At 34.3% G+C, this 72,089-nt stretch overlaps 1 long non-coding RNA gene across 1 annotated transcript; it reads left to right on the top strand.

The window, feature by feature from the left end:
- Window positions 1-13,662: 13,662 nt before the first annotated feature.
- Window positions 13,663-69,804, top strand: LOC129059513 (uncharacterized). Its single transcript, XR_008525466.1, has 2 exons — window positions 13,663-13,899; window positions 69,604-69,804. It is a non-coding gene; the product is annotated as an uncharacterized LOC129059513 (long non-coding RNA).
- Window positions 69,805-72,089: the final 2,285 nt, after the last annotated feature.

Below are 72,089 nucleotides of genomic sequence, written 5' to 3'. Positions count from 1 at the left end.
ATGGGATCTAATTAAACTAAAGAGCTTCTGCACAGCAAAAGAAACTACCATCAGAGTGAAAAGGCAACCTACAGAATGGGAGAAAATTTTTGCAAGCTACTCATATGACAAAGGGCTAATATCCAGAATATGCAATGAACTCCAACAAATTTACAAGAAGAAAACAACCCCATCAAAAAGTGGGCAAAGGATATGAACAGACACTTCTCAAAAGAATACATTTATGCAGCCAAAAAACATATGAAAAAATGCTCATCATCACTGGCCATCAGAGAAATGCAAATCAAAACCACAATGAGATACCATCTCACACCAGTTAGAATGGTGATCATTAAAAAGTCAGGAAACAACAGGTGCTGGAGAGGATGTGGAGAAGTGGGAACACTTTTACACTGTTGGTGTGACTGTAAACTAGTTCAACCATTGTGGAAGTCAGTGTGGCGATTCCTCAAGGATCTAGAACTAAAAATACCATTTGACCCAGCAATCCCATTACTGGGTATATACCCAAAGGACTATAAATCATGCTGCTATAAAGACACATGCACACGTATGTTTATTGCAGCACTATTCACAATAGCAAAGACTTGGAACCAACCCAAATGTCCAACAATGATAGACTGGATTAAGAAAATGTGGCACATATACACCATGGAATACTATGCAGCCATAAAAAATGATGAGTTCTTGACCTTTGTAGGGACATGGATGAAGCTGGAAACCATCATTCTCAGCAAACTATTGCAAGGACAAAAAACCAAACACCTAATGTTCTCGCTCATAGGTGGGAATTGAACAATGAGAACACGTGGACACAGGAAGGGGAACATCACACTCTGGGCACTGTTGTGGGGTCGGGGGAGAGGGGAGGGATAGCTTTAGGAGATATACCTAATCCTAAATGACGAGTTAATGGGTGCAGCACACCAACATGGCACGTGTATTCATATGTAACAAACCTGATGTTGTGCACATGTACCCTAAAACTTAAAGTATAATAATAATAATATTAAAAATAATAATAATTATAATAAAAGAAAAGAAAATCCCATTTTCTGAGGAGAAATTCAAGTGAGCTGCATAAATTTGCATAAGCAATGAGCAGCCAAATGTTAATCACCAAGACAATGGGGCAAATGTCTACAGGACATGTCAGAGGCCTCTGGGCCTTTCCATCACAAGCCAGGAGGCCTGGAAGGAAATTATGTATTTGTGGGCCGAGCCCAAGGTTCCCATGCTGTGTGTAGTCTAGGGACTTGGTGCCCTGCATCTGAGCCGCTCCAACTGTGACTAAAAGGGGCCACGGTACAGCTTGGGCCATGGCTACAGGGACCTTGGCAGCTTCCACGTGGTGTTGAGCCTGCTGATACATGGAAGTCAAGAATTTATGTTTGTGATCTTCTGCCTAGATTTCAGAGGATGTATGGAAATGCCTGGATGCCCAGGCAGAAGTTTGCTGCAGCGTTGGGGCCTTCATGAAGAATGTCTTCTATGTCAGTGTGTAAGGGAAATGTGGGATTGGAGCCCCCACAAATAGTCCCTACTGTGGCACTGCCTAGTGGAGCTGTGAAAAGAGTGCTACCGTCCTCCATATGTGGTGGATCCATGAGCAGCTTGCACCATGCACCTGGAAAGGCTGCAGACAATCAACACCAGCCTGTGAAAGCAACCAGGAGGGAGACTACACCCCACAAAGCCATGGGGGTAGAACTGCTTGAAAACATGAGAAACCACCTGTTACATCAGCATGACCTGGATGTGAGTCATGGAGTCAAAGAAAATCATTTTGGAGCTTTAAGATTTGACTGCCCTGCTGGATTTTGGATTGGCATGGAAACTGTAGCCCCTTTATTCTGGCCAACTTATCCCATTTGGAATGGTTGTATTTACCCAATGCCTGTACTCACATTGTACCTAGGAAGTAACCAAGTTGCTTTTGATTTTACAGGCTTATAGGGGGAAAGAACTTGCCTTGTCTCAGATGAGACTTTGAACTGTGGACTTTTGATTTAATGCTGAAATGCATTAAGACTTTGGGGGACTGTTGGGAAGGCATAATTGGTTTTGAAATGTGAAGACATGAGATTTGGGAGGGGCCAGTGGTGGAATGATATGGTTTGGCTCTATCCCCAACCAAATCTCATCTTGAATTCCCACGTGTTGTGGGAGGGATCCGGTGGGAGGTAATCGAATCATAGGGACAGGTCTTTCCCATGCTGTTCTCATGATAGTGAAAAAGTCTCACAAGATCCGATGGTTTTATAAAGAGGAGTTTCCCTGCATAAGTTCTCTTCTCTTGTCTGCTGTCATGTGAGATGTGCCTTTTACCTTCGCCATGACTGTGAGTCTCCCCAACCATGTGGAGCTGTATGTCCACTAAACCTCTTTCTTTTGTAAATTGCCCAGTCTTGGGCAAGTCTTTATCAGCAGCATGAAAATGGACTAATACAGTGTCTATTGAAAAAATTATATTAAACTTTAGTTAAGTCTGGTAATTTAATATGATTATTTAGGTAACTTAGGCTCTAATTGTCTGACCCATATGAATTCTTTCACAGGTTTTCACCTACTCATGTTCATTTTTCTTCTGTGTATACATAAATTAGATGTCTAATATTACCTTTGTGGTAGAGGGTAAGTGGTGTTCTCTGATTCATGAGGAGAGGTCTGGTCCCTTGCTTGTGGATAGATAAACTGACCTTCTAATTGGATTGATGGCCACTAAGCTGTGACTAATGCCGCCTCTGGGCGAGGGTTGCAGAATGCTAAGACTAGAGTAACTTTCTTTTTTCAGCGAAAACCCTCCCTTGTCCCCTGATGACTTGGCTGCATCTTAGCCATTTCATTTCTACAACATGTATGCCCTCAGGCAAGCATGCCAGACTACAGTCGTCCCCTCAGGGGCAGCTGATGTCTGGTGAGAGCCTAATTCCTAGCATGTTAAATGGGAAGCAGGCAACCTCTGAACTTTAACAATTTAAAAAATGTATGTGCATTTAAAAAAAAATGTTTTTATGAAAAAATATATTTCAGCAACATTAAGATGTATAATTGTTTCTGAAGGACCATTATTTCAAACAACTAAAAAGTTTTTCAGTGTTATTATTAAATGTACTTACAAAGATAACACGAATTAGAGAGTAAGGAAATTACATTATTTTGACAATTAAATTTAAAAACTTGTTGGGAACATCCAGTTCCTTTGTAAAATTAAGATTGTCTTTTTTTTTTTTCACTTTGCATTGGAAAGCACTAGAATGTAATAATTTAGAACACTCTTTCTTCCTCGATTAAAATCCTGATGATTTCATTTAGTAGCTGTGTGACACTGAGAGTGTTACCTAAACTCTCTAACCTTAGCTTCCTTGCCAAAATAAAGAGCATAATGACAGCTCATATCTCATAGGGTAATTTAGAAGAAAGAAAAATAATATCTTACAATATTAATTGGCACTTAATAACACTCAGTAAATATAATATTAAAATTATAGTGTTCACTTCCATATTACTGACATTGTATTGAATCTAGTTTCTAATCTTCAAAATTAACCTTTATGAATAAATTATGTTGATTATTCTATAATAAATTGTTGCTAATATTTTTATTTATATTAATGGTTTCATGTGCCATTTCTCTCATCAGGCAAAAATGTTTTTGAAAATAAGTCAATGTAAAATAATAATAAATCTCTGAAAGTATTTTATCTCAGTCCATACTTTCTGTCTTATGATAGATCCATAAAAATATAAGGTTCTAATTTAGTTCATGCCTTCCCAAAAGCCTGAAAGGAGAAAAATGGAAAATAAAATATACAGTTTTAACTATGCCCATTTCAATCTGTCTTCATTACCACCCCTACTGTCCTAGTTCAGTACTAGGCTCTCTTGCTAGTGCCAGTGCCATCATTTTCTAAGTGTCTATCTTTACCCATGCTAACCTCTCTTACAAACTGTCCTGCACATTTCAGTCACAGTGATTGATTTAAAAGAGCAATTCTGGTCTTGTTTGTTTCCTGCTTTGAATCCTTATAGGGATTTATATTACCTTGAATGTAGACAAAGCTTCTTAATATGAATGAATGAGTCCTATATGTTTTGTTCTCTCTCGAGCTTTTTAGCCTCACATTGCCTGCCCTCTTTTATAGTCACACTGGTCTATTGATCCTTCATTAATTTCAGTACCCTTTCTTGGCACTGATACTTTATAATAGCTGTTCTATTCTTCCTTCTCTCCTCTTTCCCTATTTAACTCTTTTTAAACTCTTATTCATCCTTTGGCTATTAGCCTATCATTTTTGAAATTAATTATTGTCTGACCTACATAGCTGGATTAAATTTTCTTCTTTTAACACTACAAACTCCTTACTTTGGAAAACTTTACACCAATGCCACATCTTTTCATAATTCCCATTGTGAACCATGCATCTATCAGTAAGGAAAACTATAGTCAATGGTCAATTACCAGTCCTCACCTTATTCAAATTCTTTGTACTATTTGACACCATCTTCTTGAAATAATAACCTTATAATTCAAGAATCACATTCTCCTGAATTCCTGTCTCAAGAGTTTCTTCTCAGACTCATTTGCTAAATTTTCAACCTCAGACCCCTAAAATTTAAACCTCTAATATTCAGCATTCATCCAATATATTTTATCTGTTCACTACCTAAGGAATTTATAACTTTTAAAGTTTTAAAGGGACACATGCACACACACACACACACACACACACACATATACATATACACACATGTTATGTACATATGGGTGTGGAGCTAGGGATACACACACACACACACACACACATATATATACATACACATATATATACACACACACATATATATATATAGCACTCAAATGTGTATCCCTAGCTCCATCCTCAAAGCTGAGTTTGAGTGTTACCCATTGCCTATGCAATATCTCCTCTTGAACAACCCATATCATTTCAAACTTTACAAACCAAAACTGAAACCCCAATCTTCCAAAAACAAATACACACTAGTTTCCCACAACATCATTCTTAGAATATTTCAAATAAATATTTGGAAATTCGCTTCAACTTCTCCCTTTCTCTCAAGCTCACTTCCAATCTATTCGTAACTTCAACTAGGATGCTTTAACTAGTAAGGATAAGCCAAATCTAACCATTTCACCCACCTCCACTAGTACCATCCTTGTCTAAGTCAACATAAGATCTTGCTTGGTATATTAAAATGGTATCCTAAGACCTCTTCCTATATCTTATATTGACTCTTTCAGTCTATCATCAACAAAACAGCTAAGGAAATATTTTTTGAAACATCAAGCCACATTATATCACCCTCTAATGGCTTCTCCTCACAGTTAGAATAAAGTGCCATGTTATTGCTGTGACCTAAAAGTTCCTACATGCTCTGTCCCCTAAATCTATCTAGGCTCATTTCCTAAAACTCTATTTTTATCACCCTTAATAATTTTGCTCTGGCACATTGGAATTTTTGCTGATCTCAGTACAAAACAGCAGACTCCTTTTAGGTTTTTTCACTTTCTCTTTTCTCTATATAATATTACCTATATAATATTATCTTTCCTCAAATAGTTAAGTTGATCAGGTTGCTCTTAATACTACCTCCACAAAGAGAAACTCATAACCATTCTGTGTAAATGCTCTCCTTTTTATTGCCCATTTTCATGTCCTTCTTACTTTTAATTACTCAATGTTACCTACCTATAAAAATAACATTATATATATGTATATTTGGGCTGTTTTTGTTCATGCACCCATACTAAAATGTAAATTTTATGAGGACGGGGTCAGCCTTTATTTAACTAAGTTATCTTTAGTACCTTGAAGAGTACCAGACATTTAGTTAAATTCTCAATAAATGTATATTGAATAGACAAATTGTAAGTGTTCAAAAGATACTTGATACATAAATAAATATATTTTAAAATGCATGCATTTTTTCCAGATATGTAGGCATAGTTTGTGTCAGTCTTCATAGTCTACCACTGAAAAATCTGGATATAATTTTATAAATAGCACATGAATATATAGGAGAAATACCAAAGCACTGAGAACAGGGTCCAAGATCTAGGAAAGATATTAAGTTTAGAATTGAGTGCAACATTCTGAGTAGATTTTTACTTTGAAGTGAAACGATTTCTAAGCTGAGATAGCTGGTCTAGAAGCCAAGTAGCTTAAATTATGTGAGAAAATAAAAGATGAAGAAGCACAGAGGAAATGAATAGGGAGGCAGAGAAGCTGAGTAAAAATTGGTGACTAAGACATTGATAGGCTGAGTAGAGCTGTAGACAATTTCGTGAACCTAGGAGTGAAACGCATCCAAGGCAGATTAGCCAAGACAAACACCCCAGACTGTCCATTGTGATTCAGGAAGAGCTATTCATATGAGTTAATATTATCCAATAATAGCCCAGCTTAACAAACACAAAATCTTTGCATCCAATTAACATAATGCAGGACTGAATCAAAACTATCTGCTTCTACTTTATATTTATGCTAAGAGCAAAAGAATGATCCCCTCTGGAATCAGACAGTATCATCTAGAGTTTCAAATGATCCCTACAATTTTTATAATGTCTGACATTCAATAAAAACTTGACATTTTTGAACTCAAGAGTAAGTACCTGAAAAAAAATAGTGAAAAAAGAAATAGTAAAAGACTCACAGGAAATCCATTCATTTTAAGTTTTAGAAATGTACTTAAATGTGCTCATAAAAAATAGAAGACAAGATAGAGAATTCCAAAGAGGGTTATAACCTATAAAAGTTATCAAATAAAAGTATTGAATAAAAACACAATAAATAAAAATTTAGAATACAAAAGGAGTTTTGCAGAAGATTAAATAAAGCTGAAGACAAAGGATTGTACTGGAAGACCATCCAGTATAAAATTTCTGGGCTATATTACGGAGGTCAAATAATGTTAAGTATAGCTTTAATAATATATATGACACAGTTAAAGGGTTTAGTAGGTGTATAATTGGGATACTAAAGGGAGATGACATAGATAATGAGACAGACACAATAAATAAAGGAACAGTAACTAAGATTATTCCAAAACTGTTGAAATAAATCACCCCATAAATTCAGGAAATGTTATGAATCCCAAGTAGGATAAACACACAGTAATCACTCAGAACCACATTATTATAAAACAGCTGACAACCACACACAATGAGTAAAAATAAAAATGGCAGCTGAACTCTCAAAAGAAATAATGAATGTCTATTTAGAATTCTGTGCCTATCAAAATATAATATCCAAAAATAAAGATAAGGATAACTTCAGACAAAATCTGAGAACATTTATCACTAAATGTTCCAACTTGGGAAAATTCTAAATAAGTCTTTAAGTAGAATGAATATGATACCATTTTAAAATCCAAATGCAAGAAAAAATAAGAAGTAACAGGAGGATAATCTAATTGAACATTGTTCAAAGTAATACTAATATCTTAGCTTAAATATGGTATTATTAAAATGCATAGGAACAACAATAAAACAGGCAATAAGGAGGTAAGTAGACTTAACATATCAAAGCTGCAAAACATTGCAAATATTTTAGATCTATTAAATTATGAATACAAATTATAATTTTTAGGATAAGCCTTACATAAATGGTTAAAATAAAAGTATATCAATAGATGTAATAATGAAAAGTACTTAATTTGAAAGGAGGCAAAAAGAAATAGAAACACAGAAATATAGAGAAACTGGATAAATAGAACATGACTAGTTGGCAGATTTAAACTACAAAATATATTTCTTCTCGGTCTTTTGGCTAAGATCAAGTGTAAACTACCAAATATAGTAAAGATGATAAATCTGAACAGATAATTCCACATAAAAGATAAAGACTTGCATGGGATAAAAACACAAAAATTAAAAGTTATATGAAGCCCACAAAACCCATTTTAAACATAAAGTAAAAATAGATTTTTGAGACAAGATACAGTGCTAGAGATAGAGAGGCAAATTTCACATAACAAACACTTTGGCTAGAAAACAAAACAATTCAAATTTCATGTATCTAATAACATATCCTGACAATATATAAAGCAAAAATGGACATAACTAAAAGAGAAAATTAGCTAATTCAATACAATAGTGTAAAATTTTACCAAATTTTTCTCAGTAAATAATAGAAAAGCAGACCAAAAATTGTAGAGGACAATGAATAATTCAAACAATACAAATGACATATGGACATAAGTGTCATACATAGAACACACAATACTGCATAATTCCCGTTTTTGACATATACATGGACATTTGTCAAAAGTGATCATGTGCTTGGCTAGACAGCATGTCACACAATGGTCACAAGGTGAAATTATGCAGTCATATCTCTGACAACAATAGAAAAATGCTAGAAATCAACAATAAAGATAACTATAGTATTCTGAGTATGGGCAATAATTGTGGCCAAATGATTTTGATGTGTTTGCTAATTTTTCTAGGAGATAGAGAACATCACACATTTATATAACTTGTAAGTAGAGAAAAAGTGTTCCAACAAAATTTTCATGTCCACCACATAATGTCCAAGATTTCAGGTGCAGAGGGAGAAGAATGGGAGCTAAAACTCACAAGAATTGAACTCACAGACATAGAGAGTAGAAAGATGGTTACCAGAAGCAGGGAAGGGTAGTGGGGGACACAGGAATGGTTAAAGGAGTACAGAAAAACAGTTAGAAAGAATGCATACAAACTGCTATTTCATAGCACAACAGGGTGACTATAGTCAATAATAGCTTAATTGTATTTTTATTTTTTTTGAGACAGAGTCTTGCTTTGTCACCCAGGCTGGGGTGCAGTGGTGCAATCTCAGCTCACTGCAACCTCTGCCTCCTAGGTTCAAGTGATTCTCCTGCCTTAGCCTCCTGAGTAGCTGGGCCTACAGGGGCATGCCACCACGCCCAGCTAACTTTTGTATTTTTAGTAGAGATGGGGTTTCACCATGTTGGCCAGCCTGGTCTTGAACTCCTGACCTCAAATGACCTGGCCACCTTGGCCTCCCAAAGTGCTGGGAATACAGGCATCAGCCACCGTGCCCAGCCATTATTGTACATTTTAAAATAACTTAAAGAGTGTAATTGGATTGTTTGTAACTCAAAGGATAAATGCTTGAGAAGAGGGATACCCCATTCTCCATGATGTGTTTATTTCACATTGTATGTGTGTAAAAAACATCTCATGTACCTCATAAATATATACACTGATGTGGTTTGGCTGTGTCCCCACCAAAATCTCATCTTGAATCGTTGCTCCAACAATTCCCATATGTTGTGGGAGGGACCTGGTGTGAGGTAATTGAACCATGGGAGCGGGTCTTTCCTGTGCTGTTCTCCTGATAGTGAGTAAGTCTCATGAGATCAGCTGGTTTTATAAAGAGGACTTCCCTGCACAAGTTTTGTTATTCTCTCTTGTCTGCTGGCATGTAAGACATGCCTTTTGCCTTCTGCCATGAGTGCAAGGCCTCCCCAGCCATGTGGAACTGTGAGTTCATTAAACCTCTTTTTTTTTTTTTTTTAAATAAATTATACAGTATCCGGTATGTCTTCATCAGTAGCATGAAAACGCACTACATCTACTATGTACCCACAAAAATTAAAAATTTAAAAATTTAAAAAGAAAGGTTTACAAAATAAAACAAAAGAGAGAGACTCTGTAAAAAGGATAGAAAGTAGCAGAGGGCTCTGAAAAAAGCATCTACAAAATTACCAGAATAAAGAGAAAGAGAAACAGTAAGTGTTAGACTATTGAATACTGATAAGGGCTTGTAAGTCACAGCACTGGCAACAAAGAAGAGGCTGGAAAATCTGCAGGACTGGAAGTGCAAGACTCAAAGAAGAATCATTGCTGAAAAAGAATCAGATGTACAGAAAAGGGGTGATACTCCCTGGAGACAAGGCAGTGAAGAGAAAAAAAGCAGAACCATCTGCGAAGGTTACTGAGCAAAAGAGGAGAAAACTGATAGAAGAGGACATTCTTAAACTGGGAATCCTGTATATGAATTAAAAATAGCAAAATACATATAAAACTATTTTAAACCATCAGAAAATATAAACAAAAGCCTTTCCGATTATGAAAGTTATTTTTCCAAAAAAAAGCAAAGCTGAATAACATTACATATATCAGTTGAAACTGAATTGAATATTCTCAACTATCAACTTACAAAAATGGAAAATATCTTCTATCAAAATGATTAAAACCAAGAAGAGCATATTCCCCAATAGGAAGAAATAAACTAAAAGTTGACTGAACTCAGGAATGAAATCACGAAGAAGGAGGAGCTGAATAGGCTACGAAGAAAGTCCTGGGCTCACCCTGAGCTTTGCATGCATAAAAATGGCCCAGAGCAGTCTACTAAGGGCTTTATGAACAAAGGTGGAGTCCCACCCAGAACAATAATGGATTTTGGGTAGCACATACATGGGACACACCTGAATAGTACAGCAAAAACTTTTAAAATTAAACTATCATTAGAACCAAAGCCCACAGAAGACTGGACTTAACTGGGTTTATTCCCTGACAAAACAAAAACCAACATTCTCCAGAGGATCTCAAAAGGACTAAACTGTAAACATCATATTCATAATGTTCAAGTTGTAATCCAAAATTATTTGTAGTACAGTAAAGCAGGAAAATCTCAATAACTTTAAAGGGAAAAGACAATCAGCAGATTTCAAATCTAAGATGACTCTGATATTGTTAGAATTGCCAGAATTTTGAAGCAGATATCCTAAACATGATGCATGATGTAAGGGAAATCATGATATGAAAATTTTGACTTACCAAAGAAAAATAGGTATTATAAAAATAAGTAGAAAATTTCAGACTGAAAAACAACTGAATTTTTTTTTTAAATGTCGTTGAATGGGCTCAAGAGTAAAATGGAGGAGACTGAGAAAGGTGAACTTGAAGATAAACCAATAGAAATGATCCGATCTGAAGAATAGAGAGAAAGATTTAAAAAAATGAACAGATCCTAGAGGAACTCAAAGGCAATGTCAAAAAGTCCAACTTTTGTATCATTGGTGTCCTATAGGATACAGGAAAGATATTAATGCATGCAAATATTTGAAGGTATTATACTGGAAGAGAATTTTCCAAGTCTCTATGATTTTTCTCCTTATTTTGTGAGCATAGATAGACACTGATAATCTTTGCTCTGGGTTAAATTTTAAAGGATACTGTATACTGGGCAACCTTGGAAGAAAGAGATGGTGTCTGCCTCTAGAGCAGAGAGGAGTTTGTTTCTGCTCTGTATAATAAACCCATTTCATCTGGTAGTTTCCTAAACCCAAGACACCTTAGCTTGTTGCAAATTTACTACCCTCACAGCTTCCACTTGGGCTGTTCCTCATTACCCCTGTGAGATTTGGAGCCAAGTGTAATTGATGTGAACATGAAGCTTATGCTGCTTGTTGTGCCATAAGTAAGAAAGTTCTTTTTCTGACCCAGGCGTCTAATGTCTTCTGCCAGCACGCACGAAACTACAGCAAGTTCTCTTGTAATTTTGCAAGTAGGGTAAAATACATGACCCTTCATAGTTCCTGACAGATTTTGGAGATGAGGATGGGATGCTGAGAGAGATGTGGTTTTGTAGAAGGATAGGGCAAGAGCCCCCTTGGGTCAGGTTACAGAATGTTAGAAGACTGGTAGCGAATGTTCTTGTCTAAGTAGTGGACAAGGAGGAGAGGTAAGGGAATTCTACTGTTTTACCTGTTAATAAATATTTAGAGGCTGATCACGTGGCAAGATTGAAACAAGCAACCCAAGTAATGCTTTGGCTTTTACTCTCCTCTGGGTGAGAGGAAGAAAAGATATGATTATGATAATGAGGTGGCAAGTCCCGTGGCTCCAGCTGAATTGCCATGTGGAGGTAGCTTCTTAGTTAAGGAGTCCCTAGTGATTATGTAAATGGTGTCAACAATGACAATATAGAGCTTTGAGAGGATAAAATGTATTAGAATTTCAAATTGGTTGAGCTAAAATCAACCAATGGGCCATTTCAAACAATTCAGACAATATGTATCTTCCCACTCTCTCTCTAAAGGGGACTGACAATCATGTATGCTCATCTGAGTATTCTGGGGAAATTTAGATGGAGGAGGGCTTCAGATTTCTATTGCTTTCTTGGAAACATTTGGTTAATTCACCATCCTTAGTTCCAGATTCAGCTGGGGACGTGGCATTCAATTTCAACTTAAGGACAGTTGGGCAGAGTTCACAGCATGAAAGGGAAGCCAATGCATTCTTGTGGGTGTGGTCCTTTGGCTAATTCAGTGTACTGCTCTTATTGATTTTATATAGGAGTAAATAATAATTGATATTTATAAACTGGTACTTTACCATGCTATAAGTTCCAGAGAGAATTTAGAGGGATTCAAAAGAGCTGCAGGTATACAAGTTCTAGTGGAACAAACTTTCCTGTCATTTTCTACATGTGGGTGAGTAAGAATTTATTACAAGTGGTTCTGCCCTGTGATTTCCAAAGCTTTCCTAAATGACTGATGTCTTGTGAATTGGCATATCAGATGCCTCCACCTCAACTTCTCTGACTGTGATGTTATTACATCTCTGCCATCAGGGTGTCTGATAACTCTAAGAAAACAAATGGGCCTTATCTCCAAGTAAACTTTCTTAAAGAAGGACCATGTGGGGAATTCACAAAGTTTGAACTTTCTAGCAGTCAAGGCAAAACTGCTCTCTCTTTATGCTTCAACAATCAAAAAAGAAAGCTCAACACCTCACTGGGCCATTTGCTAGAGACAGTATGTGCCTCACTTGGACATTTTACTTGGTCCTTTATATCAGCCAACCCACATATCAGTATCCTTTAAGTTGTGCATAAACCAACAAGCTGCATAGGAAACTCTCCAGGAAGCCATGGCTTACTCTTTAGCTTTAGGTACCACAATCCTAATGTCAGCTTTGAGCTGCACATCTCTTAATGATTTTGACTGATGATTTTGCCAATTGGATTCTCTGGCAAAGAGATGCAGACTCTACCTAGGAGTTCCCCTTAGGAGTTTTTACTCCTCGCTTCTCTGACTTGCACACAAAGTCTAACTTCTGAAAAGCAATTATAGCTTGCTATTTGCTTTTCACAACTAAATACCTGACCCAGAGATGCTTTTTTTCTCTCTATTATTATAGTCCCATTTTGGGGTGGCTCTACTTAGACTTGATGATTAACAAGGAGGGAAGAACCTCACTTGACAAATGGAACTGGTATATTTAGAAACTCATTGGCCTGGCTCAGAAATATCTCATCTGTATGTGCTAAAGTAGCAGCTGTTCCTCGGTATGAATATTATTTCTCATTCTACTGCATTAAGCAAAGTTAGGGCTCAGTAGGTCCATGATTCACAAAGATTCCTCCTAATGTCTGTGCTGGGTTCACTGATGGTTCAGCTAAGCAGAAACAAAATGGTATCTACTGAACGACTATTCCTCTTCAACCTCTGCATCAGCTCTGTAAGAACCAAAAATAGATGTGGTCATGCCTTCCCACTGAGCAGAACTCAAGGTCATTCTGATAACTATGACCAATGCTCCCTTGTAAGAAACTTGTTATATGTCTGTTATCTCTTGGGCTGTTGTCAATAGCCTAGTGATTGAACTGCCACTTGGAAAACCATAGCCTGGAATATTAAAGATCCCTTTCTGTGACATCACAAACTGTGGAAACAAATCACAGTTAATGATGGAGACTTTGGGGTCTCTTATGTAGGTGCTCACTCCAGAGCATAGCCCGTCTACAACAGATTAGACCTAGAAAATTTAACACTTACCTGTACTCACATGATAATTTTGTGAAGGATTTTACTTCCAATCTCAACAAAATGGCGGATGGGGAAAGAGAAAGAGAAGTCCATGAGGTAATAATGAACAATTTGTAAATTTTGAAAATATAAATTAGACATTCTTAGGTAATATTTGCATTTTCCAGTGAAAGTGAAATTGACACTAATTTGTGTGTTACATTTCTAAGAAATTGTCTTTATTTCAAGATCCAAATGACTACTGTGATAACAAGAGCAGTTAAGTAGTTATTTGTTTTGTACTCTTTCAAATTGTGCATATTTTTATTTGACTGAATTATTTTGGTGATTTTAATTTTAATGTTGTAAGGGATTTTTTTATGTAAAGATTTTTTTCTTGAGGCTGGGGAAAGAGGTATTTGCTTTGCAGCATTCAAATATTTTTGACTATAGAGAAAAATAATCATCTAAACATACTCAACATAGAATGTAAAGTTTTAGTAAAATTAAAATAAGACTTTTCAATATCACTGTTCCAGTCACAATGAAAGTCTGTTTATTTACAATGAAAATGTTATTAAAGTAGTGTGCTGTATATAATAAGAATATTATATGAGAACTTTTTTTTTTTTTTTTTTGAGACAAGGGTCTCGCTCTGTCGCCCAGGCTGGAGTACAGTGACATGATCTCGGCTCACTGCAAGCTCTGCCTCCCGTGTTCATGCCACTCTCCTGCCTCAGCCTCCAGAGTAGCTGGGGCTACAGGAGCCCACCACCGCACCTGGCTAATTTTTTATATTTTTAGTAGAGACGGGGTTTCACCATGTTACCCAGGATGGTCTTGATCTCCTGACCTCCTGATCCACCTGCCTCGGCCTCCCAAAGTGCTGGGATTACAGGCTTGAGCTACCACGCCCAGCCTATATGAGAACATTTTGTGACATTATATTTTTATTAAAGGTCACAGATTCTATAATTTATTTTCACAACAGCCATTATTAGAATTTAGTTAGAGTTTTAATAATACTTTTTATTGGATTTAAAAGTGGATTTTATCTGATGAGATATACCAATACTCATCAAGTGATAAATGGATGGTGATAGAGATTACTGTAAATCAGGCTCTTGAGAGCATACATTAAATAATAAGAAAAGGGAAAAGAGGAGTAACACAGAAGAATCTTTAATGCTTGCAGAATAAGTGGAGCTAAAATTTAAAATTTTAATTCAAATCTGTAGTTAATGTTCCTGTCATCTCTATTTAGAGGTTTTTGAGCAGTCTTTGTTTTTTGAAATTATACTAGTTGTAGACTGCTGACTAACTCTCTGTGTCTCATACAAAGCAAGCATTTGTTATACATTTCAGAAATTAATGAACTGCTATGCCAATATTCATTTCACATGGCTGGTTTATTTAAGAACATTTGCCATTACTGATAAGAGAGTATCCCTGACCTCTTTTCTCTCCTGATCTGATGATACATAAGCAATCTTTTTCTCTAACATGTCTTATGATCTATAGTCATCATATGTTATTGTAGAAGATAGGCACTGATATATTTTGCTTTTATCATTTGTTTAACTACTGAAAAGTAAACAGTAACTGAATCATAGCCAGAAATAACTTATTCAAAATATTTTTTACATATTTACATATATATACACATACATATGTGGATATATGTGTATAAACATAATGTACATGTTCATGTCTATATGACATACCCTAATTTATCTAACAGCTAAAGGATTTTGATAAAGGGTTAACAAGAACATTTGAACTCATCTTAATTCCTGAAACTACATTTTGATATATTTTATCTTTTCTGGAAATATCTCCTAAAAATAGCACTTCCTGGGGTTTTCTTTTGTGAAAAGTTTGTAACTACAAGTTCAGATTATTTAATAGATTAAAGAATCTTCTACAAGTTTCTACTATAATGTGTATCTTTCAATAAATTGATATAATACATGTAATTGAATAGTTTTTGTTTATAAATTTCTTTGTAGTATTTTTAAATTATATTTCACTATTTACAGTGTCTCTCTTCAAGCAACCTCCTCCCCAAAGAGATGGACTGCTGTAGGTGTTAGGTGCAAGGTCCACAATTGGCAAAGGAAGTGTAAGGCAGGTCTTGTATGCCTGACCCAAAATTTGATCTGACTCAGCAATCTTGACTGTCCTATAGACACACAAACTCTTACAACTACTCTGTTAAGTTTTAGAACACAGGCAGGATTCCTGTCCTTCCCCAGAAGTTAATCTTTGCTTTGAAATGGTAGAGGGCTTTGGACATGTGCAGGTCTCTTCTCCTGTCCCTAGTGACAGAGAGCTTTTGCCTAGTATATATACTGTACCTAGTATATATGCTGTAGCATATTTTACATTTATGAGTGCAGAAAACTTGTGGCCAGCAGGTCTCCTTACCTGTCCCTGGTGACAGATAGCTTTTGCCTAGTACCAAGCAGCATGTTGGACAGGTGGGCCTGGACCCCTCAGCTTCACCCTCTCCCTGGAATCAGCCAATCTCTGCTATGCAGGTCAAGGCCACAGACAGATTTCCTACCCGTACCCAAGGGGCAGTAAACATTTTCCTGGGTTCAGATCACAGTCCTGGTGTGGGAGACTTCTTGTTTTTTCCTTAGGAGTATGCAGGTTTTGTCTCATGTCATAGCAAGTTACAGTGTAGGTCTTTCACCTGTCCCCAGGGGCAGATGAAAACAATCTTATATTCATGTGGGGCCTATAAAGTGATTGGGATCCTTAGTAATCTACTAATCCAACCTCAAACCTAAAAAGGCCCTGCACACCTGCACCACTGAAGAAGGCTCTCTCAAGTCTTCTGCCCTGGTCCCAGTCTTTATTGCTTGGAAGTTGCTCATGGAAAAGATCTGGCAAATGTGTGCAGACTCCCTTGTATCCACCACTACCTGAGATTGTGCACTGTCACACTAGCTAGCATTGTTATTTAAGCAATCTCCTCCCTTGTGGAAACTCCCTTTTGTCCACAGTTACCTGAGATTGTGCACTGTCATACTAGCTAGCATTGTTCTTTAAGCAAACTCCTTTGTGCAAACTCCCTTTTGTCAGCAGTTACCTGAGATTGTGCACTGTCACACTAGCTAGCATTGTTCTTTAAGATGTGTTTGAAAATATACCTATTTCCATATTTATTTTCAAGGTGACTACCTTTTTCTCCCATGTTCTGTCAAAAATAAAACGGTTTGAGTGTCCCATCTTTCTTCTGAGACGTTTGTCACTCTGGTTTACCTGGTTGCTTTGTGACATCATATACAGGATGCCTTTTAAAGAAAAAGTTAATTTTTGTACCCATTGTCTTGCTATAGTGGGAGCAATATTCTTTGTGACTATATATATTCTACACAGAAGTGGAACTTCCTCCATAATAGATTTGCATGTAAAAATTTAAACATTATGCATATAAGGATATAGAAGAAGCTACTATAGTATTTTAGATGTTCTCTCAATAGGAAGTAATGCTCAGATTATTTTAATATGTGTGCATTACCATGATCACCTTTCCATATTTTTAAGTAAAACAAAAGTTTCCCAGAAGCGCAAAAGTTTGTAAACAAAGCATGAAAGGCTTCAAGTCCTATAAAAGCCACTGATTAGAAGAAAAAAAATTAAAAGTGATAAAGCATATTGAGAGTAGTTAATTCCTAAGAAAATGTGGCACATATACACCATGGAATACTATGCAGCCATAGAAAAGGATGAGTTCATGTCCTTTGCAGGGACATGGATGAAGCTGGAAACCATCATTCTCAGCAAACTATCGCAAGGACAAAAAACCAAACACTGCATGTTCTCACTCATAGGTGGGAATTGAACAATGAGAACACTTGGACACAGGAAGGGGAACATCACACACTGGGGCCTGTTGTGGGGTGAGGGAAGGGGGGAGGGATAGCATTAGGAGATATACCTAATGTAAATGATGAGTTAATGGGTGCAGCACACCAACATGGCACATGTATACATATGTAGCAAACCTGCATGTTGTGCACATGTACCCTAGAACTTAAAGTATAATAAAAAATATAAATAAATGAATAAATAAATAAAATTAAAATGATTATTAAAAAAAAGAGAGAGTAGTTAATCCCTATAAGAGGTAGGCTTGGCCATGCATATAACCTTCAAGTATGTATTTTTTCTGTTACTGAGAAATTAAACAAAATAACATTGTTGTCTGTTGAAAGCTTGAGTTTCTAGCATGGTATAATGATTTTTACAAAATTAGAGAAACATCAAGTGCAGTGCATTGATAGCAATTGTTGAATAATTTCATGTATTACCATGTCGATATAGCAATAACACCAGACATTTGAACATTTGAAAGTGTTGCTTGGTGAGGTAAATATTTTGCTCAGGAAGTTAAGTTTCAAAGAAGGTATTAGATGATTTGAGAGAAATAATACATGGAAAAGCCTGCATACTTGGCAAAAGCAGCTTCTGTTGTAGAAGAACCACACATTCTAGGCACTGAATCTTTGGTAAAAAAAAAAAAAAATTATGTCATGCACACACTTGATAACTACAAATGTCATGATTATGACTTAAACACAAGCATCATATTTTAAGAGTCATTTACAACATAGCGTCACATTATCAGAAAATAAATAATCATATGTATATATACCCACATTAGGGATTTGAATATGTGCATTCATTTTTATTTTTCCTTCTGATTGTCTATCTCTAATAGTTTTGAGAATGTGGTTGATCTACTTATTCTTCTGGAGTCTTCAGTGAAAAGATAATTCTTTCCACAATATCTTTATATTGGACATAATGAACTGTCAGGCATGTGTTGTTTTACTTATTACTTTATCAGTTTTCTCTTGCTCATCTTAACTTAAAACTAAACAGCAATGAGCTGGATCCTCTTCCTTACAAAGAAACTTTTCCTTAGACAAATATTTAATAATAAATGTTTGTTAATAAACTAATTTGTTAGCTCATTTTGACCAAAAATAATTTCTATTTTTCATGTACCTTTGATACCTTTTCACTATTTCTTTATTCTATAATAAATTATTCAATATCATTTGTGTGCAAAGAAACATATCTACTGATCAGTTCATTAAATGGTAAATAGGTAGCTAATGTTACAAATATTTTATATTACGCAAGCATCAAAAGTGCATTGTTATATAAGTGTTTAAATATATCTTAGTGATATTTGGGAAATCTTGATGTAGTTTAATAGATTAGAGATGAATTATTTTATATTTTAACACTTCAAAAATAAAATAGATTCATGCCATTTCAAAATGCGTAATTCAAAATGTTTTTAGGAACTCATCATATTTGTGTGCATATTTATATGTATATCATATTTGTATGTATAATACATACAAATGCATATTTATTTTATAAATATGTATAATGTACATACAAATGTACACACAAATACATATATATGTATAATGTGTGAAAACTATCATGTGTTTTATAACAACCTCTTAAAAAATAAGTCTGATTATGTGTCATCGAAAGACACATTAAAGAGAATGAAAAAATAAGAAATACATAGGAGGAAAATGCTTGTATACAGACTAAATAAAGACTATCTTAAGAAAAAAACAACAGTAGATGAATCAGGTAGCTTAGGAAAGAGAATAACAAAATGGCAAATAAATGTATCAAATTATCCATAATTTCATTAGTAGTTAGGAAAATGGACAGTAAAACTAAATGAGATGCCATTAAATGCCCAGCAGATTCACATGATTTTACTTAAGTAAATATGATAAAGCTATGTGTTGTTGAGGATTAGGAAAAGTAGAGTTTTCCAGAAGCTGTTTATATGAACGTAATTTTGTTAAACTTCTTTGGAAAACAGTTTTACATTATATAGTGTAGTTATACATTTGCATATTCTGATACCCAGCAATTCTACATCTTAGAATGTACCCTGAGTAAACTCTTGCACATGAGCACTGAGACTTGTACAAGAAAATTTATAGCAGCAGTAGAACTTAGCAGTAAACTAAGTTAAACGTTACTTAGCAGTAAAACACTCAAAACAATCAAAATAGGTATCAACAATAAATTTGATAAACAGTGGTATTTTCAAACAATACCATGTGAAACAATATTATTTGTGCAATTTTTAGCTTATTGAGTTGAACGTCTCTTTAACTGAAACTTCATACTTCGAAAGCTCTGATCATAAGCTTCTGGTTTTACTCTTATCCCAGAGTAACTCTTACTCATTTTTTTGTAAGTCATTTACCAGCCCTAAAAATATTGATGACTTTCAAATTTATTTTCTCTTTCATCTTCCATCTCATTCTCCATGTTGGTAGTGGTTAATCTCATTCATACAGGCAGCTTTAGCCTCTATTTTTAACTGAAAAATCTATACCTCTATTACAGATAGATTTCTACAGCTTCAGAGCCTTATACTATTTAATTCATCATTCAAAGTAAGATTTGTAAGAGTGAAAGATAGTGCTCCACTTAAAAACAGCGAGAATAAACCATCGCTGTCTTGGTCAAATTGAGATGAATATAATACTACTTATATCAAACTACCTTTTGGTATTTCTATTTTGATTTCCCACAATCATCTCAAATTCACATCTCTTTTATTGAATTTATCTTCTCTTGATTCACATCAGCTTTTTTCTTCTGTTCCCTCACGGCGATTTCTGCGGTAATCCACTTAAATCTCACAAGTCTGAAACAGGAGTCATCTGCAACTTGTTCACCCTCTCTTTCCACATTAAGTCAGTTGCTAGTCCCTTTCTATTCCACTTTTAAAACATCTTAGGGATATTTGTATTTCTCTCTACTCCTAAATTTCTATTCTAATTAACTCTAAGCTTTAATTCTGTCCTATATTACCGCAGTTCCATAAAACTCTTTTTTCCTGCTCCCAGCCTTATATGCCAGGCCAACATTTGTACTATAGCTCTAAGCAACATTTAAAAACAAAAATCTGATCATATTTCTTGTATATGCTGCCCATTAGCCTTAAGATGAGGGTTTAGAAGTCTTTTTATTATCTCTAAATATCTTTCTAGGATTCTGTGTCTCTGCCTCTCTCCAATCCCACATTCAGCTTTAGTGGCATTGTGAATTATTTTCAGAACAATTTATTTTTTCATACTCCTCTTGTCTTTGCAGCTGCTACTTATTTTTGTTGAAACCCTTAACAGTATCTCCTTTTTGTTTTTCTAATTCCTAAACATCAATCATGCCCCAATGGGGGCATCATTTTGTCCATAAAATCTTTTTTGACTCTTCTTTGAGTTCATTTGGGTTGCCGTAATGAAATGCTGTAGACTTGGTAGCTTATGAACAAAAGAAATTTATTTATCAAGGGTCTGAAGGCTGGAAAGTCTAAGATCAAGGTTCTGGGAAATTCTGTGTCTGGTGAGGGTCTGCTTCCTCAAACGACCTTCTTCTCATTCTAACCTCACATGACAGAATAGACAAGAGAGTTACATTGAACATCTTTTATTAGGAGACTAATCCCATTCTTGAGAGCTGTGCGCTAATGATTTAATCATCTTCCAAAGGCCCCACTTCTTAATACCATAACTTTGGGAATTAAGATTTCAACATATGGCTGGGTGTGGTGGCTCACACCTGTAATCTCATCACTTTGTGAGGTCAAGGGGGCAGATCACGAGGCCAGGAGATCAAGACCATCCTGGCCAACATGGTGAAACCCGATCTCTAACTCAAAAAATAAAAATTAGCCAAGCACAATGTCGCATACCTGTAGTCCCTGCTACTCAGGAAGCTGAAGCGGGAGAATCACATGAACCCAGAGGCAGAGACTGCAGTGAGCCGAGATCCACACTATTGCACTGCAGCCTGGGCAACAGAATGATACTCTGTCTCAAAAAAAAAAAAAAAGATTTCAACATATAAATTGTTGGTGGTGTAAACATTTCATTCATTAAAACTCCCTAAGCCTCTTAGGTATTCCTTCTTTGTGTTCCTATAGCATCTTCATATTTTATACTGTCTCTTTAGCTTCTTATAATGTAAAGGTTAAAAGAACAGGACTCAGCCCAGTTTTGTATATTACAGTGCCTGACATAGCATATATGTTTAATAACTGCTTGTTTATTTCTTTGATTTTATTTGTCTTATTTCATATATTTAGTTACCTTAGAATTTGCATTCTTATTGTAAACTTTGATTCAGTTTAGACTGAAGACTGGTGTATTAGTCCATTGTCATGCTGCTAAAAAGACAGGGTAATTTATAAAGGAAAGAGGTTTAATTGACCACAGTTCAGCCTGGCTGCGCAGATCTCAGGAAAGTTACAATCATGGTTAAAGGGGAAGCAAACACATCCTTCTTCACATGGTTGCAGGAAGGAGAAGAATGCAAGCTGAATGAAGGGGGAAGCCCCTTACAAAACCATCAGATCTCATGAGAACTTATTCATTATAATGAGAATTATGGGGTAACCACCCCCATAATTCAATTCCCTTCCATCAGGTCCCACCCACCACATGTGGAAATTATGGAAAATATAATTCAAGATCATATTTGGCTGGGGGCACATCTAAACAATATAATTCTGTCCCTGGACCCTCCCAAATCTCATGTCCTCACATTTCAAAACACAATGATGCCTTTCTCACAGTCCCCCAAAGTCTTAACTCATTGAAGAATTAACCCAAAACTCCAGATACAAAGACTTATCTGAGACAAGGCAAGTCTCTTCCACCTACATGCCTGTAAAATTGAAAGCAAGTTAGTTACTTTCTAGATACAATGGGGGTACAGGCATTGGGGAAATAAACCCATTCCAAATGGGAGGAAGTAGACAAAACAAAGGGGCTATATGCCCCATACAAGTCTGAAATCCAATAGTGCAGTCGTTAAACCTTAAAAATCCAAAATGATATCCTTTGATGCCGTGTCTCACATCCAGGTCATGCTGATGCAAGAGGTGGGCTCCCATGGCCTTGGGCAGCTCTGCCCCTGTGGCTTTGCAGGGTACAGCCACCCTCCTGGCTTTTTTCATGGGCTGGTGTTGAGTGTTTGTGGCTTTTCCAGGAGCTCGGTGCAAGTGGTAGGTGGATCTACCTACCACTTGTGGTAGTGGCCCTCTTCTCATAGCTCCACTAGGCAGTGCCCCAGTGGAGACTTTGTGTGCAGGCCTCAACCCCACATTTCCCTTCTGCACTGCCCTAGCAGAGATTTTTTTTATGAGAGTTCTGCCCCTGCAGCAGACTTCTGCCTTGACATCTAGGTGTTCCATACATCCTCTGGAATATAGGCGGAGGTCCCCAAACCTCAATTCTTGACTTCTTGCATGTTCAAGCTCAACACCATGTGGAAGCTGCCAATGCTTGGGGCTTGCACTCTCTGAAGCAATGGCCTGAGCTGTATTTTGGTCTCTTTTAGACAGGGCTGGATCAGCTGGAACACAGGGCACCAAATCTCTAGGCTGCACATAGCAGGGGAACCCTGGGCCTGGCCCACTAAACCATTTTGTCCCCTAGGCCTCAAGGCCTGTGATGAGAGGGGCTGCCGTGAAGGTCTCTGACATTCCTTGGGAACATTTTCCCTATTGTCTTGGTGATAAACATTTGGCTCCTTGTTACTTATGCAAATTTCTGCAGCTGGCTTGAATTTCCCCTTGGAAAATGAGTTTTTATTTTCTATTGTATGGTTAGCCTGCACATTTTCCAAACTTTAATGCTCTGATTCCCTTTTAAACATAAGTTTCAATTCCAAACCATATCTTTTTAAATACATAAAACTGAATTGTTTTAACAGCACCCAAGTCACATCTTTAATGCTTTGCTCCTTGGAAATTTCTTCCACCAGATACTCTAAATCATCTCTCTCAAGTTCAAAGTTCCACATATCTCTAGGGCAGATGCAAAATGCCACCAGTCTCTTTGTTAAAATATAGCAAGAGTCACCTTTATTCCAGTTTCCAACAAGTTCCTCATCTTCATCGGAGACTACCTCAGCCTGGACTTCATTGTCCATATCACTATCGGCATTTTGGTCAAAGCCATTCAACAAGTCTCTAGGAAGTTCCAAATTTTTTCACATCTTCCTATCTTCTGAGCACGCCACATCTCTCAGAAGTTCCAAACTTTCTCATATTTGTCTTTTTTTGAGTACTCAAAACTATTCTAACCTTTGCCTGTTGCCCAGTTCCAAAGTTGCTTCCACATTTTCTGGTATCCCTATAGCAGAACTCCACTCTCTGCAGTAACAATTTATTGTATTAGTCTATTCTCACGTTGCTAATAAAGACATAACCAAGACTGGGTAATTTCTAAAGGAAAGAGGCTTAATTGACTCACAGTTCCACATGTCTAGGGAGGCCTCAGGAAACCTACAATCATGGCAGAAGGGAAATCAAACACATCCGCCTTCACATAGCAGCAGAAAGGAGAAGAATGCAAGCTGAGTGAAGGGGGAAGCATCTTATAAAACCATCAGATCTCACGAGAACTTACTCACTACCATGAGAATAGCATGAGGGAAACCACCCCCATGATTCAATTACCTTTCCCCAGGTCCTTCCCAAAAAGGTAGAGATTATGGAAACTACAATTCAAGATGAGATTTGGCTGGGGAAACAGCCAAACCATACTAACTGGTTTAATATTTGTTTATATATTTCTGAAAGGTTATATATTTTGGGGTAGAGGGCTTATATTCTCTCTGTTTGGTAGTTTTTGCCCAGATATTTTGTGACTTTGTTGTCCACATCTCTATTTTTTCACTCAATTTCTACCTTTTCACAGAGGCCATCCGTAATCTCTCCCATTATTCTTCATCCACATCTATTTTCCTATAATTCTCTTCATATCTACTATCTAACATAATAATCAATTTATTATTTATTATCTGTCATTCTCATTCTTTCTTTTCTTTCTGACATCTGGAACACTTAAAACAGAAGTTACTAGCTCTTTAAAAACTTTTTTCATGAATGCCCCTTTTTTTCTGTTGCTGTATTTAAGCTTTCTAATTTTTATTATTGTCATTTAATAGTTTTTTTGATATAGGATATAAAAATTATTACATTGTTACGTAAAAATTGTCTCATTGTTCAATTGCAATTCACTTGCTATCACTCTTTCCTGTTTAGAAATTAGAATGCTAAAAGATTTTATTTTATGTAGGTGTCTTGTTTTATTTTTACATGCTTCTAGTAAAAATTATTTATCTGTGCATCAAACTTTTTAGGATCTCTATCTAGATCTGAGATTCAATTTATTGATTTTGTCTGAAACACAGTGACAACCTTCAGCTTTTCTTCAGCTGTAGACTATTTTTTATTTATTTGGTAACTAGCTTTCTTCTATTCTCTCTTATTTTCAGATCTTGTCCATTTCTCTATTTTCTTTACCTGTTCAAGCATTTCTTTATGTCACTGATAAATTCAGACAGCACTGATTAAAACCATGCTTACATTACATCTATGGTGCTTTGGTGTCCTTGCTGTCCTTCCTTATCATATTCATCTTCATCTTAAATCTAATTCTATGCCTGTTCCTCCTCAGAATCCTATCTATTCATATTCCAATGGTAGCAACAAACTAATTTACAGAAATTTTCTTGCAGTAGATTAATAGGATTACATATTGAACGATCTGCATGTTTTGTTCTTTAATATGTCCTGTCATAATTTTTATAATCTTATGATTACAAACTCTATAGTTTCTGTACTCACACATGGCCAGTGCCAGCTGAAACTCAATGTGTCACCACACAGAATTTGCCTTTGGCTTATTTTTCTCATGATAGACAAGCTAGCTAAATAGCCTTTATATATTCTGTAGGGCAAACTGAGATACCTGACTCAGAGTTTAATTCCCAGTTCAATGCAGTTTTATCCTTTTCATACAGCTACTTCTGTGACATGTGAGTAGATGATTCATATGAAAACTGAAATTCTCAGCATGCATGGCCACTAGGGTTTTTTTCTCTCTATTCTATATGAAGGGAATACAAATAATAGAAGTCACTTCACATCCATGATGTTTGTCTTAACTTCTTGTTCAGTTAATTATTTCTGAAATGTTTCAGAATGTGCTTAATTATAGTAGTTGAAGGTAGGTTCATGGACAAAACCACTGTATCATTTCTCAGTTTGTTTCAATCTTGAAGCAAAGCCAATGTCAGGAACTAAAGGGTAAATGCATTTTGCTGAGTTCTGCCCTATTTCTTTTATAATATCTGTCTGTGTCCTCCATATTTCTACATTATTCTATTTGTTATTCCTAGATATTATTCTTATTAAGGTATAAAAATAAAATATATTCTCTATTTTCCATGGCAATATTAATGAAAAATTGGCACTTTAAGTCAGGTTAATAAATTTTATTTTTATATTAATAAATGTTATAAGTATAGAAAATAAGTGTTAAGGGGTTACTATTGATCAAGGTTCACACACATTTGAAAATAAATAATTATTTTTAATTTTTGTTTTAAGTTCAGGGATAGAAGTACAGGTTTCTTACATAGGTAAACTTGGTGTCATGAGGGTTTGTTATACAGATTATTTCATCACCCCGGTATTAAGCCTAGTATCCATTAGTTATTTTTTCTAATCCTCTCCCTCCTCCCACCATCCACCCTCAGAAGGCCCCAGTGTGTGTTGTACCCCTCTGTGTGTCCATGTGTTCTCATCATTTAGTTCTATACATGATGGAATACTATGCAGCCATAAAAAAGAATATCATATCCTTCGCAGGGACGTGAATGGAGCTGCAGGCATGTTCTCACATGTAAGTGGGAACTAAATGATGGAAAATAATTTTTCAAACACTTGTGTGTTAGATATTATATTTTCATTTAAGATATAAATAAATAGAACACAAATAACCAGTATTCACTTTCTTTATATTCACTTTCACAAAAAGGTGAGATATTAGGATATAAGAGATGATTCTAGTATATTATATGGCCAGACAATTCAGATTGGTAGTGAAAGTGGTTGTGTCTGTCTAGATAAAAGATTAATTGACTGTAATTAAAGTGTGTGGTCAGTGAAACTCACATTAAAGTTATGGCAAAAATAAGTATGATTGATATGAAAGAATGCTAGAAATGAATGTAATAAAAATTTAAGGGCAAAGTAGGAAAAAATAGTTCTTGAGGTTTTTTTCTAAAAGTCTGCATTCAAATGTAGTTTTCTGATTTTTAGTGGTGATAAATTCAATTAAGAAATTCAGGCATGGAAAGACTACCACAATTATTAATTAATGAATTAAGCTTTATAGTGGCATAATTTTCCTTTAAAAATTCACCAATTTTAAGTATACAATTCAATGAGTTTTGACAAATGTATACATTCATGGAACCACGATTGCAATGAAGATATAGAGTTTCCATTGCCCCAGCAAGTTTCCACATGCACCTTTACCATCAGTTCCAAAACTCCTCTTATTCTAAGGTTCACACAGCCACTGATTGTTATAATTTGCGTTTTCTGTTATTTCGCATGAATATAATCACAGTATATAGTTTTTATAGCTGACCTCTCTCACTTTGACTAATGCTTTTGAAATCCACTCACTTTGTTATATCATTAGATTGTTCCTTTTTTAGTGCTGAGTAGTATTGAATTGTATGGGTGTACTAGTATTTGTTTATCCATTTAACATGTGAAAAATGTTTTAGGTTGTTTTTAGGTTTTGACTATTATAAATAAACATTGCAGACATTACAATATACTTTTTTTCTTTGATACCTTCCTTTCTTAACTAAAGATACATTCCTTTCTTAGCTCAATATCCAGATATTTTACTGCTAGGATTTGCTGGTCTATGATAAGTATACAGTTAACTTTAGGAATAACACTGCTAACTTGGTTTTTAAAGGTATTGTACTATATTTGCATTTTTGCCAGAAATGCATGCAAGTTCTTCACATCCTCACCAACACCTGCTATTGTTCATCTGTCAATAAAATCCACTTAGTGGTTGGTTAGTCTGTTACTATTGAAGAGTTTTCAGTCAATATCTTATAGTGGCTTTGATTTTCACCTAGTGGCTAGTGTGTTACTATTAAAGCCAGCATAGTTGGTATCTTATTGTGGCTTTAGTTTTTATTTTCCTAGTGATTATTGATGTTGAGCATATTTTTACACTCTTTTTTGCCATTGCTGTTAGTGTATCTTCTCCGTTGAATTGTCTATTGAAAGTGTTTGCCCATTTTTATTGGGTTGCCTTCATATTGAACTGCAAAGGTGCTTATATATTCTGGATACAGGTCTTAAATCAGATACATGTGTTTTTCAAGTGTTTTCTCCCAGTCTGTGAACTGATTCTTATTTTCTTATTGGTATTTTTTTTAATTTTGAAGAAAAACAATTTTTTAAATTTTATTTTGTATTTTCTGCTTCTTTTGCTATATCTGTGAAATGTTTGCTTAAAACCCAAGTTCACAAAAATTTACCCCTATATTTTCTTTAAGAAGTCTTATAGTTGTATCTATTACATTTCAGTTTAATTCTATTTAGGGTCCGGGTCAATTTTTTACTCAAAAATATTCTATTATTTCAGCTTCATTTATTGAAAGAACTAACCTTTCACCATTGAACTATCTAGACACTATTGTTGAAAATTAATTAAACATTAATGTATAGGGCTATTCTGGAATTTTTTTCTATTCCATTGGTCTTCATGCCAATTCTTAAATCAGTACTATACTATGTATTTTAATGGGGAGTTATAGTAAGTAACAGAATAATGTTGTGTGAATTCTTCCACTTTATTCTTGTTCAAGATCCTCTGGCTACTTTAGGTTATTTGGATTTGCTTATAAATATTATAATCAGCTGTCAATTTTGCAAAAATCTGCTGTAATTTTGAATAGAATTGCATTGAAGTTATAAACCAATTTGGGGAGAATTACCATCTTACCAACTTTGAGTCTTCAAATGTATGAATATTACATATTTCTATGTAATAAAATATTATTAAATTTGTCACTTTTTTACAATTTTCACTGTACTTATTTTACATATTTTTGTTAAATGTATTCCTAAGTATTTTTTTATTGTTTTTGTAAGTTGTATTTTCAAATTTTAATTTAAAATTGTTCATTGTTAATACAAAGAAATAAAACAGATTGTTTTCTTGTATTAATCTTTGGATCCTGTGACCTGCCTAAGCTTACTTATTTCAGCAGGTTTTTTGCTTATTTTGTAGGGTTTTTGGCTTAGGTAAAAACGTAATTTGTTAATAAAGAGAGATTTACTTTTTTCTTTCAAATGTTTTTATTTATTTATTTATTTATTTATTTATTTATTTATTTATTTATTTTCTGTTCTGCCTTATTGAAATAGTTTGGATCTCAATATAATGTTGAAGGTAACTAAATTAGGGTAAGTCTCCTTGCCTCTTTTCCCAGTGTCAAGGCGGGAAATACGCTCTTTTACCATTAAGTATGGTAGTGGTTATAACTATGTATACAGAATGAGATGGAAAACGTTTTTGTCTCTTTCTTTTTCTAGAAGGTTGTGGATGTCATTTTATTTCTTCCTTGAACATTTTTAGGAATTCATTAGTGAAACCTTCTAAATCATTTTGGTAATCTGGCCCTGGAGTTTCTTTATGGTAATGGTATAATTACACATACAATTTATTTAGTAGAAAAGGGGGTATTCAGCTAGCCTGTTTCTTCCTGGGTAACCTTTTGTAGATTTATTTCTAAGAATTCGTACATTTAATCTAAACTGTCAAAATTTTTGAGTAATGTTGCCCACATCATTCTTTTTTATTTTTAGTGTCTGGAAGACCTGTGTTGTTATTATCTGTTTTTCTTCCTAACGTTGGTAAATTGTGTCTCTTTTTTTGGTTTCTTGATAAATGTTACTAAAGGTTTATCAATGTACAGTGCCAACTTTTGTATTCATTGATTTTCGCTATCTGTTTTTTTAATGTCATTGATTCCTGCTCTTTGGTATTTTTCTTTTGCTTAGATTGTGTTTTGAATCTGTAGATTGCTTTGGGTAGTATGAGTATTTATGCTTATAACTTTTTAATGATTTCATTAATAATTTCAGGGTTATAAACTTCAGAAATATCTTAATTATAAATTATGAAGAAATTTGTTCATATATGCCTTTTTATTACACTTACACATCTCATCTGAGAACTTTCTGCTGGGGACATTTCTTCATTTAATGTCCTTGTGCCATCCCCTTCCAATGGGGTGTGCAAGTGATCTCTTTGTGGTTTGCTATGAAAATATTTTATACAATTGACTGAGTCACATGTTGATTTAGAATTTATTTATATGTGTTCAATTTTCTATGATAAGCAGTTGTAAAGCTGTTTGACACCTAATTTTGAAATTGGTGTGGATCTTTCTTAGTCTTATTACAACTTCCCTTCACATATAGAATATGCTGCAAAAAGGTTCTCTCACACTAACCAAACTAGACTTTACTCTCCAAGTAAGGAAACCTTAGATTCCATATACTTAACGTATTTCTGTGCTCTATGCATCTATAAATTTATGTTTGCTTTATGTGGTCTAAACTTTCTCATATTCATCAGCAATTCTAAGTATCTGTGGTCTGAGATGTGACTATTTCTAATTAATTAAAGGTATCTTTTCCCCTTCATTCCTTTTTATAGCTTAAATTGATTTTTAAAAAGAGAATGTCATTTGGCTTTATTCCATTTTCCCCACCATCTTCTGTCAATTTATTATAATACATATTGTATTTCAATTTGATTTATTGTTGCCACAGATGTAATTTATGCCTTGAGTTTGAGCTCTTACCCTCAACTTATGAATGGAAATATTACTGACAAAGAAGTTGAGTTTATTAATCTATGACTATATTAACTTATATATTCATCTTTTCATGTGTTACAGATGCATTATGGATCCTTCTCATTTTGATGCTTAATGTGTTATCATTTTTCATTGAAAAATAAATGATGTAAAATTGCACGTTATTAATTATCTACAATTGTTTAATTTATTTCCTTTGAGCAGAGGAAAAAGTGTAAAATGGGAACTCATTATTCAGAATAATAGTGCATATCTATGAAATTAATAATTAATTTTCAATGTGTCCATTTCTCTTTTATAATAGATGTCATTTTCAGTGAACACTTTAAATCTGTTGAAATCTTGCAGTTGTATATAGGTTTCAGTTCTCACATATTATTTTAATACATTCATATGGATTTTTGATATTTTTCTCAAGGCAAAAAAGTATATCCTGTGCTTCTATTTATAAACAGAATTTAATATAATCTCTACATTGTATCTTTTAAATATATTTTTATAGTTATATCTTCAAACATGAGCAGTTTTTCAGAAAAATTTTCTGCCAAGTACCCCATCAACAGTGAGCTCTGGTAAATTTCAATAGTAGCAATAGCAATGTATTTTCCGAAGCCTTGCTTAGTCTGCATTATATTAGCAATGACATTTACAATGGCAATTATATTAACAACAACTCTTCTCAAGTGTAAGTAGGTAATGAGTATAAAAGAAGAACAGGGATATTGAAGAAAATGAGCAGCAAACTTGAATTAATATTCCACATTCAGATTCATAAGACAAGAAATACAAGGATAATAACTTTACTGTGAATGAAGGATACCAAGTTAGGTAAAGTTGTAATTTAACAATGATTACTTTACATGATCTTGTCCCAGAGTATTTGCTCATATTAATCTTCCCACATTGAAACGTCCATTTATCTGTACTGCCCTGGCTCCTAGCCATTCCTCCAGGTCCTGCTGAAATATTTTATACCTTGGAAATTATTTCCAGAAATTAGTCATGACCCCCTTCTCTTTAAACATTCTGTGGTATATTGATCTTTTGCCTCCATGTTTGGTTTTCTTAACCAGATTTCAAGTCCCTTTGTGGGCAAGTCTGTAAATTATATATTTTTATATATTTCACCAGTCCTTCATAGAGTAAATACTATTATAATATTAATCGTAATAACTAGCTTTTATTTAACTCTTATTATATGCCAGGAACTGATGAAAAACAATAGTCAATCATTATAAATGTATAATGTGAAAGGACACTTATTTCTGAAATGGATAATAAAAATTAAATGCTTGAATAACTTCCAGGAATTACTAGTTAGATTTTTATGGATACAGCATGCATGTGTATGAAAACTAACAGATCAGATTTAATGGAAAATAATATGATTTTCTTCCTTATGTTGCTATTCTGGCTGAATTAGTTGGCTCACATAGTTCTGCAGTCTCTACGTATTCACATTCACCAGCTGTCTATCATCTATCCAGATCTTGGATCAGAAAATTTAAACCTCATACATCACAGGCAGAATCTATGATTTAATTTAAATTGACTTGCCAATGTTCCTTAGTTTGAGCTTCACCACATCTTTTTAACTTTCATACTCTGGCCCGTTTGTTTTGTGCTAGTAATTGTGTAGCCTCTTCTATTTTCTGGCAGTTATGCCAACAATTTTTTACTAGTGAGAAATATGTTGAGATGTTTCGCTTACAAGAGACCCTGATGATCCTGTGTCTTCAATTATGTATATATGTACAAGGAATTTGCCTTTCCTTATCTGACAGCCATGCTCATGCACATTAAGCCAGCCATAAATCATGCTTAAAGACTACCAGAAGGTAATTAGATGTTAAATAGGGGTTAGAATTCTACCAGGTTTGAGATCAGGTTTACTAGAACCAAAGGGAGTGTAGATGATGATATGATTTATTTATTTATTTACTTATTTATTTTTTTTTTTTTAAAGAAGAATAGTATAATTTCAGAAAACAAAACCATCATTACGGACAATGAGAGTGAATAGAGAATACAGTCAAGTTTCTGCTTTGACTTTCTTCTGTATAAAAAAATTAAATATCATATTCATACTTGCAAATTTGAAAATACGTAGTCTGATGCATTTAAAGTGGCTGACTTCCTTTTTTATTATTTGGCCACTACAGTTTCTTTCCCTCTTTGAGGCACAAACCAAACCAAGGTCCCCTGGCTCTAGCTCCTGGTTGAGTTCCTGTTTGCATTGGGGAGTGTGGAGGCTGGCTTTGTGGTGGCCACCAGCCTGCCTTAGAAGATGAGAAGATTTAAGTGAAAGTATAGACACTGCCTTACTCTTGGTTAGGCTTAGCTTGTTGAAGTTAACCTACGTCAGTCAGATGAGCAGAATAAAAGGAAGTAATTGTCTTTTTCTTCATTAATTGATCTAAGCTGTGTTTTATTGTGCACAGATGCTGTGCTTCCCTGGTATGCCCTGCTCTGTTTTGAGTATTTAAAACAAAGTTACTTTTTTTCCCATTAGGAAATAGTATTGAAATCCGACATCCTCACTCTTGGAAAAAGATTAGACTAGTGTGATCTGTTTTTCCAGATTATTTCCAAGTTCTCAGATCATTTCTAGAGGCATGCTGTCAAAAACAAGGAAAATTACTGAAAAATATTCTATAGAAAACATTGTTACTTTTGTTTTGATGTTCTACATATCTAATTACAAGCCAGAATTCTACATTATCCATTTATTTTCCTTGTTATATAGAAGTAATAAGATTTGTACACAAGGGATTTAATTACAAATAAGTTAAATTTGGTGGATATTTAATATCAAATATTGCTATAGTTACTAGAGATAAAAAATTAATAAAACATTATGTACTGAAGAAATTTACAATATATTGAAAAAGACAAGATATTTAAGCCATTTAATAATATACTATAGTCATGAATATTTTCTTACTGGTTGATGTTATGTATTATATTAAAATATAAAATGTTAAGCACAACATCAAATATGAAATATTTCCATTTTTATTTTTAGATTATTTTCTCTATATATTTAAATAGAAAAAATAAGGTGACAAATGTTGCTTTTTGTCTAAAGGTAATGATTTTTAAAATTAAATGTTTTCTGTTGGAATTTGTCCATTAGCAGTGAAGTCTAAGGTCAAGTTTCCTTAATATTTTGTTATCAAGTGTAATTATAAGAAAAATTTAGTACAGTTATTAACTGTTTTGATAATGATTTATAATTTCATAATTATTGATTTTTTTTATTTGAAAACTATCTACTAGCCTATCTAGAAAATTTATAATATTAAATAAATGTAAGAGATACAAGGATTACTCATTTCACAATGTTGCCAGGTCTAAGACATGTTATTGAGTTATAACCATTATTGATTTACTTCTAAATAAGATGTAGTATTAAATATTTTAATATTCTATTGCTGCCTCTTTAACTCAAGACACTGGGGTATTATATTAGTGAATAATTGGATACTATCCCAGAATACTTCAGAAGTAACATATAACTAAAAATATCACCATGGCAACTTTGATAATTAATGCTTAGAAACAAATTTCACAACAACTACCTGTTTTAGATGCTTGTCATTTTCAAATACATATTTTTTTCTCAAATGGCACCAGTTTTGTAATACTATGTGACCTACCTTGCCTATTCTGCAAGATAAAAATGGCACATTTGCGAGATATATTCCCTGTAAGTATATTGAAATTGCTGATTGATTGTTATGGTCACTGTATACAATTTTGGTCCGTTATTTCTAAAATATATGTCACTGCTCTTGTCCCAGGCTTCCTCGTCTTGGTAATTACTAATTAGAGACATGAACGTAATCACAATATATCAGCTACTGCTGATATATATATCTCCTGCAATATATAGCTTCTGCCTTCTTGCATGTTAATCTTTTTACACTTTTGTTTGTTTTCTCTTTTGACAGAAAACTTCCCTTCATCCCCTTAAATATGAATCATTGTGTTGGTCTCTTGCCACAGGCACAGGTTAGGTGTAGAAAGACAAGCACATTCTGTGTCTCTCCATCTTCTCACTTCTTATCCACAGCCTATTGTAAATGTTTTCCTCATTCAGAATTCTTAAATGATTCTTAAATGATTTTGTGCTCATCTATGAGAACAAAAGACCTGAAAGACGACTTGAAAGCCACACGTTCTCATATTCTAAATGTCTAAAACCAAGCAAAAATAAAACACTTTGAAAGTATTTATTTATTTATATTAGTCAATGCCAAATGCAAGTATACATTAATAGTTTAAGGTTAAAATCTTGAGTCTAACACTTGGGTAACTTTGCATGAATTGTTTAACATTTCTGTGCCTCATTTTCTTATTTGAGAAACTTGGGTGAATAAAAGTACCCATTTCCTTGAATTTGTGTGAGGGCTAAATTGATCAATAAGTGAACACTTTTTAGAACAATGCCTGGTACAGAGAGGGCTATATACATTTACTATTATTACTATTATTTATGTACTAAGTATAACAAATCACAACTGCATAACCCCTTAGACCTATGTAGAAAATGAGGCTATATGGATGCATGATGTTTAACTTCAAGAATGAAAGGAAAAAATACTTTCTTTTGGTCTTTTGATACTTAACAAAGAATCCTTATGCCACCCCTCCCCCACGCCCACCCCCCCAGTTTGGGCTCAGTACCCCTTTTTCCCTTTGTTTTTTGTTTGTTTGTTTGTTTTTAAGATTATCCATTATGGGTTCATCATTCATGACTGATGTTCTTGAGGTGCTACAAGTGCTACTGCTTCTGGTGGTAAATTCAGAGATTTGTTGAACAGGAGACTCCCACAGAGTTTGTGGATGCTACAGCTATTATACAGGGACTTTATGATGCATGGCCTCAGAGGAACACAGTGACTACTGAGATTTCTGCAAGAACTCCAGGACTGGGGCACATCTTCTCTGGTTTCCCCAGGAAGTCAAGTCTGGCAAAATTAAATAAACATATCCTTCCTACTCTGTGATACATTCAGTGGAAGTGGCATTGGCCTCACAATGTTTCTTCTTTTCCAATTTTTCACCTAAATTACAACCACAGAGCCAGAGTGAACAGATTGTGATAAGTTTAGAAGATTATATTCATGTATGAGCCTTTATCTATCACTTCTCCTCACTACTTAGACTTTGGCACTAAATTCATACTCCAGATTCCTTGGTGGAAGATTTCCTCCTCAGAGATCTGAAATCCTTTCCTCTACAGTGTATTAGATATATGCTTATACCCTTGAAAAATCAATAGTAATTTCTGGGTCAGTTTTTTATTTCTTTGGGTACAATTAAGTCCAATTTCTAATTTTTTCATAATATTAAAGTATACTATATCATTTTACTTTAAGACATTTGATATTATTCCATATCTAGCTTTATCAATATAGAATATTGTCAAAGAAAGAAATAAATGTTTTAATATCTAACAATGGGTATGACTACAAAAACCTTCAGGTGTACATAAAATTCAGTAATATGCAGTAGTAATTATAATGCAGCAAATTTACATGTATTAATATGAAGATGTTATCATGATATATCCAAAAAGCGTTTAGTACTAAAAAGTAGATACAAATAATTCCATTTATTATGACTTAATGATAGGCATAGAAATCTCTGGTAACAACAAAAACAAACAGCAATAATAAGCACCCATGTGCCAGACACTGCATGAAGCATTTTACATTGTTCATGTTAGTCAATCTTGATCCTAACTCTATAAAGTGTTAGGAGTAAAATAAATCCCAATAGGAATCAGAAAGACTAAATAACAAGGACATCAAGCTATTAAGGTGGTAAAATCAGGACATAAAGAGGCACTCAGATTTCAGGGCATGTGCTCTCATCAAGTGTAGACTAAAATATGCAGAGAGTTTCATCGAAGGATGAGGTTATCTAAGAATTTACACTTATTTTTCTCTTCAAATATTCTTTTCTATTTTTTATGAACATGTATCATAACATCACATGCCTTTTTCACGATTCTGAGTTCTAAGATTTGCTATTTTTTTCCAGTGTTCACAAATAATTCAATTATTTATTTATTGTAGAACTTAAGCTAGGATCGAGATAAAGCTGTTCAAGCTGCAATTTTACAGTATCTTGTTTTATTCCTCCTATCAACATTCGAAAGTACCTTCCATTCATGTATGTAAGCATACATTCTTTCATCAGAAAGTATTTATTATGCACCCAGTAATGTCAGATACTCTTCTAGGAAATGGACACAGCACAGTTTACAAAACAGAACAAGATCTCTTCTCATGAAACTTCTAATAGGAGAAAATAGTAAGCAATTATGCAAATTATATATATAGATATAGAATTACATATAGATTGGTTTATAGATGGATATAGATCTGTGGAGATTGATCTACTCATAAATCATTACAGTAAGAAAAATGAAACACAATGCTGTGATAGAGGTTGACTAGGGTGAGCTAATTGGGTGGTTGAGGAAGCCTTCCCCAAAGTGGTGATATTGAGCAAAAAACTGTATATTTAGGAAGACTGGGCCACACAAGGGCCTGGTGAATGAGCATTTTAGACAGAGGACTGAGCAAAATACAATTACGTCTTAGGTAGAAATGAACTTGGCAACATTGAGGAGCAGAACTAATCTCTAGCTTTCAGTTTTTCAATGTAGAAGCAGTGAGAGATATTAAATATTTAAATGGCCTCAGTCATGATCTAAAATGTCTATTTATTAAAAGTCTAGGGTTAAGACAAATATAGGGCTGTTAATTTTCTGCTTCTTAAAGAAATTAGTTCTTCCCACATTTAAAGGAGAAAGAAATCCAACATACGGAGCACTCCGTATTAACATAAAAAACAAAATTCTGGCAATGCATCAAGAATGATAAAAATTAGACAAAAGGAAAGCGTGTAAAAGCTGTCGTCATTATTGTTGTGCATTAATTATTTTCTTCAATTATATTGGCAAAAAAGGCTTTCAAAACCAAGCAGTTTAATGATTCTAAAAGTTTAACCTCCTTTATCTTCAAACTACAGCATCATTCTGTGTTCTGCCTCCATCTGGTCTTAACTGCTTTTTATGTTATTATTTATCATTGTGTAATGAGCATTTAGTTATTTCAGTAAGAAACAATTCTTTAGGAAACAATTTACAGTTGCCAGCACAGTAAAGGGAAAACATGCTCAGTTCAATTGAACCTTTGATGTTTGCTGTCCCTTTACAAGTATGGATTTGCAAGTGTAATCTCACCTGCTTCTTGTAAGGCTCCATTTTGACCCTCCTCTAATATGATCCTCTTTATCCTACAGGCAGTTGTCTGTTTTCTAACTTTTAACTTAAGGACTTCCACATTCACCAACCTTCATGCTAGTCAGCTCTGCCTATTTTTGATACAAAGTATTTGAATTTCTCCATGGTTATTTTAGTCTCAGGCATTAAATGTTGTTTTTCTTACTCTGTATAATATATGGTATTTATGGTTATTATTTTTAAAATTTACTGGGCTGTAATGAGCCCATCTTTTTGTGATAAGCTCAAAATCAGTAAGAATGTCCAAAGAACTAGTAAAAGACATTGAATGACAAAAATGGAAATAGGCAAATTTAATTTACTGAAAGAGGCACACATTTCCTTCATGAGTCTATACTGACACTATTAACCTCTGCAGTCCCCTTTGCTAACTTATTAGGTTGGGAGTAATTACTTTTGCACCAACCTAATAATTTTACATAGGTTTTCCCATATTGTTCATTTGTACAATGTCACTTCAGCTTGCAAAAAAAATAAGGCCATATAGAACCTATCCATTATATAGGTAGGCGAGTTTCTGCACAATTCCATTATCATTGATGTTTAATAGATTAAACGTTCATTAATAAATGGTGGTACCTTGGTTATATTTTCATTGTTCTAGTAGTTATACTTCCCATTTCACTCAGTAAATATTTATTGAGAATCTACTATGTATCTTACAATGGGCAAACATTTAGGGATAAAATGGTAACCAAGATAAATTTCCTTTCTTCATAACCATCAGGCTTAAAGTGTGCATAGGCAAGTAAACAGGCCCTTAGAAAGTGAGATGATTTAAGGTAAAATTTGAGTACGTACTTTGCACACAAAAGGGATATGTACTCTAGTTTTGGGACTAAGTATTATTTAAAATAAGCCTGAAGGAAAAAGTCATAGATAAAGAAGGAGCAGTTCTCAGACCTCACATTGTCATTTTCCATTGAGGCCCAAAAATTATATAGCTGGCTCCGTCTAGGACATATTACAAATGCAGAAACCAAGATCAGAATCTCTGTCTCCAAAATTGAAGTCAGGGGACCTCATTGGATTAGCACAGAGTGGCCCAGAACAAAGTTTATAGAAAGGAAAGGTCCTCATGAGCCCCAAAGGAGGACTCACAAAGCAGGAAGTAGAAGTTTAAGCTGGGGATTTAGACTCAAGAAAAGAGCCAGTAAGTTGGTTACCTTCTGGCTTAGAGTACAAATAAACCTGCCAGGGTTTCTGGACTTGGCTATGCTGTCACAGACCCTGGCTTAAAACTTAAAAACTGGCTGAGTGTATGATATGAGTATGACCTTAATAAGTGGAGTGTCCCACAGTGCCTGTTTAAGGACATTTCTACAGCAATTGCTCATCAGCCTCTTTGAAATTGTTTTTCAAACTACGGCGTGTGGCAGTGATGGCAGCAAACTGCTAATGAACAATATATTGAACATATTGCAAATCAACACATTGAAATTCACAGTTATCTCTTTCCCACATTAGGGTTTAGGGCTTTGGAAGTATAACTCCAAAAGTAACTGAAACCTTCTGATGTTTTTAGATCATTCTGTGAGCTGAAGTCTCAAAGTAGAGATACAGATCACCTGTAAACATGCTAGTTAAGGAGAGAAGGAATTAATCTGAAGTTAATTATAAAAGAAAAAAACTACATTTATATGCCAAGCTTATGTTATGGGTTTCTCCAGATATATATTGATATGGTTAGGCTTTGTGTTCCCACCCAAATCTCATCTTGGATTGTAATTCCCATAATCCCAATAATTCCTATATGTCAAGGGAGAGACCAGGTGGAGGTAATTGAATCACAGGGGTGGTTTCCCCCATGCTGTTCTCATAATAATGAGCGAGTTCTCATGTGATCTGATGGCTTTATAAGGGGCTCTTCCTCCCTTTGCTTGGTACTTCTCCTTACTGCCGTCTTGGGAAGGTGCCTTGTTTTCTCTTTGCCTTCCGCCATGATTGTAAGTTTTCTGAGGCCTCCCCAGCCATGCTGAACTGTGAGTAAATTAAACCTCTTTCCTTTATAAATTACCCAGTCTTGGGCAGTTCTTTATAGCTATATGAAAACAGACTAATACATATATAACATATGTATTACTTTTTATCTTTTCTATAAGTTTATTGCCATTAATAAATTTTCACTTTTTTATTTCATTTCTCTGTGTAACAGAATTTTTTTGTTTTGTCTTCTAATTTGTGGATTGTTCTATGGCAGAATCCAATATGTTTAAAGTTTCACACATTTAACAAAAATAAATTACGGTAATTTCCCTAAATAATGTTTCCACTCCATTGTCATGACCGTCCAGTTAAATTGCATAAATTATTAGCTTCTTAAATTTCTTTGAAAATAAAAAATGGATGTTTTGAAAATGTTCACACTGTTTCTTACTTGTTGCCAATACAAACAAGGAAACAATTTTGGTCCTCCAATTTATTTTAAAAAATATTTCGAATTTTCTGTTTGCTCACCATTCTTAGGAAATTAAGTCTTTGTTTGTCTAGAATCATTATTTTATGTGGGTTTTTAAAGATCATGGTGTCCCTACGTAACTCTTTGAGATACAAACAAATGAAGAAAAGTTAAGAGTCATTTTACTTTATTACATCAGAATCCCAGGTGCCAATGAAAAGGAATAATAGGCTGAAGTATATAGACCAAGTATCTTTTCCTCTGCTATTGAGAGATTTTTCTCCTTGAAAAAGTTTAAATTAGTTTCAGTGTCTACTTTCTACCTGGCTTACTTGCCTTCATTTAGAATTATCTTGCTACTGCCTTCATAAGATCTAGGCAACAATTTTGCATTGCCAAGGCCCTACAATCTTAGTCTGAGGTGTCTGAAACATCTATAAGCGTGAATGGGGTGATAACTCCAAAATACCAGTCAACCTTAACCTGTTTTCTTCCTCCAGTCCCAAATTCTCTGAGTGGAGAATGTTTCAGCGGATTGTGTCTTCCACTTATTACAGAAAGGAAGTTTTTCTTCACGTGAGGTAATTCACGTCCTCTTTAATGCACTTCAAGTATTCTCTTTCATTTGTACATTGTCTTTCGACATTCCTTTAAGTATCTCACATGCAAACAACTTTTTCCTTTCTGGCATTGATTTCTATTTTCTGTTATACTGGCAATTCTTTGGTTGTTTTCTCGAGAACCTGTAGGTTGGCTAGCATTATGTGCCAGACTGGAAACCAAAGGTTCTTGCCTTTTAAAATTATCATTACTATACTTAACTTGTGAAACTTTGCAATAATACACTATTGTTACATTGAACTGATGTATCAATTTCATGGAAACCCTGCCTAAAAATGCTAACTTAATATTGAATATTACTTTGTAAATTCATAAGGATTTTCACAAATTCTTAAAGATATATAACCAACATAAATTTGACTTATAAGATGCGAATGACACCTCATACGAAGAAGAATATGTTGTTTACATTAGAATGTATGTATTGCATTATTTTTATTTTGTTATAAGTGGGTCTAAATAAATGACACTAAGAAAGCAAATAATAATTGCAGTTATACGATGACACTTTCATGAAACTTTCCAGTAAAGCTAGCAATTACGTTACATAGTACTGAAGAAATAAGAGTCCCTAACTTATGTAATAAATTACATTTTTATTAAAGATTAATGAATGGGTAGAAAATTGACATTTATACAATTAACAAAGTCCCTCAGTGGTCTTAATTCAAAGCACATTTAACTTTTTTTTTTTTTGTAAAAAAAATGTTGAGTCTATTACTTGAGCCTGAGAGGTCTAAGCTGAAGTAAGCTGTGGTGAGTGAGACCCTATCAGAAAAAAAAAAGTTGTCTTTAAATAATTTCTCTTCTATTTCTTATTTGTAAAAAAAATATAAGTTTGGGGCATTATGTAGGGAATCAGAATCTTTTTGAAACTTCCTGAAATAAATTTTGTGACTTTGTTAGAAAACCTGATCAAATATTATGTTCAACTTGAAGTAAACTGACACATAAGTCATTAGGGAAATACAAATCAAAACCACAATGAGATATCACTTTGTACCCTCTGAAGTTGTTATAATTTTCAAAAGGCAGACAATAAGAAGGCTTAGTAAAGATGTAGAAAAGTTGGAACCTTCATATATTGCTGGTGGAATTGTAAAATTGTACAGTCACTTTAAAAAGTAGTTCGACATTTTCTCAAAAACAGAGTTACCATATGATTCAGCAATTCCAAAGAAGGTAGATACAAAGACCACATATAATATAATTACATTTGAAATGTACAGAATAGAAAAATCTGTAAACACAGAGAGTAGATTATTGGTTGTCAGAGGTTGGGAGGAATATAAAAAATGGGGAGTGACTGCAAATGGGTACAAGGTTTCTATTAGTGGTAAAGAAATATTATGGAATTTCATACTGGTGAAAGTTGCAGAATGTCGTGAGTATAGTAAAACAACTTATATACTTAATAAATGTTATGCTTTGAAAAATATGTGATTATTAGGTGACTATGGGACAATTGCAAACAATATATAAGTACATAAAGTAATAAAAGAAACCCTCCTTCAGGAATTTATTTAATGTATTCATTTCCCAAGAGATAATTTGATGTTAACATTCTGGTATGTAATTATATTTCCATAATTAAATACAGAGTAGGTTTGTGTAGCTACATATGTAAACACTCAAATCTGTTAGGTTGGCAAAAACCACAATCACTTTTGCACCAATATTATCCTTTGCACTTAATATTATCCTTTAAAAAATTAAAAATTATTTGTTCTGTGACAGATTTTTCACATACTTCTTGGAGATTATGCTGTATCTTTCTGCATATGTATACATACATACATACATACAAATACTACATACATATACTGTCATAGAGATATATTCTGATGTAGATATAGATAGATCTTCATTCTTTAAAACAGTAATTTAGTAATAACTCTTAGAGGTTATTCATAATTTTTATACCTACTTTTCTATGTATCCCCATTTACATTATTTTCAATTTTTAGTTTTATAATGCTTCAATATCCTTATATATATTTGATAGGTTTAGCTCTGTGTCACCACCCAAATCTCACCTTGAACTGTAATAATCCCCATGTGTCAAGGGTGGGTCTAGGTGAAGATAATTGAATCATGGGGGCAGTTCCCCTATGCTGTTCTGGTGATTGTTTCATGTGATCCAATAGTTGTAGAAATGTCTGGCATTTCCCCTTCTTACATTCATCCTCTCTCCTGCCACCCTATGAAGAGGTACCTTCCACCATAACTGTAAGTTTCCTGATGCCTCCCCAGCCATGTGGAACTGTGAATCAATTAAACCTCTTTTCTTTATAAATTACTGAGTCTGGGGTATTTCTTCATAGCAGCATGAGAATGGACTAATCAAATATTTTTGTTTAATTAGGAAAATACGTTTAAATACTGATATAAATATGTACTGTCATTACCCTGAAAATCTATTTGCATTGAGCCAGTTCATCCTGAAAAGTTATGCCAACTAACACAAATTTTGCTAATAGTAACAATGTCAAATATTATGAAGAGCTTATTCTCACATCACGTAAATGACTCCTTGTATAAGTTTTCTATATCTTACTAATTAATTAGCACTATAAATATGTTTCCCTTTTATTGATATATAATTATTTACAAATTTAAAGGGTAAATGTGAGTGCTTGTTATCTGCAAATAATGTATAATGATCAAGTCAGGGTAATCGGGATGTCCATCACTTTCAGGGCTTATTTTTGGCATCATTTCAAGTACTCTCTTCTAGTTATTTTGAAATATACATAATATTGTTGCTAAGTATAGTCACACTAGTATGCTATTAAAAATTAGAACTTATTTCTTCCAACTCTCTCTCTGTACCCATAATCAACCTCTTTTCCTCTCCTTCTTTCCCCTACCTTCCAGTCTGTGGTATCTATCTTTCTTTTCTCTATGTCAATGAGATGAAGTTTTTTAGCTTCCACATATGAGTGAGAACATGTGGTATTTGTCTTTCTGTGTCTGACTTATTTCACTTAATGACCTCCAGTTCCATCCAAGTTGCCTAAATGACATGATTTCATTTCCTATTTATGATCAAATAGTATTCTGTTGTGTATATCACCTTTTTTATCCATTTTTTCATTGTGGGCACTTAAGTTTATTCCATATTGTGGCTACTGTGAATAGTGCTGCGATAAACATGCCAGTGAAAGTATCCAATTGATATACTGATTTTTTTTCCCTTCCAATAGACACTCCATAGTGGGGTTGCTGGGTTATACAGTCATTCCATTTTAAGATTTTTGAGAAATCTAAATAGTATTTTCCATGTGGTTGTAATAATTTACATTCTCACCAACAGTGTATAAGAGTTATTTTTTTTTCTGCATTTTCACCAGAATGAAATTTTTATCCTTTAATAATAGCCATTCTATCTGGGATGACATAATATCTCATTGTGGTTTTGATTTGCATTTCCTTAACTATTAGTGATGTTGAATATTTTTTCATATACATGTTGGCCATGTAGTCTCAAAAGAAATATCTATGTCCGTTGCCCATTTTTTAAAGGCAGGTTTTTTTTTTTTTAAATGTTGAGATGTTTGAGTTTCTTGTATATTCTGGATACTAGTCCTGGATGAGTAATTAGTCAGATGAGTAATTGGCAAATACTTTCTTCCGTTTAAGAGGTTGTGTCTTTACTCTGTTTATTGTTTCTTTTGCTGTTCAGAAGCTTTTTAGTTTAATATAATCTCATTTGTCTGTTTTTGTCACTTGTGCTTTTGAGGTTTTAGACATAAAACATTTTCCTAGACCAATGTTCTAAAGAGTTTTACCTATGTTTTCTTCTAGTAGTTTATAGTATCATATATTACATTGTCTTTAATCCATCTGGAGTTGACTTTTGTATATGGTGAGAGATAGAGGTTCATTTTAATCTTCTGTATATAGTTAGTTTGTGGCAACTGCACCACAGTGTCTCACAAAGAGTAAAAGGGAGTCTACCCTTTGTTCGTGAGCCTTTGAACAGAGGCCGTACTGCTGGCATAGTCACTACTCACACAGTTCCAGTCAGAGCTCTCTGGCTCACCTAGCCCAGCTTCCGGTGGCAGCAGTTGCTGTGCCTGCAGATATGTGTACTAGGGGAGAATAGGTCTGGCTCTCTATGCATGTGCCAGAGCACAGAAGCCACTCTGCTGGTGGGAGGGGATCTCACTCTCCCCCTGTGGGGCTGAGCATAGAGTTTGTGCTGCTGCTGGAGGCAGAGTCACTTCTCACAGCCCCAGGCAGGGAGCTATTGGCTTTTGGAAAGCACATGCTTTGGTTTTCTTTGTCCTACTAGCTGTTATTTTGTGTACTACACAGTCCATTTTCCGGAGAATATTATTCCCTGTCACTAGAGTACTGGGTACTCCACAGCCTCTTTGAGTCCAGCCAGCACCTTGCTGCTGTAGCCATCCAGGTGGACACTGGGCACTCATGGGATACAGAGATATGGGAACTATGGTTTCTAGGGCAGAAAGCAGTCCTGTGATAAGTGTGCTCCCCCAGGTGCCCAGCTTCAGCAGCTTAGATATTGGAGGGATGAGTAACCCAGTACAAGTTCCCTATCCAGAGCAGTGCCCTCACAGGGTCTACGGATCACCAGTAATGCTAGTGTCAGGGTTTCTGGGGCTGGAGGAACTGTCTCATGGTTTGGATTGCAGAAGTCCATGGTGGAAATGCGGACAACTGAAGTTCTCTTGTTTGTTCTTTCCCTGCAAGACTGAGCCCTTCTAAGCTCCTGGCCAATCTTGGCCAAGCTATATACTCAGTTTCCTCTCCTGTGTTTGAAGTGCTTTTTGTGACTTCTTTGTTGGACTTAGTGTTCTTCCCTAGGTTTTCTATTCAAAATTTGTCTATTTGTAATTTTGGTTCTTTTTTTTCTGGAGAGAGCAAGTGTTCAATGTCTCCTGTAAGCCATCTTGAACTGGAATCTTATTTAATTAAAGAAAATAAAATCTCTTTTCCCTTGCATTCAGTCTGAAATGTGAACAGAATTCTCTCAAATCATGGTTCTACAGGCTGTACAGGAAAGATGGCATTGTCATCTACTTGGCTTCTGGTGAGGGCTTTTGTGCTGCATCAAAACAAGGCAGAGAAGGCCAAAGAGGAAGTAGGTTCATGCAAAGAGGATTGATTAAAAAATTGTCTGTGCAGATCAAACAGATATAATTTACTGACCTTTAAGCACAAGTCAACATGAAAGCAGATACCAAATTCACTAAGGTTTCTTTTTGTTTGTTTTTATTTTAGTTTGTTTTGCTTTGGTTTCAGTTTGGAGAAAAATGTTTTGATTCTTTGAACAAATGTTTTTTCCAAAACTATTTAATACAAAAAATGGCAATAATCTTCAGTATAAAAAAGGGAAATTATCCCAAAACTAGAAATAATCATTATTTAAATGCTCATATGTTTTTTCAGTACATTTACATGTACAGACCCATTCACAATTATACGTGCAAATGTGTCTCATTTTAAAAAATAGTTTACGTTGCATTTTTGTTTAACATCATGTTTTTTAAACATGTTTCTAAATTATATTTTCAAAAAGAAAAAATGTACTCTTTGAAGACATCACTGCAGGTCTGGGTCAGAAAATGTACAAAAAGAAGCTGGTATATTTTGCCAAATTGGAAAGCAAGGAAGCAATAAAAGATTACTGGGTTAGTGCCTAAAGGAAACAAGAATCCATGTGGGGGGTCTGCCAGTGTCCATATTTAGAGAATATGAGCTTCCAAAAGATTAACGAGTGCAGTAGACTGAAAAACACTGAATTTATAAAAAAAAAAAAAAACCATGAGCTAATCGTGTTACTAGAAAACAGCTTTAATCTTTAGAAGATAAGAAACCAACTCATTCCACAGAAATTTACCATGCATTTCTAAAATAATTCCTAAGTTTCTGCTGAAATTTGTAATGTTGTCTTTTACTTGCCAATATATTTTGCATTGGTACTTAAAATTCTGTATCAGATAGTTTCAATATCTTAATTCTTGTAGGTCTTTTTTTAGCTGGTTCTGATTAATGCTCTTTTTCTTCTGCTATTCCAGAAAATGTTTGATTGTAAGCTAATGTCGCATTTAAATAATTATTTTTGGAAATATCATAAGACATAGGATTATATTATTTCCCTTGAGAGATGGTTCTTACTTTCTTCAATTCGGTTTTTTTTTTTTTTTTTTTTTTTTTTAAGACGTTGTCTCACTCTGTCGCCTGGTCTGGAGTCTCAGCACACTGCAACTTCTGCCTCCCAGGTTCAAGAGATTCTCCTGTCTTAGCCTCCTGAGTAGCTGGGATTATAGGTGCCTGCCACTATGCCCAGCTAATTTCTTTGTCTTTTTTCTTTTCTTTTTTCTTTTTTTTTTTTTTTTTTTTTTTTAATTTTTAGTGGAGACGGGGTTTCACCATGTTGGCCAGGCTGGTCTGGAACTCCTGACCTCATGATTTGCCCTCCTCAGCTTCCCAAAGTGCTGGGATTACAGGTATGAGCCACAGTGCCCGGCCTTCCATATGTTTTTCTATAGGTCCTACCATGAAATATTACCTTAATCTGATTTCTCTGGGACATTCAGATAACTCAAAGCTACTGTGAGTGCTACCACTAGTTTTTCTTCTTACTATGCTAAGCTATATATTATATAACTCCATCTATATAATGCTTTTTTAAAAGACAAATTTATAGTGATAAAGAACAGTGACAGTCAGGATTTAGGGGTGAAGGAAAGCATGTGACTATGTAAAGATAGCAGTGTTATATAGGATGTAGGAATTAAAGTTATAGAACATTCCTTACCTGGATTGTGTTTATGGTTGCCCAATTCTTTACATGTATTAAAATTCATAGAAACTTGTATATTTTCAAAAGGTGGGATTTTACTTAATGTAATTTAAAAAGTAAAATAAAACAATGAATTTTCACTTACATTTATCATTTTGTATTTGTATTCCGTTTGCCTCATATTCTTTTAACTCTTTCTTGCCTTATTTTGGATTGTGTGTTTTTGTTTTTTTGTGTGTGTGTGTGTGTTTCAATTTTTCTTTTGCACTAGATAGCAGGAATAAGTTTGAGAGATCTATTTTCACAGCACAAAGACTATAGTTAATAGTTATATATTGTACATTTCAAAATTGCTAAAAGAGTAGATTTTAAATGCTTTCATTTTAACCTCTATTGTTAATTAGCTAAACTTTTTGTTTATTTTTAGTAGTTGCAGTAGACTTTAAAGTATATGTTTTAATTTATCACCATTTAACATTAAATTCACATCTAAAAGCCTTATGGCCAGACGTGGGCCCCTCACCTGTAATCCCAGGACTTTGAGAGGCCATGGCAAGTAGATCACCTGAGGTTAGGAGTTCAAGACCAGCCTGGCCAACATGGCGAAACCCCGTCTCTACTAAAAATCCAAAAAAAAAAAAAAAAAAGAAATGAAATAGCTGGGCATGGTGGCGCATGCCTGTAATCCCAGCTACTCAGGAGGCTGAGGCAGGAGAATTGCTTGAACCTGGGAGGCAGAGATTGCATTGAGCCGATATCACCCCACTGCACTCCAGCCTGGGTAACAAGAGCAAAACTTCCGTCTGGGGGGGAAAAAAAAAGAATCTTACAATGATACATTTCTTGCTTCCTGGCCTTTGTGCTGTTACCATGTATTTTATTTCTACATATAAGTCTCACAATACATTGGTATTAGTTTTTCCATAGCAGTCGATTAACTTCGAAGGAGATTTAAAACGTTATTTTTTAATTTACTTGTGTATTTACCATTTCTGGTACATTCATTCATTTGCATAGATCCTTATTTTGTTCCGCCATCATTTGGCTTCTGCCCACTTCTTTGAACATTCCTTGTAATTTAGGTGCTGATGGTGAATGATCTTTACCTGTATTGTTCTAAAGATGTTTATTTTGTCTGCATTTTAAAAGGTATTTTCACTAAGTTTGTAGTTCTTGGTTAACAGTTTTTCCTTTGCTTCTTTAAAGCAGTTATTTCATAACCTGTATAGTTTCTGATAAGAAGTCTGTTTTAATCCTCTGCATAATCTTTTGTTCTCATGCTTCTTTTCAAGTTTTTTTTCCTTCCTATAGGTTTTCAGACATTTGATTATAATGTGCCTGGTTGTGGTTTTATTTACATTCATTTTCCTTTAGATTCATTGAGCTTCTTTAATCTGTGGATTTTTGTCAAATTAAACAATATTTAAGCCATTTTCTTGAATAATTTTTTTCTGTCTGCCTCTCTTTACTCTGTCCTTTTGGGACACATATTACATATATTTTAGACCTCTTGATTTAGTTTCTCAGCTCACTTGGGCACTGTTCTCGCTTTTTAATTAATATTCTTTTCTTTTTGTGATTCATTTTTTATGGTTTCTATTAGTATGACATTAAGTTCTCCAGTATTTTTTTTTTTATACTTTAAGTTTTAGAGTACATGTGCACAACGTGCAGGTTAGTTACATATGTATACATGTGCCATGTTGCTGTGCTGCACCCATTAACTCGTCATTTAACATTAGGTATATCTCCTAACGCTATCCCTCCCCACTCCCCCCACCTCACAACATGCCCCAGTATGTGATGTTCCTCTTCCTGTGTCCATGTGTTCTCATTGTTCAATTCCTATGAGTGAGAACATGCGGTATTTGGTTTTTTGTCCTTGCGATAGTTTGCTGAGAATCATGGTTTCCAGCTTCGTCCATGTCCCTACAAAGGATATGAACTCATCATTTTTTATGGCTGCATAGTATTCCATGGTGTATATGTGCCACATTTTCTTAATCCAGTCTATCATTGTTGGACATTTGGGCTGGTTCCAAGTCTTTGCTATTGTGAATAGTGCCGCAATAAAGATACCTGTGCATGTGTCTTCATAGCAGCATGATTTATAATCCTTTGGGTATATACCCAGTAATGGGATGGCTGGGTCAAATGGTATTTCTAGTTCTAGATCCCTGAGGAATCGCCACACTGACTTCCACAATGGTTGAACTAGTTTACGGTCTCACCAACAGTGTAAAAGCGTTCCTATTTCTCCACATCCTCTCCAGCACCTGTTGTTTCCTGACTTTTTGATGATCGCCATTCTAACTAGTGTGAGATGGTACCCCATTGTGGTTTTGGTTTGCATTTCTCTGATGTCCAGTGATGATGAGCATTTTTTCATGTGTCTTTTGGCTGCATAAATGTCTTCTTTTGAGAAGTGTCTGTTCATATCCTTCGCCCACTTTTAAGTTCTCCAGTATTTTCTCTTTTATTCTAATATGCTTTTAATCTTATCCAGTATATTATTTTATTTCAGAGATCAGATTTTTTTCTTTTCTAGAAGTTCAATTTGGATCTTTTAAAATAAATTTCATTTAGCTCCTAATCATCTTTGTTTATTTAAATTCTTAAACATATTTATAAGATTTATAATAGTGTTTAAAGATTCTTGTCTAACTAATTCTATCATCTGTATTTCTGATTGATTCTGTGATTGATTTTTCTCCTGCTTAAGGATCATGTTTTCCTGGCATATTTCATGCCTAATAAATTTTTATTGTTGAATTTTGTTTTTTTAGGTGATAGATTATATTCTTATAAAGAAAACTAAATATTGTTCTAACGTGTAGTCAAGTAAGTTGTGAATCAGTTTGGCCCTTTTAAAGGCTTGCTCTTAAGCTTTGCCATGGTGTGCCTACAATCTTTATGTTGTAGCTAATTTAGCACAGCTACTAAGATTAGATCCTTCTGAGGAATCTATCCAATACCTCACGAAGGGTTGGCCTCTTCTCCATGGCTGCTGACAGCAAACTGTTCCTAACCCTTTGTGAGCCATGCGAATTGTTTGGTCTACTGATTTCTGGTAGTTCTCCCATCCACCCCCAATTCAGTAAGACTTTACAGTTTCATTTCTTTGGGATATGACATAGAAACTGCTTCCTGTCAGTAAGCTGCTGCAATTCTTTTTTCAGGGATCTAAGTCTTATGAGGCCAGTTACCTCATGCCTGAAACATTGCTAACATTGCTTTATATTTTTTTCCTGCTTTTTGGTTGTTTAATGAGGAGAGGGACATTCCTATAGTAGTCAGTCTTTCATGAGTGGAGCTTTGTTTATTTTAAACTGTAAAAAAGTGTACTGTGAGCTCTTGCAGAAAAGGACAATAAGGTCTTTGGAAATCTGGTGTTTCAAAATCGATTATGGTTAGAATATGAATGGTGATTCAATTATGTTACAAATATGTGCATTTACGGGATTATACACAACATATATAAATGAGGACAAGATTTATTAATTTGACTGTTTTGTGTCATCATTACCACACTAGTGAAGGATTTGCACCTATTGAAATCTCAGGGTGATTATGTTTTGCTCCAATAGAGAACATTTAAGCTTGATATGCATCTTTTAGTACTGTCATGGCAATATTCAGTTAATTTTTAAACATGCACTTATGCATCTACTGTGTGGAAATTCCATTTATATGAATAACTGAAGATTCAACCCATGTGAACACAAAACCATGTTTATAATACATATTCCTTGTTTGTATCTTGTAGAATATTCATTCCTTATAGTATTTATTTGTGAAGTACGTGGTGAACAAATATGAAACATCAAAAACATCAAAACAGTGTTCTGAACAAGAACTTTTATTTATCAATCTTTAGAGATGATAGACAAAGATATATGTGGGAGAAGGCAGAAAAGGTCTAGAATGTTCTAAATAATAAAGTAATTGTACCATCATAAATCTGAATAAGGAAGAAGAGAGGAGAGTCAAAACAAGTTTGGAGATATGACTTTTCAAGGAATTTTAGAGAGGAATGAGAGAAAAGTGGTGCCTCCGTGTGGAGTAGGATTCAGAGATTTATATAAGTAAAGTTATGTTATTTTGTGTTGAGTTTTGTATCCCTATTATCTATTTCTGCAATAAATTTTTACTAAAGGACTACTACTTTCTAATGTTTTGGGTGAGATTTTCTTTGTTCTGTCTTCATGCTGAGATAAAATTTAAATTAAAATTTAATCTCAAGAAAGCCTAGCTTTATTTGGGTTATACAACATTAAACAGTAGGATTCTAGAGGCCTGTAATAAATGAATCTAAACTTCGAGTTTCCAAGAGGAAATAAATGGGGATATCCAGCCTATCCCCATTTATTTAACTACAGAACCCTTTCCCCAGGAGAATTTTATGAAATTATTTTCTGAAGAATCAGATTGAAGAAGAATGGCTTCAAAACTTGGGCTCATTTAATTTCAATCCAAATGAAACAAAACTTTAAAGTCTTGTATTAGTCAGCTCATGCTGACATAACAAAATACCATAAATTTTATGGCTAAAACAACATAAATTTACTTTCTTACAGTATTCAGGATGGAAATGCTAGGTCAGGGCACCAGCATCACCCAGTTTTGGTGAGAGCTTTCCTCCTGGCTTGTAGAAGGCTACCTTGTCTCTCTGTGATCAAATGGCCTTTCCTGAGTATGCACGTGCGGGAAGAGACAGAGTGGAGATATCTTCCTCTTCTGATATGGCCAACAATCCTATTGAACTAAGATCTCACATTTATGACCTCATTTTACATAGTTACCTTGTAAAAGCCCTGTCTCCATAGACAGTTACACTGGTGGTTAGGGCTTCAACGTATACATTTTGGGAGAACAAAATGCAGTCCATAGCAAGCATCATAGGCAGTACTGTTTATAAAAATATAATCATTATTTATGGCTTTCATTTTTACCTAAAGTTAGTTAATGTATGTGCTACTACAGAGATTCTAGTTATTAGTTTTAATTCTAGTTAATATTAGTATTTTTTTCTGAAGATTTTCAAATAAATTTGCACAATTGATATTTTTAGCAGGGACAATAAAGTCATAAGTAAGAATAAGTAGAGAAAAGTTTGAAGGCAAGCTAGAAGAGGAAGAGTCGTATTAATATTTTGTAGCCTACTAGTGTATAGATAATGACACCTCATTAAAATAATAAAAATATTAAATTAATTTTGTAGAGTAGTTTTTTACAAATGTTCATAAAAGTGAAGGGAAACCTAGCAAAACAGCAAATAATTTTATAATTTGTAAATGATGTTAAGATGTTTTAAGATGTGGATTCATATATATAATAATATACACTATATTTGGATCAGGAAAAATGTAAAATAGGTAATAACGGAGATAGTATCTCATAGTTTTCGATGGTAACTATAAGAAATTTCAATAGTTTTTAACATAATTTTAATGGTACAGGAATTGTCTCAACCAATTTAGACTTTTACACAGTAAAAAAAAGAAAAGTCAGTATTATTGAAGTAATTTGGTTAAAATAACCATATAAGCTTAGAATTCACCTCTAGAAACATTTGCATTGTGAACTATTAATATTAATCTGCCTACATTTTTATCATGCTATTAAGCCACGTTAATGTATTTAATTATATGTAGGCAAAATAATTTTCAGAGACTATTTCAACCAACTAAGTAACGAACCCTCAAAATGTTATAAATAACTTTATTTTTATTATTGTTAAAGGTAACACATATAGTTAAAATAGGATACCTAAAGATGTGCAAATGCAAAAAAAAGTTAGAGGTTTCTAAAACAAGATGCAGACAACTTGGTAAAAAAAAAAAAAAAAAGAAAATTCTAAGCCTGAGGAAGAAATTACAATGAATACAAACAAATATGAATATTTATAAAATGAATTGTCTTTTTGGTATTTATTTACACATTATTTACTATTCTCCAACAATTTTGTAACAAAACAGGATATTTTATTGGAGTTTTGTTCACTATATCTGATGAGTTGCTTGAAATGTCTGTAGATTTTATTATTAAGTTCTAGTATTACAAAGAAACCATTTTAGGTTATTAAAAATCAAAGATTAAATTATATAGCTTAATTCATTAAGTAAATTCCTTAACCACGGTTAAAGAATTGGAGTTTCTAAGGAAGGCCACAATAATCCGTTATTCCTTTATCATGCTCCTTTTTTTTTTTTTTTTGCAAATTTTCTGATTATCTGATCAAGTGTAGAATCTATTTTTACACCCTTAAAACTAGGCTGACCCTACAACATGTAAAGAAGGATTGAATAGAGCAAATATGAAGTTTTGTGACTTTTGAGTCTAGGTATTAACAGGCCTCTCACCCTCTTGGGATGTGGCACTTCTGGGTGGGAAAACTCAGATTCCTTTATGATGAAAGACCACATGCGGGCCAGGCATGGTGGCTCACGCATGTAATCCCAGCACTTTGGGAGGTGGAGGTGGGTAGATTATCTGAGGTAGGCAATTTGAGACCAGCCTGGCCTGTTGGCGTTCAATCAGGCTGGTGGGAAAAATATTAGAGCTAGCTATAGAGGTAGACATAAATCTTCTTAGAAGGCCAAGAAATTTGCATAACTTCCGTAATAGATCTGGCTGAAGGCAGCCTGGTCCCTTTGCCTTTAGTTAAACAAATTAAAGTAGTAACAAAGAAAGGCAGAGTAGTTTACCTAGCTAGCTTGTTTACTCATGTGGTGTTACGACTAACCTTTGATGCACCTTTGGTGCTTAAGTGCTTTTTACTTGGGAAGTCCACAGTGTCAATTAACCTCTAATGGTGTTGACTCAAGCCTTTCTTAATTAATCTAACCGAATAAATGTGAGTCTCGCTGATGGAGGCCTTGGTTGCAACTGTTTACAATACTCAACAAGGAGTCTGTAAGAGTCTCAGACACCCTCAGCTGGACTGGCAAAGCAGAATATCTGTATGCCACTGTACATTATTCATCCCTCGCTGGGTCAGGGATCTGCAAGGGACAGACGCCCCACAACTGGTGCTGCTGCACTGGCCAACATGTTGAAACCCTGTCTCTATTAAAAATACAAACAATTAGCCGGGTGTTGTGGTGGGTGCCTGTAATCCCAGCTTCTCATGAGGCTGAGGCAGGAGAATCTCTTGAACCTGGGAGGTGGAGGTTGCAGTGAGCCGAGATTGTGGCATTGCACTCCAGCCTGGGTGACAGAGCAAGACTCTGTCTCACAAAAAAAAGACCACATGCAAAGAAAATCCAGTCTTACTAGAAGAAACTGGCACTGGATATGAGGTAGTGCCACTTTTATAAGCAAATTTGTGGGGATGATGACTGTGTCTTCAAGAGTAAATTCAGCCCAAATTGCCAACTCATTAGGTAAAGAGGAAATAAAATAATATTTTTTAAGACACTACTATTTGGGGGGATAGTCTGTTATGCAGCAATAAATAAATGACACAGAAATTGGAATCTAATGCTGTAAAAAATCACTAAAATACGTAGCATTGGAATGAGGTTCAGCAACAGGAAAGGCTAGAAAAGTGGTGAGGAGGCTGAGATGGCAGATTGAATGGCAAGTAAACTGTTACTGAGACAGAAAAGACAGAGAAAATTATTTGAGTCTTCAAAAAGAACAAACTGAACTATATAGTGGCAGAAAAACAAAGGCAAACATACGACCTGAGGAATGTTGGAAGTTAAAAAAAATTTTTCAATGAACTTTTTAATGTTAATTAAGATATATCTAGAATGTTGAAATGCCAGTTGGGTTATTCTAGCTGAATATGCAAAAGTAATTCAAGGAAGAGCTAAGAAGATACTTAGAGTACAAGCAAAATTTCCAGGAAATATAGAATAATATAGATTGTTCAAAATATATAAAATCTAAATAATATAGATTATTCTATAGAATAATATAGAGTATTCAAAACTTCAAAAATTTCTCAAAGAAATACACTAAGGTAAAAATTTGTTAAGAAATAAGAATGGCTGGATACATTGCTTATGCACTCTTTTACTTGGACAAAAGGGGTCAGGAGAATCTTAAAACCATTGTCCTACACAGCAGCCCACCACACCCAATGTAGAGAGAGATAAATCTCAGTAAGGATTGTAGATGTAAATTTTGGTACATAGAGATTTATTTCCAAAAATAATATTTTTAAGAGGCTTGTCCTGGCCAAAGCACTACCAACTTGGCCTCTTCAGGGGCCCAAGACAGTTCAAAATGAAAAATAGGCCTGAAATGCCAACTTCCTACAGCCAGAAAGCAGGCTGAGAAGGCTGCCCAGTCCAAACATAGGCTATTTCTCATTGAAAAGGAAGATATTCTCAGAAGGCTTGCCAACAGATGTGGAGAACAGTGCATTAAGGGAACAACTTCCAGGTAGCAGAACTGGGCCATAGTCAAAGAACATTCCTTGTGTTTGAAGGAGAGAGAGCTGGACACATGTGCCCAGATGGATTTCAGTAGTACAGTGAGCCAAGGACTCTTAGGTCTTTCCCATTCATTTCCTCTTTGAATGAGGTTATCCTGTCAGTTTCACCAGCATAGGTGGGTGGGAGGTATAAGGAGAGGAGAATGGGGGTAGATAACTTTGGGTTTTGGTGTGAGTCTGGAATGAAGATGAACCCCTTGGGGGAAACTGTAGTCTAGTGGATTTTTTCACATCTGCACTAGATAAAGATCATGAAATCATGGAATTTAATGCAGGAGCACATGGCTTATTGAGGGTGTACTCAACAGAATTAAACCTATAAGATAGTGATAGAAGGATAGGGAAGGAGGAGGACACAAGCACAAATGTCATCTTAGGTATCCTTATCCACCATCAGTCTGTGTAAGTGTAAATCACATCACAGAACTTTTACATCTTAAAAGATTATCTGGAAAAAGTCTGCCAATAGCATCTAACCTACAAGCAGTGGGAAATGGTTTACCTTCCAGGAAAACAGGTCCGGAGAGATGCACAGATCTTGTATTCTACGTTTATAATTTGCATTGCAACATTGTTTGTGTATCTAATACCTGTCAGAAACTGCTTCTATGCCTTGACAATACAAAGCTGGATTAGATACAGTCCCTGCCTTAAAAAACAAAAACAAAAACAAAAAGCTCAGAGCTTAACACCAAAGACTGACTTGGAAGCGCATCATTGTAAAAGTATTTTAAATTGTAAAGAACTGTTCAAGCTTATAGAAAATTGAGTGAGAAAAAATGTTATTAACCATAATATCAATATATCCAATCAAAACCATTAGGTTTTTAAAAACTATTTCACCAAATCCATGTCAACATGGAAGTAGAAAAATCTTTTTGAATAAGATTGTGTTTGCATGATATGCCACAAAATCACTTTTCTACTAGTAATCAGTTATGCTCAAAGTTAAATTAATGTTGCCTGCATAAATGGTCAATCAACAATTAGAGCAAATGCTAGAATCCAGGATTCAATGAAGATTTTTGAATAAAATGTTGACAAATATTATTAGGTGTTGGCACTGACTTAGCCATCTGATTGAAAAAAAAGATTGGAATGCAATACAGCAGAAAATGATGTTTGTGCCAGATGACTACAACTACTACTGGTTTATATATTTCTACAAATCAAAGAATATGTATGTCTGGGGTCCTCAGTGAAGCTGACTTCTCATTTGAGATGCTATACTGTAAGAAAAAAAGGCAAAAATCATGGGGGATTGTAGTCACACAGGCTTGAATGTAGGGCATTCAAGATTTCTAGAGTACTATGATTTCATATTTATGAGTCATATGTGACTATGCAGTAGCAACAAAAGCTTAGTAGGACATGCCTTGCATATTATCAGTGATTTGCATTCTTTCATAGTGATGCCCAGTTCTGAGTATATATTAACATTTCTTGTGAAATTTGAAGGACTTCATGCTTCACCTGGAAATTATTTGCCACAGCTCGTAAAAATGGAAATGTCTTAAAGGGAATGATCTGTGTTTTTCTCTCTTCTACTGACTTATTTTATGCTGTAGTCTAAAATGTCATCTGTATATAAATTTTAACTCCTTTATTCACTTATTAACCACCATCCATACCGTATCTTAGGAACATATCTGAACTGATTTTAAAATAAAGTATTGGTAATTTTAATCGATCACTTTGACGGCATTCCCACCCACCTACTTGATGTCTTACTGAAGACATTGATGATAATCAAGGTGTAATTATCAAAAGCACCAAGAGGAGTCTACAGTGCTTAATGATTTAGTCAGACAAAACTGGTAACAATTTCACAGAGACAATCATCTTGTCTTCACAGTTGTGAGAGTTGAAGCAGAACATCTTGTTCTTGCAAACATCATGGACAAATGTTTTATAACTATGTCAAGCTCATAGCTAACAAATTGCTTGTAGAATCAAACAGCAAGTTTCAAAATCTACAGTCATTTCAAACATTTATAAAGTGCTCCCATGCTTATATAGATTTTCTTTCATTATTGAATGAAACGAACTGTTTTGTCATGTCTAGGTTAACATTTCTGTTGATTTTATCAAAGTGCCTAGAAATTAATATAATGTCTGCCAATCTTAAAATATTTTAGGGCTTCCAGAAAGAAAAACCAAAAGGAAAAAAAAAGCCTTGAGATGAAATAGCCAGGAAGTTGCAATATTAATGGGTACAATCTTATTTTTGTAAGAGGGCATATAAATTCAATAAGTGCATAATAGACTTCACTCTATTCTTTATAGATTTTTCATTCACTATCCAGGAGAAATAACCTATGAGTATTCACGTAAAACTAGATGAAAGTGTAGAGGAATTGGAACCATCAATTTTTATTGAACCCTAAAATAGTACTGGAATACTAAGCGATTGCTGAAAATAAGATGAAGGAAACTATATTTATGAATATTCTCAGAGGGTGAGTATAGTTGCAGAAAACCCTCTGATGAACGTATTGGTATAGTATTCACAAATTTGGTTCACACAATAGAGCAAGTATGTCTCTCTTCATCATTCTCATATGAAGTTCAATTTACGTAATAAAATATTTAGAACACATATTCCAAAGCGTAAATTTGAATGCGTGCAAAAATATTTGCCTTTAGAGAACTCAATCCAGTTTGTTTTCCATAATGAAGAGCCAAATGATGATCTTTCTCTAGACTATATTATACATTTATTTTTAAAAGAAAACATTTTCTGAAAATATAAACAAGTTTTTAATATTGTTCTAGCTATGGTTATGTTTCATAACTGTATTAAATAATTATTAGTTTTACAAATGTAATTATACTGTGATAATTAAAATAGATAACAGAATACCCATTTCTAATAAATGTATTTTAATAGATAACAAATAAATATTATGTGTTACATATAGATATATAAGAATATATTTCCAATAGATTATAAATGATTTATTACCAATCTAAATCACATTATTTTTAATAATCTGTATAATGAATATGTAAACAAGTCATAAAATATATGTAACATCAGAATTAAGGGGTTTCTAGTTCTCTATTTCTGGGAAAAAATGTGAACAAGTCTGACAACTTACTACTAGGAGCTAACATCTAAAAAGGCATTTCGCATCCTACAATTGGCAATGTATGAGAATTCCACTTGTTCTCTGCCTTGTCCCACACTTATTAAGGACATCTTCCCCCTCCCATTCTAGTAGATGTGTAGTAGTGGTATTTACTTTAGGTTTAATTTGCATTTATATATTGACTAAAGACGTTGAGCATCTTTTTGAGTGCATATTTGCCATTCATATGTCTTCTTTGGTTAAATGTTCAAGTTTTTGCTCATAATTTGTTAGGCTGTTTTTATTATTGAGCGTAAGAGTTTGGCATACAGTTTGGATAGTCTGTCCTTTATCAGATGTACTGCATATATTTTTGCCAAGTATTGGATTAACTTTTCATTTTGGTAAAAATGTTATTTATCAATTAAAAAAACATTTTTCATTTTAACGATGTCTAATTCATACTTTAAAAATTCATTCATGATCTTGATTTCCAATCTAAGATATTTTTGTCTAACCCAAATAAAGCTACAAAAATTTTCTAATATAATTTTTCCTAGGAGTTTTATAGTTTCTATTTACATTTAGGCTTTTGAGCTAATTTGATTGGATTTTTGCATATATATATAGAGAGAGAGTATGGGAATGGCTGAGGTTTGTTTGCTTGCACTGAATTTTCAAGTGTTCCAGAATGACTTTTCGTAATTACTATGTTTCTTCATCCTATTATCTTGACATCATGTATATGAGAGTCTACCTCTGGATGCTACATTTTGTTCCATTGATTATATATCTATGTTTATTTCAATACTACATTGTGATGATTATCCTGGTTCTAGAATAAATCTTGGAACCAGGTAGTGCAGTGTTCTTCAAATTTGATCTTTTTTTTTTCAGGTTTGCCTGTATTTGCTTTTCCTTACACATTTTTGAGTCAATTTATTTTTGTATTTTGCTCTTGTATCCTGTGATACTAGTAAACTCACCTATTTTTCCTAGTTTCTACATTGTAGGTTCTTTGGAATCTCAACATTTAATCTATGAATAAAGACAGTTGTTTCTTTCATTTCAATCTTTTTTTAATGTATCTTTTCTTGCTTATAAATATAAATTTAAAATTTATATTACAAAAATAAAAATAAAAATATAAATTGGTTAAGTTCTCCAATTTAAATACTGGATAAATATCACTGGAGAGGATATCTTTGTTTTGTGATTTGTTTTGTTGGAGTTGGGGCCTGGAGAATCATTTGACATTTTCGCTTTTTTTTTTTTTTTTTTTTTTAAGTAGATGTCCTATATTAGATTGAAGAAGATAGAATCCTCCTATTACACTTAGTTGAGATTTTTTTAGCTTGAGATAGTGTTATATTTTGACAAATGTTCTTTCTCTATATATTAGTATAATCATGAATCTTCTCTATTACAGTGTTCTCAGTTCTTGTCAAGCCACAATCTTAGAAAGGTTTTATGCACTTGGGGATTGTGAAGGCTCTTTTGTCATTCCTGACACTTGGCACTGCATGGCAGCTATTTTCTGCTTTCGATCTGTGACAGGCTTGGCAGGAGTAAGTTACTTTCCTCTCTCCACACCTGTAGCAAACTTCTTTATACTGGTACAAGATCCTAGGAGAAGAGATCTTTCAGTCCCACTCGCAAAGGACAGAAGACTTCTATGTCTGCCATTCCATGGTAGCATTGGATCTTTGCCTTGATCTGGTGACTGGTAATATAATTTCCTACCTCTTACCTGGGTGAAGTAGACCAGGAGCTGGAAGGTTTGCCTTTCTTTTCCAGGGCTTTTGCTTCATATAGGCAAAGAACTCAGAGAAGTGTGCTGTGTTTTGTGCGTTTCCAGTCAATAGAAAATTATTTCTGTGGCTTTCTTCTGCTACAGAGGTGAGCTCTCTGGTCTTTTCCCCTGAGCCGATCTTTCTTATGAATAATCAGTAAATGTCTTTGGAGAAAACTATATGTGTCCACAGATTGTCTTTGTATCTCGAAATCCTGGGGAATCTAAACTGATGCTGTGTCCAAACACAGCTTTAAAAAATTATTAAAATTAGAGTTAATTTTTTCTTATCCACTTCTACAACAGCTACCTCTTCCTTCTGTGATCTGCCAATGGTAAAATGGCTCACGTGCCTTACATCGCAGAAGATTATGCCATTAGTTGGAATTCAGTTCTCTTCACTGCCTTTTGTCTTCAGCTCTTTGATGGATTCAATAAAAACTGTGGCTTTTTAGATTATCCAAATTTTACTCATTTGTTAAAATGGGTGTAAGATTCCTTTCCCACTTTCTATGTTTCAAGCAGAAGGGAAACTCTGCCAAGGCAGTCTTAAAGAAAAAGAACACAATTAAAGGACATGAAACTGACAAATATGAAGACTTATTGTAAAACCACAATAAATAGAAGAGTGTGGCTTTTGCACAAAGATGAATAAAACAACAGTATAGATTGAACTGTTAGAAAATAAATACACACATTATTGTCACTGATTCATGAGAAATAGATCAAATCTAAAACAAAGAGATAGGAATGAAAAGGCAGAGGGTAGAAGAGGTACAATATGCAAACTAGACAAAAAGAGCTGATGTAGCTATGTCACTACAGATAAAATAATTTTTACGTAAAGGCTTTTTAGAGATATAGATGAATATCTCATAAGAGTTTCAGTTCATCAGAAATCAATTTCTAGATTATAAAAAAATAAAAGAAAAAATCATAAATACACAAAGAATACATCAGTCAACAATCATAGTAGAAGATGTTGAACATATCATAGGAGCTTATGAAAAAGAAGGCAAATGCTTTGAGGAGATAGAAGTATTGAAGAATATAATTAAGAAACCTCCTAATACATACATATAGAATGCTGTACCCTACAATTTTGGTATGTACATTTTTTAAGCCAACATAGAGTGTTTATGAAGATTGATTATATATTGACCCATAGAGCAAGTCTTAACAAATTTCAAACACTGATGTCATATGGAAATTTTTCTCTGCCCACAGTGAAATTCAGCAAAAATAATAATAACTATAAGATAAGTAAAATTTTCTTCTGTCTTTGGACATGAAGAAGCACATTTCTACATAACCCTTAGGTCAAAGAAAAAAAATCACATGCTACAGAAAATATTTGGAACCTAATTATTACAATATGACATAAAAATTATGGGATGCATTTAAAACAGTATTTTGAAGGCAAAATCAAAGCTTTGAATGTAGCTATTGGAATAGCAAAAGGTAGAAAATTAATGAGCTAGCCACCCATTTTTAAAACACAGAAAAATGACGCAAAATAAACACATAGTGGTAAGAAGGAACTAATAAAATAAGATAGAAATTTGTTCATCATGTGTTATAGAGAGAAAGCAGAAAGTAATATTTGATGAAACTGTTCATAGAAAAAATATGGAAATATGAATTTTATAAATATTGTACACAATAAAATTATAATGATTATGGAAATTTTCATGCCAATAATTTGCAATCCAAATGAAATAGACAAATGTCTTAAAAATCCAAAGTGGCTCATGAAGACATTGTTAAATGAATGTATCCATCACAGTTAAAAGAATTAAATCTGTAGTCAAAATGCTTTAACCATGAATTATGAGACCCAATTTTTAAAATGAATGCTTTATTCATTTTATAAATATTTATAGAAGGGTTATCATATCCCAGGCAATGTTGTAGGTTCTTATACCAGTGAAAAAACAATACTTTTGTTGCCCCAGTGAAATAGAATATGCAGATATTAAAAACTAAACAGGTGAATACATATTTGTAGGTTGCTTTGCTACAAATGATAAATGTAATGAAAAAATGTAGAACTAGAGTAAGCAAGACTTAAAGTAGTGGATGCATGGGGCAAGGGCAAAGTGTTTAGAGTGGGCTTCATTGAAAACATGTAATTTAGAAAAAAACAACCCCATCAAAAAGTGGGCGAAGGACATGAACAGACGCTTCTCAAAAGAAGACATTTATGCAGCCAAAAAACACATGAAAAAATGCTCACCATCACTGGCCATCAGAGAAATGCAAATCAAAACCACAATGAGATACCATCTCACACCAGTTAGAATGGCAATCATTAAAAAGTCAGGAAACAACAGGTGCTGGAGAGGATGTGGAGAAATAGGAACACTTTTACACTGTTGGTGGGACTGTAAACTAGTTCAACCCTTGTGGAAGTCAGTGTGGCGATTCCTCAGGGATCTAGAACTAGAAATTCCATTCCATCCAGCCATCCCATTACTGGGTATATACCCAAAGGACTATAAATCATGCTGCTATAAAGACACATGCACACGTATGTTTATTGCGGCATTATTCACAATAGCAAAGACTTGGAACCAACCCAAATGTCCAACAATGATAGACTGGATTAAGAAAATGTGGCACATATACACCATGGAATACTATGCAGCCATAAAAAATGATGAGTTCATGTCCTTTGTAGGGACATGGATGAAATTGGAAATCATCATTCTCAGTAAACTATCGCAAGAACAAAAAACCAAACACCGCATATTCTCACTCATAGGTGGGAACTGAACAATGAGAACACATGGACACAGGAAGGGGAACATCACACTTCGGGGACTGTTGTGGGGTGGGGGGAGGGGGGAGGGATAGCATTGGGAGATATACCTAATGCTAGATGACGAGTTAGTGGGTGTAGCGCACCAGCATGGCACATGTATACATATGTAACTTACCTGCACATTGTGCACATGTAGCATAAAACCTAAAGTATAATAATAATAAAATAAAATAAAATAAATAAATAAAAATAAAAAAACTATAAAGACAAAAAAAAAAAAAAGAAAACATGTAATTTGAGCAACAACAAGAAGTTGAGGGACTTTTTGGAGAGAACATTCAGGTAAAGGAAGGGCTAAGTGAAGCCACTACAAGTTTTTTAGTAAAATAGTGACATCAGAACTACGTTTTAAATTGTCTCCCAGGCTATTATGTAGAAAATACACTAAAGCAGGTTGGGCAAAAATTACAGCAAGGAAAAGGTGGTGGTGGGATGGATATGGCATTAGTCTGAGTGTGATATCATGATGAAACAGACCAAGATGATGGCAGTGTAGACATGGGTTTCAGATTACGAAAACATTTTGGTGATAAGGTCAGTTGGATTTCTATATAGATTAAGTGTAAAATGTGAGAGGTAAAGCATGGTTAAGGATAACATAATTTTTGTTTTGGTTAACTAAAACATTTACTTTTCTATCATCTGCTATCAGGAAGGCTATGGAAGGAGAAGGTTTCCAACATAAAGTGGGCTGGGAAAGAAAAATGCAAGTGGGATAAAAGGAAATCTGTTAATGAATACAGAAAAGCATAACTTATAAATGAGATGACTGGGAAATAGAAGTATAATATAATTAAGAAAAATAAAGAGCAAAAATGCAAGCCCTGAATCGAACAAATTATTTTCAAGTACACACACACACACACGCACAAAGATTGTTATTCATAATAAGGACATAATATAGATTCTACTAAAACTTTTGATAATACCTTTTGTGGTTTCTTTGTGGACCCATGTGTGATACATAAGTCTACTATTTAATTTTAAATATAGAAGAATTTTTTAGATATCTCCCTTTTGTCTATGTCTTATTTAATCCCATTGTAGCCAGAAACAACATTGGAAGATGGGAAGGTAAATTTTATCAGCTTTATTTTAAGTTAGGTATTGCCTGTAAAAGATTCTAATTTCTAAGTATCCACTCTTATTTTCTAATTATTCTAATTTTAGAAAGAATAACTGATGAATTTTTATATTGCAAATGCCAGCAAATGCTGGGGGCCAAGTTGGTAGGTCTATTCAAATTTATAGTTTTGTTTATTCTATTACCAAATCCTTAAAAATACTATATTAAAATATACCACATAAAAGAATATATGTGTATATAGATATAGTTAAGTTAAAATAATATAAATTTAAGGATTTATTTAAAGATAAATAGTGAACACATCAGCATCCACTAGATTTTAAGAAATTGAGTGTTACTAGTTCATTTTAATTGTTCAACATGTCTCTCCTCAGCTGGGAATATTGTGGAAAGCAATGAGAAGGGTATACATAGAATCTTCCCAAAAGAAGCATTCTCATCTAGAAAGGTTTTCATACATTGAAACTTGCCCTCTCTGACTACATTTGGAAAGCTTGGGTGACCATGTGAATCAGCCTGCTAACTTTCTAGAAAATGAAGAACAAAAAAACACGTAGATAAGATGCCGGTTGCCTCAGTTGTTCAATCTCCAAACTCATAGGCAAGGCTATCCTATAATATCCAGTTGGCTAGGTGACTCATTAGTTGACTACAGATGCCTGAGCTAGCCAAACAGATCAGACTAGGTGGTCCATACCAGAAGAAGCACCTAGTAATAATTGTAAGTGATAATAATGTGATGGGGTCACTAAGTTTGCGGGTAGTTTATTATAGAACAAAAGTAAACTTACTCCCTGGACAACCCATACCAGAGGACAAAAGACAGTATGGTGATTTGAGATGCTTTAAAAAGAAATTTAAACCTAAGCCAAGTCTCTAGCACTGGGAAATGATTGTGCAAGGAGAGGAAAGTTCTTGAAAAACCAACAAATAATCTCAAGAGAATGAATATTTCATTGGCTGCTACAAAAAGGGAACCAACTTCCAATTAGTATTAAACAGAGAAGTAACAACAGAGTTTAACAAATGTGCTACAGGCACTCAAGTAAGAGGGGACTTGTTTCCCATTTCTACCATCCTCATTGCAGCACTGTAGGGGATGAATGCAAGAAGGAAGACTCTAATACCAATCGTCCCTATGACACTGGGGCTGAATCTCTAGACTGGCATGTTAGAGAAGGAAAAGAAGGGAGCAGTGTTTTTGAATCAACTATGAGACTGAACAGTTTGCAATGCTACCTTTCTCAGTAGCATTTGCAGACATGTGCCAAGGCTTTTGTATATAAAAGACTGCCTAATTTTTGGGTCTGAATCTGTTAATCTCTGTTTTTTAATGGTCATGAAACTAAAGTTCACCAAAACTGTAGATTTGATGCAACTGGGAGTTTGGTATTTTTTTTCTATCGGTAAGATGGGAACCTTGGTTAATATTTTCTGACATAACAGATTGTGTATGGAAACGTTTTGAGTTAAATGCAATTTACTTATAACTTTTGGTTAATGATTAACATATATCCTTGAATACATAGAACACCCAATGTATGGAAATAGGTTTATCTGGATAAATGATTGTGCCATCTTTTTGTTTTCATTTTCTTTCTCTGTTCTCTTTGCCCCTCCGAAGGATTAGCTAAAAGTAACAAAAGAAGATGGACAAAGCTCTCAGGGTAGACATAGTGATAAAAAACATCATCTTTCCTGATAAGCCATAGGATTTTTCCATTTTCCTGAATTTTCCATGTTTTTATTATCAGACCAGAAGAAAAAATTGATATATCTTAAATATCTTTTATTAATTTTAAAATTGAGGTAATTTAGTAATTCAGTTTGTCGCAACTGACAACCTAAGCAAATACCTTTCTATTGTGACTAATCCAAGAGCAGTTACATTATACAAGTGTCTTGTTTAATACCTTCAACATTCAATAAACTGAACAGTGGTATGAAATTATTACACATACATAGGTATGTGTTTTCTATAAGGATATCAACAATTAAGCTATTCACTCATAAAACAAATATTTTGGTATGGTAGTTCCATGTGGCTAGAATACTCTGAATGCTAAGGAAGGACAGACAGATAGGGGATTTTTATGGAGTTATATCAAAGAAATATGTCACACTTCTGTATTTTAACTATGGGCAATATTTATTACATGATAGAGGCATTTATAATGCTAGAATAGGGATAAGATTGCTACTTAATTTATGGGGATGAACATCTGATTTAACTCAGGAAATCAACTAAAATCTTTGCATCAAAACTGGTCTCCCATCTGTTATCCAAAAACTAACACTATTCCACATTACAGTACTTGGGATATCCTATAGTATAATGTAGTTCAGTAATGTGGCAACATGACATTTATTTTCTAATCAATTGTCATTTCCTTAGCTCTATTTATGAAAATGATATTTTAGCCTAAGTTAAAAGTTTTCTTTTAAACTTATTTTAACATTAGGCAATATCAGGATTGTTTAAGTGGGGGATGGAAATTACGGAACAAGATAGTTAATATGGGAAGATGATTACATGATATTGGCTAAAATATTTACATCACCCTGGTTAAATTGTCTTCTGGCAAAAATTTCTTCTCTGTTACAAACAGATTGCAGACAAGCTGAAACGAATCTTAACTCTCCCTTGTCTAACCAATTAAGGCATCCTATTTCTTGGTTTGATTGAGTTTGCCAGGAGGTATAAAAATTTTTGTGAGATATAAAATATTTTGTGAGGTATAAAATATTTGTGAGAAAATACGTCAGTGGAATTCAGATGTGGGTAGCATACAGGCCTATTAAACTCCATTTCATTAATAAAATGTTATTTTTACAAAGAAGCATATTATTATATATGTTGATTAGAGATGCTTGCTCTGTGAACTTTGACAAGTTATTTAAGCTCTGTGTTCTCTTCTTTATTTATAAAATGAGATTAATTATATCCTTGAGTTATGTAGATTAAAAGAGTAAACTCTTGGAATAGTGCCTGACGTATAGTAAGCATCATGTAAATGGTTTTGGTTATGTATTGTTGTGTTACAATGTTACCACAAACAGTAGTTTAAAGCAACACAGAATCCTGTGGATCAACAGCAAGGACATAATTTAGTTGTTCTCTGCAAAGTTGCAGTCAAGGGGTCAATCCAGGTTGCAGTTTTGTCTCAAAGCTTGACTATGGAAGGATCTGCTCCCAAGCTCACTTGGTTGTTGGCAAATTCACTTCCTTGTGGCTTGTTGGGCTGAGGGCTTGTTTCTTATTGTCTGTCCCTTAGTTCTTTGCCATGTGGGACTTGCTTTACCTAAGCCAGCAAGAGAGAAGTCTCCTAGGAAAATGAATATTACAATCTTATAAAATATAATCATGTAAACGCCATCTGATAACTTTTGCTGTATCCTATTGGTTAAAATCAAACCACAGCTTCTGGCCACAATGAGGGGGAAAGATAACACAAGAGTGTGAACACCAGGAAGCTAATATAATTAGGAATCATTTTAAAGTGTCCACATAAGTGTGTGTTGAACAAGAAATTGCTACTCACAGATTGATTTATAAAAAATAAAATTATTCTTTATTGGTATCTAGGAAGTTTAATCACATCAGTGGTGTGCTGGAGCCAGTTCATACCTGCTCATGATAGTTAATTGTGTATGTCTCTATCAAACTCCATGTTTAGTGGAATAACATTTGGATGTAAACATCAGTCATGGTTTGTGCATTTATGCCACTCAAATTGGCAAATGCTAAAAATCTGAGCTTTTTTTAATGAGGGGGACAGGTGTTAAACATTTACGCATTAAAATTTTCACATTTTGTAGATATGCCTCAGCCTTAGTTATTGGAATTCTTCCACTATAGCTACTTGGAAACATCTTGATAAAATGTCAAGCAAGAATCCAGGAAAAACTTAGGTATTATCCTAGTGGTAAGAACCAAATTTGCCAAAAGATTTACCTTTATTAAACATTTTATATAAGACAAGATAAAGTATGATCCACTCACATGTTAAAAACATGAATATGTATGGAATGGTCTCTTAATCTATTAGATATGTTTAAAATTCCAGGCCAATGTTACACTTAGAAATTGTCAGAATATATTTCTCCATATTATAGTAAGTATAGTACTATGCTTCTCAAAATTAGTATTTCTCCAAATAGTGTCTTGCAGGAGGAACAAGTACGTGTTAAGTCCAACAATTCTATTCCTGATGGATATACATTTCATCAGTGATAAAATCACACTTTTTACAGCAATCTACCCATCTCTCATGTTTAAATGTCATATAATAGCAAATATTCATGTACCAGGATGTAATCTCAACAAAATATGTAGTCCTTATTGATGCTGTTAATTATTAGGTCAACTTAGTGTTGACAGTAGCATAATTGTGTTATTATTAGTTAAGAATATTAACTTTATTTTTACTGGTATTTTCTAATGCTTACTACTGTATACCACCACTTAAGCCAATTTTAAAACAACAGGTGGGATGTGAATTAGAAGACAATTATCCTCTAATGTCCATTTTCTATGATGCATATAATGAGATTTATTTGTGATTAAGGTGGCATATTGCTATTACTCTTAATTTTCCTGATCAAGAAAGAGTTTTTCTTTCTTTCTCTTGCTTTACTATAAATTATCAACTGAATATTTTGCCACAAGCTATGAGTATATAAAGTGTCTCTTCGCAGAAAAAGAAATGGCAGCCTTGACCAGAAATAGCCACTCCTGTATCCTGCCTCCATATGGAAGTTTAATGATCCCTTCTGGGCATGGATTCAAGACAAGCTCTCAAATTGTCACAACAAATTGAAAAGTTTTATCTCTTACATCTGGCACCTAACAAATAAATATCTATGTTAAATAAACAATACGGAATACTGTCACATACAGCAGGTGTGAAAGAACTTTACCATGAATTGGCTATAATCCAGCACCTTCTGAAAGCTCACTTAAGAATTTTGGTATTAGAGAGAGAGAGTGAAAAAGGGAATCTAATCAGTGTTTCTAAATGTGGCTGTGAATCAGAAATAATGAGGGAGCTTATTAAAAATATGAACACCTACATTCTAGACCACACATACAAAATCAAAATCTTTATGAGAAGAGACAAAAATGTGTTTATCTAAAACATCTTACAGAAGATTTAGAAGATGTAACCAGCTGGGGAAAACTTGTTTATGAAAGCATGCCTGCAAAATGTAAAAACCTACTATCATAGGGTGAAAGAAAACAAAAACACCTGAATCACTTATTCTTTCATTGCTGTGGAAAATTTCCCTAAATTAGTATTTAAATGTATGCCCTTGGCAATTTATAGAATATCCATTTGAAGCATGTTTTTGCAAAACCAAAGTCACTTATACTGTTAATTATGTCATCCAAGGCCTTTTGATATATTTATTTTATAGTTCAGTGTCAAGGAAAACGTTTTTCTCCTCAGATGAGTTTGCATGGCTTCTTTTGTGATACAAGTAAATGATTTTCTCTTTTGTCTTATTTTTCAAGAAACACTAGTATAAAATTAACACCTAAATATAATAAACAATCAATACCTAACTCTGATAATTAATAATCTCTGCTATCTAGTGTAGTTCTTTCCTTATTTCATTTATTTTGGGTTTGATTCTTTTAATTATTACATATTATAGGTGTTTTAATATGTGAGCTTTTTCTCATTTTTGAAAGTAGGCAAAATATAAATAAATTAATGATAATTACGTACTTATTAAACATCAAGAGAGACTCGATTAGAATATCTGTCTTGATTGTGACAGTAATACACCTGGTAAACAAGAGAATACACTTGACAATAATTTGGGAGGAAATTATTCTTGAAACCTGACCCACGTAAGCTGCTTTTAAAGTGCTCACACTCTTAGGGAGTTCTAGGCAGTCTTTACAAATACTAAATATATTTCTATTGTTTTATAAATTAAAAAAATAAATTCTTGTGGAGTAATGTACACATCCCTCTTCAGTAAAATATCAGTACTAGTTGTTAACTCCTAGCCAAAAGTTTTCTTTTCTTTTTTTTATTATTATTATACTTCAAGTTTTAGGGTACATGTGCACAACGTGCAGGTTAGATACATATGTATACACATGCCATGTTGGTGTGCTGCACCCATTAACTCATCATTTACATTAGGTATATCTCCTAATGCTATCCCTCCCCCCTCCCCCAACCCCACAACAGGCCCCGGTGTGTGATGTTCCCCTTCCTGTGTCCATGTGTTCTCATTGTTCGATTCCCACCTATGAGTGACAATATGTGGTGTTTGGTTTTTTGTCCTTGTGATAGTTCGTTGAGAATGATGGTTTTCAGTTTCATCCATGTCCCTACAAAGGACATGAACTCATCCTTTTTTATAGCTGCATAGTATTCCATGGTGTATATGTGCCACATTTTCTTAATCCAGTCTATCATTGTTGGACATTTGGGTTGGTTCCAAGTCTTTGCTATTGTGAATAGTGCTGCAATAAAGATACCTGTGCATGTGTCTTTATAGCAGCATGATTTGTAGTCCTTTGGGTATATACCCAGTAATGGGATGGCTGGGTCAAATGGTATTTCTAGTTCTAGATCCCTGAGGAATCGCCACACTGACTTCCACAATGGTTGAACTAGTTTACGGTCCCACCAACAGTATAAAAGCGTTCCTATTTCTCCACATCCTCTCCAGCACCTGTTGTTTCCTGACTTTTTAATGATTGCCATTCTAACTGGTGTGAGTTGGTATCTCATTGTGGTTTTGATTTGCATTTCTCTGATGGCCAGTGATGATGAGAAATTTTTCATGTGTCTTTTGGCTGCATAAATGTCTTCTTTTGAGAAGTGTCTGTTCATATCCTTTGCCCACTTGTTGATGGGGTTGTTTTTTTCTTGTAAATTTGTTTGAGTTCATTGTAGATTCTGGATGTTAGCCCTTTGTCAGATGAGCAGATTGGAAAAATTTTCTCCCATTCTGTAGGCTGCCTGTTCACTCTGATGGTAGTTTCTTTTGCTGTGCAGAAGCTCTTTAGTTTAGTTAGATCCCATTTGTCAATTTTGGCTTTTGTTGCCATTGCTTTTGGTGTTTTAGACATGAAGTCGTTGCCCATGCTTATGTCCTGAATGGTATTGCCTAGGTTTCCTTCTAGGGTTTTTATGGTTTCAGGTCTAACATTTAAGTCT

This window comes from Pongo abelii, chromosome 4 (assembly GCF_028885655.2).
Source record: "Pongo abelii isolate AG06213 chromosome 4, NHGRI_mPonAbe1-v2.0_pri, whole genome shotgun sequence".
NCBI classification, from domain to species: Eukaryota; Metazoa; Chordata; class Mammalia; order Primates; family Hominidae; genus Pongo; species Pongo abelii.
This window is presented reverse-complemented; position numbering and strand designations above follow the sequence as displayed.